We start from the raw sequence: 72,089 nt of genomic DNA, 5'->3' as shown, positions 1-72,089 counted from the left end.
CACTACAGTGTTCCCTCGTGTGTCACTGGGTTAACATCCTTTATTTTTCTTAAAAATTACACGGTTTTACAAAAAATCCACAAAATCAGCAAGATTTTTTTTTTTTAAAGCAACTGCACAGTTAAAAAAACAAAAGGGACCTCGAAGCCGTTTCTGCTCGGGCCCTAATTTGCGAAAGAACACTGTAGTTTACATGTCTTGGAGGGGCAGAATTTTGAGGTCTGGCTATAGTAGACTCATAGGCAGGCACTTTTCAAAACTAATTGTATCATACTAAATCTTGTTTTGCTTATAAACATATAGCTAAATTCAATGTAATACATCTTTCCACAGTTATATGTAAGCCACGATGCATATCAATCATCTTGTAAACAATGAATTTATAATACTGGCTTAAGTTCTACTTCATGTTTTCTAAACAAAACTAAAGTCGTAATTATATAAACTAACTATCAAATCTTTGCTCAAATGGCTTTTTAATATTTTGGTAAAGCCAATACTGCCATTGTTCAATTTAATTCACAGATTGCATTTTTTCACATTTATCTATCCATCAAAATTTGTCAGACATTGTCTTTGTTGTTGGCGTTTTAATTCAATTTCAGGAGTGGCATTGTTATCTTAGCATAATTATCCAGTAGCCAACAAACTCATGCAATAATTGCGCAGCCCCAAAATCAATCCATGGGTGTTATTTAATTTTAAAATAGCATAATCAAAAACAACAAAAGCTCATATCAGGTCATGATTTCACCCATGGGTTTTAAGATATAATTTCGTGTTTTGTTCTTCTTTTGTCATTGGTTCTCCATAATAACCGATTTACAATCAAAACATAACCTAAACATTACATACTTGTTGCACAAAAGTGTAATATAACTTTAATTTCAATATTCTCCATTTTTTAGTAAATTAAAGTTTTTGGTTTTTTCCCCCTTTTTTTCGCGGTTCAATTCATTTTGTAATTGCTTGGGAGGGTATTGTGGGACATTCACAATATCCTTATGGTAACTATACTGTATATATATCATCTATGTATATATGGATGTATCTTTTCCTTCCAGTGTAAATTTAAACCAGAATATACAATTTGGGTGTACAGTACTGTTATAGTATTGTTATTCATTACTTAAATTTTCATCAAGAACATCTTGCTTCAAAATCCAAATTATTTAATAATGTGTGTCTAGTTAATACATTTAGTACTTTCAATCAGCACTCCTGCCTTTAGCAAGTCCTAGTCAAATTCATCTCTACTTCAGCATCTTACTTCAATATTGTGTTGTTCCGATTAGAATCTGCATGAGTCACTGTCAAGTCTGTTAATACATGCAAACATCACAGTAATAAAACTTTAAAAAAATGTACCCCCTAGTAAGTGTTTTCAAATTTAATCAATAAGCGTTTAAATCACTACCTGCCAAAGTAATAGTAAATAGTCCATAGCCTTATCGAGTACATAATCGTTTTTTTCTGTTAGGAAGTCATTGCAACTTCACCTAAAAGCGTCTATCATTTGAGTAAAAAAAAGGCCTTCCCCATTTGGCAATTTGCCCAATGGTGCCTCTATAAATACTTCACAATAGTCATAGCCGAAAATCATCATTACTTACTCAAAGCAAAGTTTCAGATTTCTCTAAACTTGTATTTAACAAACCAGATTTACATTATCTATGCATGCAATAATATATATGTCATTATCTATTTTCCATTTCTATCATAAGTCTTTTATACGGGGTGGACTATTGCTAAATTCTTGTCCACAGAAAGTGGAGGAGGAGAGTCACAGTACAGGATCAGGTTAATGAGGGAGAAACCTTTTGGCTGTCCCCGCTAAACTTCATTACCTTCACTCTTTTATCTTTTAATTTCTTAATCAATTCATTAGTTCTTAAGATTATCAATTTTCCATAAAAATCATATTTTACCTATACATCACTAACACAGTCGTCCTTTACCGGTTATCTGTGTTTTTTCAACTCCTATAATAATTTTGAACTATCTGTATTGTACTTTTGAGGGCAATTTCTAGCCCAATGTCCAATATTACACTTCCATCAAACATCTTCATTTCTTGTGGACTAATTACAGATCTTCCTATTATTTTCATAACTTCTTCTTCTTTTGCTACTTTGACCTTTTCCTCTGTTTCCGAAATAACTTACTACCTCTTCTTCTTCTTCTTTATCATCTATCATTATTTTGCTCACACTCTTTCATCCTACTTCCGCACTTTTCTTTTACTTAACTCTAATATCATTCAAATTTCAACATACTGTTTCTTCTTATTCATTTATTTTATCAGTTTCATTTAACCTCAGATCCCTTATAGCACTTAAGAACTACATTCAGTTATTAAATTCAATGTTATAACACCTTCTTTTTGAAGTTATTTAAAAATAAAAAAATTAAAAAAATAAAAATAAAAATTCACCTACGCAATCATCAGAACTCCACATATTTGCCTGCAGTTTAATCTATTTTTTTTTTAAATTGCCAATCAAACCTAGAATATAAATTGTGTAATTGTGTAATAAATAAATTACATTGGTCACCAATCATTTTCCTACTACCTGTACTCTTGTCATATTAAGTTTAAAAGAAAAATGTCAATTTAAGGAACAACAGCACACAGCAATTTTGAATATTTCTTCATCAAAATCTCCTCTTTCATCTATGGCCCTTTGTTAATTACTAAGTATTAACTTATTTTTATCCCTTACTTACTTCCTTTTTATTGAACTATTCTCTCTCTTTTCAAACACATCTAAACATGCATAATAGTTATCTTCCTGCATGCCTCCAGGACACATTTACAATAACTAATTCCTCTCAACAAGGCAACCCAACCGGGGTCTGTGCAATTCTCACCTCCTCCCTCTCTAAAGGGGTGAATGGCCAACAATCAGCAGGCGTCGATCAACTCCGCTACAAGAATGGCCAATCCAACTGCTCCACACAAGCATGACACAAGAACAAGCATGGACCGACCACAGATTTGTCACCACTCACCAGATGGGCGTAATCATAAACCACACTCAACCCCCTCAGAATTAGTCACCGAACAAACGACCCCCCCCCCCCCCCCTCTTAGTACATATATTCACCATTCACAGCAATGCAAATTTTTACTTACTTTTAATTAGTAATATTTCATAATAACCCTCTTGAGTACCAATCCATCCAATTAAGCCCCGTAGTTATTCAAGTTAACCTTATTCAATCCCACAATGTTTTTATTAGGCCCGGGTCTTAACCCCTGACACCACCCAAAATTTCTTATTTCCACCGTTTTGTTATGCAGTTAAGTTAAACACTATCTAACAACCACCTTATACACAATTCAAACCCTTTTAGACGTCATCTTTAGATAATATGACACACAGACACATACAGTCAAATACAGTAAGAAGCAGTACTCATACACTTTTACACACAATACACTTATGCCTCAATATCAGTAGGCTGTTAAGGCTCAAACTTTTTTCCTTGTCTTAATCTTAGCGCCAGCTCAAGTCTCATTTCTCTATCTTGTTTGGTTTTCGGTTCACGGGCAAGTATTTCAACCCCCCTATTTTAGAATATTTGATCCAGTTTGTCAACACCTAGGGTGTTCTAGGGATTGATATGTTTGAAAAACAGGGTGACAATAAATTTTTCACTGTGATAATTCTCAAGCTTCTACCCAACAGGGCGGAGAATTATTGCCTTTGCTTCCACAATGAGTTGTCACTTACAATCCTGTTTGTTTAATATGAAGTAAGTATCAAGCAATACTACACTTCCATTCACTTCACACACTCTCACAAGGCCTTTTTGTCAGCGTTTCACGGAATTTAAATTAAATACGTACACGACTCCGGCATCGTCTCTTTACACGGACGTTACAGGGCTCTGTTCCCTTTCACTGCACTATTGCGTCAGTACCTTCGCGCAATCTTTTTCACTCACACTTTCCCCTGTTCGTTTTCTTTCGGGTAGTGAAAATGTTGGTTATCTGAATACAGGCTGGAGATTGATGAACAGTTCCTTCAAAGCTTTTATTTCTACAGAATATTCCGGGCACAACTGAGTTACAGACAATGGCTGTAGCATCTCACAAGTGCGAATTTACAGAGGACTTACAACATTCTTATACTATCTTGAAGGCCGGTACCACAAAGTTTCCAGTAAACAGTTCAACAAAGTTAACCGGACCTGCACGATAACATTCAAGGACACTATCATTTGAGGAATAGAGGAAGTTATTCAGTCATGACTACACCTGGCAGAGTAAGCGAAAACACTCAAGGCGAGGATATATCCGCAGAACAAAGCTCTACTGAGGAAATAAGGAAATTAAAACAGTTATGACTAAATCTGGGCAGAAGACACACTTCAGACTGCTTCAATTAAACAATAAAAACAGAGCGACCAACTTACTGACAGCTCGTCATCGTCATTTTCAGAGTAAAGACAACTCCATAGTCCAATGACATCACACACGCACAGTCAAAAAAGGGGATGCCGGCAGTCAGCTGTCACGGATTGCGAAATTCACGAAAATATCTCATTTTTACGAGGCCTTTTCATCACACTTTCACCAAATTAAAAATTTAATCATATTATTTGTACGTGGGGACGTGACAAATGCAGATAATCAGTGTAAACCTTTCCAATTCACGGCCTTTCATATGCAAGTCAGTGTTACTATATCGCTCATTTTGCACATTATCACACTTTGTATTTGGACATAAAGAAGAGAAGATTAATTCAGCACGATATGATATATCATGCAACTGGATAAAGGACTGCACTGTAAAAAGCCTGAGGGTGTGCTTCATGTGGGAATACATCGTGAGGAATCTTTGCTTACGTTTTATATCTCGCCCCCTGAAGAGCTTTCCAGTTGTCTTTTTCTAACAATGAGGAAAATAGTGACTACTGGCGCTGATGGTATGGATGGGAATTGGTTCTCACACATATGCAGAAGGTACTTAATAATTAGCGCTGATATCAAAATTATTACTAAGGCTTTCACATCTAGATTAGAAACAGTAATCTCGACAATTATTCATAGCGACCAAACAGGCTTTATTAAAGATCGTCACTCTACTAATAATATTAGGAGGCTCTTTAACCTTATTAGCATGTCACAGCGGCATGATGAGAAGGCAGTTATTATATCGTTGGATGCAGAAAAAGCTTTTGACAAAGTTAACTGGTCCTTCCTCTTTGCTGTTTTAAATAAATTTGGCTTTGGGAAATCATTTATCCACTGGGTGTCAGTATTATATGATTCTCCCAAAGCTACAGTTACTACTAACGGGATTATATCTAAGAGCTTTATTTTACAGAGAGGCACAAGACAGGGATGCCCACTATCCCCTTTATTATTTGCAATATTTATCGAGCCACTTGCAATAGCCATACGCCAGGAAAGAAGGATTCAAGGAATTCACTCTGGGGTAACAGAACATAAAATTAATCTATATGCCGATGATATTTTACTTTATTTAGAAAACCCGGCGATTTCGTTAGGGGAAGTATTTAACTTAATAACTAAATTCTCACAGTTGTCAGATTATTCTATTAACTGGATAAAATCAACACTTCTACCTATTACAGAAAATTCATGGAACCCTGCAAGCCAGGACCCACATTACTCATTTCCTATAGGTAATTTAAAATACTTAGGCATAAAAATCTCACCTAAATTAACTGATTTAATTCATTTAAACTTTTCTCCACTTCTGGATAACATTCATAGTGACTTGGAACGCTGGAATAATCTTCCTATTTCTTTAATAGGACGAATAGCCACCGTTAAAATGAAAGTTTTACCTAAAATAAACTATTTTTTCTCAATGATTCCATTTAAACCTACGGCTAAATGGTTCCAGTTGTTGGACTCAGCCGTTACAAAATTTTACTGGAAAAAAAAAGAAGCAAAGATTAGTCTATCTACTCTTCAGAAAAGTAAATCCAAAGGTGGTCTAGAGGCACCAAATTTTATGTACTACTATATAGCTAACCAGCTACAATATATCGTTCTATGGGCACAACCCAACAGAGATACTAACTGTTGGCTGGAACTAGAACAGAAGGATTGTAATAACCTCAGACTTCTAGATTTACTCTTTATTACAACATCGATTAAGCGACATAATTGTTTTAAAAACCCAATGATTTCCGCCACCCTGACTGCTTGGTGGAAGGCATTAGAAATTACAAAAGCCCAAGTGGAGCCCTGTGGGCTTTCTCCCCTATGGCATAACCCTGACTTTCGAATTAACAACCAAACGTTTTATTTAGGTGTGTGGGAGCAGAAAGGAATCACACATCTTCACCATCTCTTCTCAGATAATATGTTTATATCATATACATCTTTGCTCCAAAAATACAAAATAACAAACGGAAATTTTTTACATTATCTGCAAGTTAAAAATATGATAAAGAAACAAATTCCAACACTTCAGGGTACGCTCCAACCGCCTGGCTTTGCTAAAGATATTACCAAGCTTTCTCCGACAACAACAAAAAAACTTTCAAAAATATATAAGTTACTTTCATATACGGATAAAATGTCTTTACCCATCTTAAAATGGGAGACAGACTTGTCTATAGCTCCGGAATCTGACTTTTGGATTCAAGTTTGTGAAAATGCATTTAAAATGACAAAACACACAAATTTACAACTTATCCAATACAAAATTATCCATAGAACATACATTACTCAATATATGATGAAGAAAATGGGGCTCTCCGACTCCGACATTTGTCTCCAGTGTTTACAAAACACTACAGACACTTATTTTCATGCTTTATGGTTATGCACTCCGGTTATGTATTTCTGGACTAAAGTCTTAGAAAAACTTTCCGCTATCTTGGACTATAGGATACCTTTATCTCCAAACTTGTGTTTGCTAGGTGACCTAACAACAACTGACCTACCACATAAACAATTTCAATCTACACTTGTAGCCCTTACTATCGCTAAAAAAACAATTCTTGTTAACTGGAAAAATAAACAAACTCTGAATATCGACCAATGGTCTAACCTCCTCATAAATCACATTTTAATGGAAAAAATATCGGCCTCAAATAAAAAACAAATATCAAAATTCATAGAAATATGGTCTACGTATATAGAATATTTTAACCTAATTCTGGTTATTTAATTCTGCCTGTTAGCGAGAGCCACCACATCGTGATAACTTACATTGATGTCTCTGCATTTGGCAGTTTGTAACTAATGGTTGTGTTTTTATAGTCAGGAACCCAGTTGCTGCCAACAGGATCGAGCAGATTCACCTCCAATGGGCACTAAGGGCTAATATTCGGATTCACTGCATGCCAGGGGACTAACTCTACAGGTGCTGTCCCCCCTGGCTGGGCGTGGGCGGGTCTGCCCCTCTGTTGGCTGCTGGGTGGCGGCTGCGTCTTGGTCGTTCCCTGGGTCTCGTGGGGGGTGCTGTGTTGCGGGGCTCTCCCTGGTGTCCGGGGCGGCGCCGCCCCGGCGCGGTCCGTCGCTCTGGGTCCGGCGACGCGGGTCGGGGCCTGTGGGCCGCCGGGGTGCCCCGTGGTTCCCTCTCCCTCTTCACCTCTCCCCGCCCGTCCTCCGCCTCCCTGTCCCTTCTCCCTCGTCGCCCTTCCTCCTCCTCTCCCCCTCTCTCTGCGGCCCTGCCGCTGCCTCCTGCCCTTCCTGTCGTCTCCTTCCCCCGTCCCCTCCCCCTCCCCTGTCCGCCCTCCTCCCCCTCCCCTAGGCCGGGGGTTCCATCCGTGGCCCGGGTCTCGGCGCTCCGGGGGCCGGGGGAGTGGGCGGGATTGGTGTTGTGCCCGCCCCGCTCCGGTGGGCCTCCGGGCACTTCGGGCGGGCCCCGGTATCCGGGGGGCGAGCCCCGCCGGGGTCCCGGTGGGGTGGGTGGGGGTTATTTGGTGGGCGGGTGCGCCTCCCCCCCCCCCGCCCGGTTGGGGGGGGCCCAGCTGGTCGCTCCTCTTAACTCACTGCACTAGTTTTGCACAATACATTTTAGGGCACATAACACACTTTGGGGGGGAGTGGGGTGGGGTGGAGACCCTCTCCGCCCTGCAGCTCCCCTCCAAATTTTAATGCACCACACAACTGGGGGGGGGGGGGGCATCGGTTGGGGCAGGTATGGAGCAGTGCTGCGGTCGCCTGTCCGTGTGCACCCCCCATTAATTTATTTTAATGCACCACATACGCTCATTGACATGCCTGAGGGGCGGGGGTTGTGGGCCGGTGGGGTGCCTGGTGGGCCTGCAGTGCCCCGTCCTGCTGCGTTGGGTTGGGGGCGTGGGCCGCGTTGGGGTGGGGGGCGCTCCTGCTCCGGGGTTTGCTCTCCGGCCGGTGGCCCCTGCGGGGCCCGGGGGTCGTCCTTTGGCGTGGCCGCGGCCTGGGGGGCCCTGAGGTGTTGCGCTTGCTCTGTCCTGGCGGGGGTCGACGGCTCCCCTCTTTGGTGGAGATTTTCATGCATGCTAGATCCACCACACCAGCATCTATCGAGACTCAGACACAATTTGTTTCTCCCTCAGGTCATTGATTCGGTGGAGGCTGGTGTCTGTGGATCTCACTCTGCTTCGTCTGTCCTTTCTACCTTTCCTCAGTTTCTCCTTTGGGCCCTTGAGGTTTCCCTGATTTGTTGGAGTTTAGATGTCTCTGGGGTTGGTGAAGGTTAGTGGCCCGGTGGGTGGTGTCTGGTCGGTGCTGGGCTTCGCTTTTCTTTCTTTTCTTTGGTCCCCCTTCGGGTCTCCTGGCGGCCCCACGACTCTAGCTGGATTTTGAAGTGTTCGGTTTAGGTGAACCGTATGGGAATTCTTATATATTTTTTTTCTTTCTCACGCACGCATGCACGCACGCACGCACACACACACGCACGCACGCACAAACACACATACAAAAAAAAAAAGAAATAAAAAGGGAGAACAATGATGATGACATTTCAAATGATCAATACTGAGATCTCCCAGAAAAAAAAAAAATAATAAATTGCGTTGGTGCTAGTTTGTTGCGGGTTGTATTTCAATCATTTTTCCAACGTGACGTGCCGATAGCCAGGCTGACGCCACAGGGCGTCGGTCACATTCACATCAGAATGGTGTATCGAGGCCTCTAACACTAACTTGACACAGTGGCTGTGATTACGCTTTAGGCGAGAGATGACAGTTGCGAGTAAGTAAGTAACCCATCAATTAATTGTTGCACCTGTAGTTACTTTAGCATGATAGTGAACGTGTTGTTCTAACTGTTCTTACACCATGTAAATAATCTGCATGATCATGATGTCTACAGTGCATCTCTAAGTTATCAAGCGTGATTCATTTGTTGCACATTCCTATACTGGAAAAATGTGATGATGACCCTTAGTCTTACTTTGACAGTACAGAACACTTCACATACTGTATATTTGTTCTGAAAATATGTCATAACATAATTTTAAAAAGTGATATTTAAAAGGAGTCCTGTAAAAAAAAAAAGAAGCAAAGAGTTTGTATATTCATTTGTATATTTGTATAGCAGTGATGTCTCTACATCAGGCTGCATTGTTGGAAGGTACAATTGACAAATATAAATATTCGAACCTCTGGAGTCACATGTGGTCAGCTATATGTATAAGTGTATCAAAAAATAAATGAAATTCAGTTAAATATTAAAATATACTTGAGACAAAATACTACACGTAGCTTTGCAGGAACACATTTCCTGTGACTTAGATGATCCTGCTGCATTTTCTAAATGCGCTCCTCAGGAACACCTCTGTTGCGTAAAAATGCCCACAGACCATCATCTTGTGGGAGGCCAGGGGTTGAGGATCCAGCCATTGCAGCTAGCACTACAAAAATACAGGAAAATGCCAAATCTATATGAACAATAATTTCAAAGTCAACCTTACAGTAAATATTGTGCTCACTCAAATCACCAACCAAACTGGTTTGTGTTGTGTGTCCTTTTGTGATGAAAGCCTTCAAAGTTTATTCATTAACAATAATATTATATTAATAGTACATTAGACTAAAGCCAACATATCAGAGTAGGCTTTTAGTAGTATTCTTACCATTGTTATTATTAATGATTAATTAGAGAATAATTTATCAGGATCAGGGCTTTGCAACGTTTCCCATCGTTACATGCTTAAAACAGGTGTCCCGTGCTAAACAATATGTTACGATTCTCATATGAGCCATAATAATAATTAACGTTATTTAGGGTGGCCAAATGTGTTTTTTGGGGGGAAATGGTTACACTAACGACGTTATCTCGTTAAGCATAGTGTTAGCGTATATTTAGCATGTAACGTTACGACGTAGCCTACATACGACTCATTCTACCTAAGGTACGGGAGCGTAGTAGTGCATACTGTACTTGCATACAAACGACGTTATGACGAATGGCTCGTTCTACTTTTGTCAAGTGAAGGATGATCAATTCCCAGCGGGAATCACGCTGGGCATTGCATTAAGCAAGCTGTTAGCTTACTAAAATCATGCCGATCGAATGATATGTACGTGTACTTGCATGCGCCATAACATAAAATGAAATACCTACCTTACACTAAGACATTAATAATAGTGTGTGTGTGTTACTAATTAAGGTACATTACCATAACTGAGCCAGATAGTCAGAAAGTACGTTGGAGATATGCGGGAAAGTGTCCGCTTCCGCTATTAGCGAGTCTCCAACAAGTCACTTATAATAATTAGTAATTTTTTTCAGTTTTTTAAAATAATTTTTTATTTTGTTTTTGTAAATAATCCCCCCCCCCCCCCCTTCCCCGTTTTTCTGAATAATGGCGGTAATTTTTCCGCGTTTTTCTGAATAATGTCTGTACTATATATGTCTATCAGTATTATACGGAAGCGTATTGCATTTAGCTTTGTTTTTTTTTTGTATTTTTTTCTGTTTTATTGAGTACTGTATGTCATGTGTTGTTTCATTCTGCCCTCTTCTGGTCATTTGTTTCCTGTCTTCTTCTTTTTTTTTCTGGAGTGTCGGTGGGCGGAGTTCCTGTGTCTCAGCTGCAGGCAATCCTAATCAGCAGGCTATTTAGACACAGGACTCACGAGAGGAAGATTGCCAAGTTATTGTTCTTGCTGCTTGCCATTGCCTCAACATTTTGTTACTCTCGCGCTTTTACCGCTTATCTCCTAGTTCCTTCCTGCCAGCAGTACCTTTTGTCTTCTGTTGTTAATTGTAAGTACTGCTGTGGTTGTTGATTTGTACGTACCTTGTGTAGGTCTTTTTGTTTTCATTTTTAATCTTAGTAGCCTATCTTTCTCCCGTGGTACTCCGCCCACCTTCCTTGGTTAGTTATTTTGTTTTTCTGTAGGTACACGTTGACCTTTTTGTCACGTCGCTTTTGGTTAGTGTTCAGTTATGCGTCAAGCTCCTTTTGTTCAATAAAAACTGTAAACCTTGCCCACCATTTGAGTTGCATTTGAATCTTTCACCTGCGCCTTTGCGCCGCCTAACAGAGTATTTTTTTTCCTCTTATAAAATAATTATTTTTCTGTTTTTCTGAATATTTTTTATTAAAGGGTTTTCCCTCAGAGATTAGAGAAAAAAACACATAGAGAATACACATTCTTTCCTTTATTGAGAGCCAGTAAGTAAACATGACCATCTTATTGCATATGGAGGTATACAGGAAAGTGTCCGCTTCCGCTATTGGCGAGTCTGCAACAAGTCACTTGGAGTTCAGAGGAAAAAAAAGAACTCCAGAAAACACACCAGCTCTGTTTTTCGGAATATTTTTTTTGACAGGAAAAAAAAATTCAGTAAAACAAAAACTGAAAATAAAAAATACTCACAAAACAAAGCTCTCCCCAAAAATTAGTCAGAAAAAGTTTTTTTTTTTTCAAGTAAAATGCAATACGCTTCCGTAATATTACTAGTATTTCCGATGTTAAAAATTTGTAAGTTAATATTTTTCTTTTGGTTAAGAAGACAAAGCTAAAAGTTAACCTATGGAGGATCATGACTGTGTTTTGATAATGGTCATGCTGATATAAAAGGGGAAACATACTGGACCTTTATCAGACAGTTTCAGAAATCATTATTTATTGCATAAATATGCTGATGCATTCATTCTGTTTGCGCAGGTGCCAGCATGCAGTCACACCTTGGTTTACCCAGAGGACACTAGTGGCATGTCTCTTTGGTATACATTCTTGTCTGTGCATGCGCGAAGACACTTTGCATGCTGTTCAGCACCACCTCTGGCAGTCGATGAGGGACGAAATAGAACTACCTATTGATCCATCTATAGATGGTGGCAAATGGTATGACATCTAAGCGGGGATCAAGTCCAGCAACTGAAGATCCTTGCAGTGCTTCATGTTTGGAGAGATTTTCACTGTACCGTAGCCCAGAATATGAATAAATTATGCTTCCTAGACATCTTTCAATTTTGAGTTTGAAATATTGAGTACAAGTTAAACCATATCAAGAGTTATTGAAAAAATGATTAAATACTGTATTCAAAGCGAAGAACGTGCCATCCAGTAAAAAAGATGATTTTGAAATGTTTTATTTGATGAAATGTCCAGAAGAGCTGTTGCTGCGTCTGTTGCTGTGGTTGTGTTAACATTGATTAGAAGATCAGCTCTCATCCTTCATCCCTTGGCTGCATGCTCATCATAGTCACCCTTTTGAGGGCAATATTCTGCACCTAGTAGCAAGATATTCAAACTTTTGAGATTTTGTTCACTTAACAACAACCCATTATAACATTTGTCCTAGTTACTTATGTTTAACAAAATGGCTTGCTGACACAGTGATACTGCTCACATCTCTGACACTGACAGACTAGCATGTCAAAGGCAGAGGTGCAGAGTAGCCAATATATATACTCAAATAAGAGTAATGATACATTGGAAAATTATATTAGAAATTAAAATGAGTGTATGTAGTAAGAGTTAAAAAAAAAAAAGTAATTGCAAAACTTCAGTACTGTGAGTAATGAGTAACTAACATAGGTGCCTGATATACTGTTTGCAAAGCATACATGATTGTAAAGTTCCTGAAATTTTGCAAGGAAGTATGATAATCTAGAATATGCAGGTTCAGGTTAAAATAACTAGCCGCTTAAAGATTTACTCACAGGAAAAACATGTTTATAGCTAATAGGAGTACAGATACTGCAATATGTTACTGAAGAACAAGAAAAAAAAATTATAAGGTATTATAAAGCTACTCTAAGATGTACAATTATTCAAAAAGTTACCCAAGTTAGAAGTAGTATTTATGTACTTGAGTACTGTCCACTTCTGGTATGTTTATGTTGCAGTGCCATGTCCTGCTGCGTTGGGAGCGCAGGTCGCGTTGGGGTGGGGGGCGCTCCTGCTCCTGGGTTTGCTCTCCGGCCGGTGGCCCCTGCGGGGCCCGGGGGTCGTGCTTTGGCGCTGCCGCGGCCTGGGGGCCCCTGAGGTGTTGCGCTTGCTCTGTCCTGGCGGGAGTCGACGGCTCTGGGGTTGGTGGCCTGGTGGGTGGTGTCTGGTCGGTGCTGGATTTCACTTTCCTTTCTTTTCTTTGGTCCTTTCTCGGGTTTCCTGACGGCCTCACGACTCTGGCTGGAAGTGTTCGGTTTAGGGGAACGGTATGGGATATATATATATTTTTTAATAGGTTTTAGGTGAACTAATGAATTCGCACACACGCACACACACATATTCACCCACATACAAAAAAAAAAAAAAATATATATATATATATATATATATATATATATATATATATATAAAAAAAAAAAAGGAGAGCAATGATGATGACATGTCAAGTCGGTAAAATTACCGAATGAACAATACTGAGCTTTCCAGGGGAAAAAAAAAGGTTATGTTCTAAAACAGGGGTGGCCAAGTTCGGTCCTCGAGAGCCCACTATCTAACCTGTTTTCCACGTTTCTTTCTACTAATACGCATGATTCATGATCAGGATCGTTATCAGGCTTCTGCAAAGCTTGCTGATAAGCTGATTATTAGATTCAGCTGCGCTGAAGGAGGGAGACCTGGAAAACAGGCTGGATAGTTGCTCTCGAGGACTGAACTTGGCCACCCCTGTTCTAAAACATCCAATACTAAATTCTACAGCTCTGATACGTCAATTTATATCAATTTTCACAACTAAGCTGCAGTTGCCTCCGTAAGTAAACTCGAGATCTGTTTGCATTTTTTATTCACCATGATGGCTCGATAAACATACCTGCACAGACATTGCAATCGCTGGTTATTGGGTTTGAATTTTCAGCTGTTGGTCCTTTTCCATCAACGAAACGTAGAGAGCACATATATATAGGTGCCTTAGGTCACATTTTTCACTCTTAATCTCTCCCGGGCCATGGTAAAGTTATGAAGAACTGCCTTCATTCGATTACGGTCACCATATTGCCAGTCTACGCTAGTAGACATCAAAGCAGCAGAGGTTTGTTGTAAACATACATCTATATAGGATATTTATGATGAAATAACGAGTCGATATATAACTTTTGGCTCGTAAAAATACACGTCCCAGCCAGTGTACTGCCGAATTGTTTTGTCTTAAAGCAAAATAGCCGCTGCACATAAGCAATACGATGCTCTGACAACTGACCGTAGACGGGCATAGATCGTTGCATATGCGACATCCGGGCCATTGAGCTGTCACCCAAAAACAACCAGCCAATGAAAATGCATTCCCTATTAAGCCCACCCACCCGTGAGGTTTGTGGCAAAAGTCTGAGCCTCAACGCATAATGAAACGCAAACGAGGGAGCGTAAGTGAGAAATGATGTCATCGAGAGCAAACGTTTTTCTAAGTTGTAGTTTTTGTCTGCGCTTCAAAAAAATTAGCTTGAAGCAAAAATATTTTTTTTACACTTAAACAAGTTTTGCTTGATTCTTTTTAGTTTTGTTTACGCTTCAAGAATTTTTGCTTATTTCTTTTTAGATTTGTTTACTCTTCAAGAAGTGTTGCTCGATTCTTTTTGGCACAAATCTGATTCCATACTCCTGCAGGTTTTGGAGGTTTCTCATTTCCAACTCAAGCTGATTCCAATCAACAGGATCGTTATCAGGCTTATGCAGCGTTTGCTGATGAGCTGATCACCTGACCGCTTCCGGTCGCGTTGGCGCAGCACGTCTGCGACACGGGCTCCGTGGAAAGCTGCAGTTCTTTTTAACCTTTTCCTTATTTAACTTTTAATTCTTAACTTTTTTCAATTATGAGCCACTTGCTCAATCTGTCCGCGAGTTACAGCACACGTTGGGGCTCCGAACGGCGTGTGTAAATAAAAGAACAAACAAGAAACGACATGGCTTTGAAGAGATGTTACTACATCAGAGACGCGCTCTGGGCCCTCCGCTCAACAGGCGACACACCACCCCTCGACCTGCCGGAGGACATTCGGCGAGCAGACCCGGGGAAACGCCGCCGGAGGAGAGGACAGCGAGGTGGAGCACGCCAAAGGCTCCGGAAAAGAGGATACAGGCCAGCGCTGCCGTCCTTGCTGCTCGGCAACGTGAGGTCCTTAAAGAGCAAGCTGGATGAGCTGAGGAGCCTCACCTCAGCCTGCCGCGAGCACCGTGACGCCTGCGCCATGGTGTTCACAGAGACATGACTCCACAGCGACATCCCAGACTCTTTGTGTGAGATTGAGGGATTCTCACTCATTCGCGCCGACAGGACTGAGACGTCGGGAAAAAGCAGAGGTGGGGGCGTCTGTATTTACATTAATGACAACTGGTGTCGGAATTACGCGGTGCGGCTGACCACCTGCACCCCCGACGTGGAGCTTCTCTGCTTGAGTCTGAGGCCGGGTTACCTGCCGAGGGTACGTTCCGCCCAGCGGGAACGCCGCCAGCGCCGCCGCCTTCATCTCCGACTGCGTTCAACAACAACTGCGACGGTGCCCGGATGCCCCGGTTTTCATCTTAGGAGACCTCAACCACTGCAAATTGGAGCTGTCTCTCCCGGGTTTTCATCAGTATGTAAAATGTGGAACAAGGGGAGACAGAGTCCTGGACAAATGCTTTGGGAATGTGAAGAACGCATATGTGAGTAGAGCCCCCCCCCCCCCCCCTCTCCAACTCAGACCACAACACAATTCACCTCATCCCAACCTACAAAACAGCTCTCAAACGCAGCAAACCACAGAGAAAGACTGTTAAAATCTGGTCTCAAGACAGCATTGAGACCCTTAAAGGATGTTTCCTATGCACGGAGTGGAATACCTTTCATGGGCTGGATGTGGATACTGCTGCTGTGACTGTAACTGACTATATTCATTTCTGTGTGGACAATATCATACCAACAAAGGAAATAACTGTTTACCCCAACAACAAACCGTACATTACTAAGGAGGTTAAAGACTGTATTAACCGCAAAAAAAGGGCATTTAAGAACCAGGACAGAGCCCAGTTCAAACTGGTTCAAAAATAACTCAAACACATGCTTAAAGAAGCAAAAATGAAGCACAAAGAGACTATAGAACAACACTTTGCTGCTAACAACTCCAAGGAAATGTGGGACACCATGAGGAGGATCACCAACTTGACTCCTTCTCAAAAAGGTCTCAGCACCCTAAATGACCTCCAGAAGGCAAGGGAGCTGAATGACTTTTATTTAAGATTCGAAACCCAGGACTTCTCCTCTGAATGTGGGGAGGTCCTGAGGTCCATTTCAGTGAATGAGCAGGACTCAAGGCTGGTCATTCATCCCCATGATGTCCAATCTGCTTTTAGGTCTGTCTGCACAAAAAAGGCCTCAGGACCAGATGGGATATCTGCCCTTCTGCTAAAATCCTGTGCAGAGGAGCTCACAGCAGCATGGCAGCCCATCTTCCAGAGATCTGTGGACTCACACTCCATTCCCAGTCTCTGGAAAAAATCAGTAATCACCCCGGTTCCTAAAAAACAATGTCCTGCGGTCAATAATGACTTCAGGCCTGTGGCTCTAACTTCCATTGTCATGAAGTGTTTCGAGAGGCTGATGGTGACTCGGCTCAGGGGGGAGGTGGATGCACACTTAGACTCCCTTCAGTTTGCCTACAAGCGGGGTCGCGGCACTGACGATGCTATCAACAGCATCACACATCTGGTCCACAAACACCTAGATGGCCCGAAAGCTTATGCACGTGTGTTTGTTGACTTTAGCTCAGCGTTCAACACAATGCAGCCGCACCTGCTTTTGGGTAAACTGAAGGAGATGAATGTGAACCCGTACATCTCGAGGTGGTATCACTCCTTCTTGACACAGCGCACACAGCAAGTCAGGGTCAACAGCTCCCTCTCGGAACCCAGATTGATAAGCACAGGCGCCCCACAGGGCTGCGTCAGCTCCCCGGTCCTCTTCACGCTGTACACAAATGATTGTGTGACATCACACCCAGAGAACTTTATCACTAAGTTCTCTGATGACTGATGTGCTCAATGTGGGGAAGACAGAGGAGGTGATATTTGATCCAAAAACTGTTGGTGACCACAGGCCAGGCGTCATTAAAAGCAATCACATCAGCCAGGTGGGTTCATACAGGTATCTGGGGGTCCACATCGACAACACACTCAGCTGGAGGGTACATGTTGGAAGTCTCTGCTCCAAACTCCAACAGCGTCTCTATTTCCTACGCAGACTTAAGGTCTATGGAGTGGAGCAGAGGATCATGCTGTTGTTCTACCGGGCTGCATTGGAAAGTATCATCAGATACGGCATTGCGGCCTGGTACGGCAACCTGACTGTGCAGTTAAAGTCACAGATTGCCGGTCTGGTGTGGACTGCCATGAACATCATGGGGGTCAGGAATCATCCTTCCCTACAGATGCTTTATGAGCGGTCCGTCACCGGACTGGCACAGAAAATTGTTACTTTACCATACTCACATTCTGCATCATGAGATCCAGCTACTGCCTTACGGCAGGAGATTCAGGGCCCCCAGAACCAGGCTGAACCGCGACACGAACTCATTCTTGCCGACATCCATCAAACTGCTTAACAACCGACATTAACTCAGTGCAATAAGATATATGGTGCAATGTTGTGTGTGTGGAATATTGGAATATATGCAGCCGTGCTGTACATACTCATGTGTGTGTATATATATATATATATATATATATATATATATATATATATATATATATATATATATATATATAGGAGTGTGTGTGTGTGTATATGGGTGTGTGCAGTCCTCATGTATGTACTTCTCTACACGTATATTTCTGTGATGACTTCTGGGAAGTCTTCTACTTATTGCTGCACTTCTTATTTAATCTTAATTTTATCTCTTTCTATTCTGTTGTTTTTTTCTTTACTGAAAACTGCAGCTGGACGGAGTCCAGGAAAAAGTTCCCCACGGGGAAAATAAAAGTACAGTATATCGTATCGTATCGTATATTAGCATATTTAACCAATTAAAAACGTCATCACAAACTTTTCTTTTCAATAAAATTTTTACGTAGGGCCCTACCTATCCATGTTTACAGTGTACACATTTGACCAACTGTCCTCAACTGAAAGAACATTTTGCACCGCAAATGCTCCTTAAGAGAATGTGATGTCATAAATCGTTAACATTCTTTGTCAGATATATGTTATGTATTGCTTTATTTGAATATTTTTCTAGGTTTACATATCGTCACCCTCTTAAAAATATTTCCTAAGTCATTTTTTTGCCTAATTCAATTCTTTTAAGAAGGCGTCTATTTGAAATACATTATTAAGATACACTTTAAAGTAAAGTGTTTTTTGTAAATCATGAGGTTGATGTGAAAGATTACTGTTCAGTTACACGTTCAGCCATATTGCCTAATCTTAGATCAGACTGGATTGTTTATTACGGGGTGTAGTGGATAGTGTTACAGTGGTCGGCTTGCAACCCAGAGGTTGTGGGTTCAATCCCATGCCATTGTGACCACGTTGAAGTATCATTGAGCAAGATACTGAACCCCCAGTTGCTCCTGATGTTGCATCGTCAGTAGGTGAATGAGTAGTCGAATGTTAAGCGCTTTGAGGGCCTTGCAATAATATAGTATAATTGCCTAAGTCATCCATCCATCCATTTTCTTGACCACTTGTCCTCACAAGGGTCACGGGGGGCGCTGGAGCCTATCGCAGCTGGCTTTGGGCAGTAGGCGGGGTACACCCTGAACTGGTTGCCAGCCAATCGCAGGGCACACAGAGACGAACAACCATCCACACTCACAATCACACTTATGGACAATTTGAAGTGTACAATTAACCTGCCACGCATGTCTTTGGAATGTGGGAGGAAACCGGAGTACCCGGAGAAAAACCACACGGGGAGAACATGCAAACTGCACCCAGGAAGGCCGAAGCCCGGACTTAATCTCACGTCTTCTGCACTGGGAGGCGGACGTGCTAACCAGTCAGCCACCGTGCCGCCCTGCCTAAGTCTTTTCTTTTTTTTGTCCAAGTCATTTTTTGCAATTATTATTATTTATTTATTTATTATGATGCGAATGGTTAAATTTTTTTGTTTCCTGAAAAAAATGACTTATTTTAAGAAGGCGTCGATTTACCATTTACAAGGACAAATAAAATTTGTAAAAGATTAATTTATCTTGGGGGGGGGGGGGGGTGTCCAGGGTGTTTGGGGGCCTGGGAGCGGCTGTGTTGTGGTGGGTGGGGGGTGTGGATGGGGGTTGGGCGTCCCCGTTCTGCTGCGTTGGGCTGGGGGCGCGCGCCGTGTTGGGGTGGGGGTGCTCCTCCGGTTTGCTCTCCGGCCTGGGGGTTGTGCCTTGGCGCTGCCATGGCCTGGGGGGCCCTGGGGGTGTGTGCTTGCTCTGTCGACGGTCGACGGCTCCCCTCTCTGGTGGAGATTTTCATGCATGCCAGTTCCACCACACCAGCATCTATCAAAATTCAAACACAATCTGCTTCTTCCTCTGGTCGTTGAATCGGTGGAGGCTGATGTCTGTGGATCTCACTCTGCTTCATCTACCCTTCTTTCCGTTCCTCAGTCTCTCCTTTGGTCTCTTGAGGTCTCTCTAATTGGTTGGAATTTAGACGTTTCTGGGGTTGGTGAAAGATTCTGTTAGTAGGTGATGTCTGGTCGGTGCTGGATTTCACTTTCCTTTCTTTTCTTTGATCCTTCCTTGGGTCTCCTGACAACCTCACGACGCTGGATTCTGAAGTATTTGGTTTAGGTGAACGGTATGGGATTTTTAAAAGGTTTTAGTTGAATTAATGAGTACACGCTTACACGCACACACGCACGCACACACACACATACACACACACACACACACACGCACACGCAGATACAAAATACAAAAAAAAAAAATTAAATACATTAAAAGAGAGAGAGAGAGCAATGATAATGACATGTCGAATCGGTAAAATTATCGAAAATTACCGAATGAACAATACTGAGAAACTATAATTCAAGCAAAAATGTCATTGATTTTTGTCTTCAGCAATTGATTTAATACATTTGCCTTTGATGTTGATTTAAAAATTTAAAATTTTTCTACGATTTTGCGCAATAGTATCTCAGTATTGCTCATTTTCTCCTTAGAGATCTCCAAGTTATCTCCAGTAAGTCTTAGGTTTGACTCCCCTCTATAATTGCAACGTCTCCCTTACTTCTCCTAGTGAATTTTAGGAGAAACAAATGAGAAACGTTTGAGCCAAAAGAGAGAGTAAAATGAGACTGTGGTGAGATTCTCAAATTTGTCTCACGAGACAGCAATAAAATTTTCCTGTGCGATATTTCCGCTTAATAATGACCTACCAACTTTTAGATCATCAACTTTTTTTCTATTCTTTTTTACTTAAATTTAGTAGCACATTATTGTATTCTCTAGAAACATAAGTGAGATTTAAGACAAATCTCTCCCCATACATTTTGGAATGACCGTCTGTTAAATATTAGGCAACCTCCTTCTCTATCCACTTTCAAAACCTTTCTTAAAACACATTTGTTCTTTGACTCAGCATGAGACTCACCATTGTTTTAGTGTTATATTGTGACTGTTGTATTTTTGGTTATTAATTTATTGATATGTATTTTATTTACTTATTTACCTACTCGGACACCCCTATACAGCCCATTTTCCATGTCTGCCTCAGCCAACACAGGTGATTGAAATGATCAGCTAACCAGCAAGCTCTGGAGAAGCCTGATAACGAACCTCACCTGTGTTGGCTGAAGCAGAAATAGAAAACAGGCTGGATAGGACCCCTATTGTTGAGAACTACTGATGTACAGTTTTTTGTATGCAGTGATGGCTGTTTTATAGTGCTTTATAAATGAAGTTGAGTTGAGTAGTTTTTGGATTGTGAGACAAAGGGATGTCAGAACCACAGTTGTGATTTTGCTGACTAAAATTACACAATTGAGTAAGCCCCGTTTGTTAAACTGATCACTAGGAACGGCAACTGGAGTGTGCAGTCAGTCACTTCGATTAAATTGCCTTTACTTACTTTAAGCTCTCTCAGTCTCTCGCTGCTGCCACTAGCACTTGTTAGCATGCTAACGCTGTTAGCCGCCCTAAACGCTGGCAATAAAATGTCAGTGTAATTAAGTCTTTTTTTAAGCACCTTTAATTCAATTCCAAGATGACGTCACAAGTTAAAATGGCAGTCAATTTGGTTAAATCTTTTTGCTCATTAAAAAGCATTGGAATTTAGATTGTTGTAATTTCATTTGTGAGGATTATTTAGATTTTCAAATGTGATGAGATGTTGTTTGACTACTTTAACAATCTGTGTGGTTCAAATAACACACAGGCAAAAGCAATACGAAGCACCTGTTTGTTTTCACCGTATGAAGGAAGCATTTGCATTGCGTTGTATTGGGGAAGTATCAGAAATGCCCGGATGTTCGGAGAGTACCAATTTGTGTTGTTGATGTCGGTCACAATAGTTTATGCCGACAATGGGGTATATGCCATGAAGAAGGACTTCCGACTTCCGAGTGTCACAGACTTGCGCTGTTCCGGTTGCTGTTTGCGACGTGTGGGCCGGGTCCTGGTGCTTGCGCTTCCGCCCTTGTGCCCCTCGGCTGAGCATTACCGTCGATGGGTGCGAGTGTGTAGTGTGTCCGTCTCAGTTCTCAGAAGCATTTCAGAGAGCTGAGACGGTTGGGGGGCGCAGGGGTGGTGGTGCGAGTGTTGAGACGCGGACTGTTATGTCGCAGCAGTGGCCGGCGTGGGTGTGTGAATTAAGGAAGTTAGAAGTCCGTGGCATCTACCCCATATGAACGGCTGACACACATTCTGCAAGACGAGTTAAGTAATCTGTTGCGCCAGGACGAAGGTTTTTCTATCAAACACAAACTAATGGAAAAACTAAAACTAAAATTCAAAAAACAATTTCGTTAACAAAATAAAATAAAAACGAAAATGCCTTTAAAAAAAAATGAAAACTAAGTGAAACTACATTTTATGTTTACAAAACGAATTCAAACTAACTCTAATTATAGCTAAAATGTCCTTTATTTTAGTCTTTGGTAATTAACTCTTTCACTGCCAGACGTTTTCAGAAACGGGATGTCGCCAGTGCCAGCCGATTTAAGCATTTTGACTGATCTTTCAAGGTCCACAGAAAATGTTGTGTTTGGACTATGGAAACACATACTACCAAATGAAAGATTGAACTCTCATCTTTCATCAGAAAAAAAAGTTTCTTTCTACCTTATTCCGTTCTTCAGTAATCAACAATAGAAAATGGTTAGTTTCACCGAAATGCTCTGTTTTGAAACAAAAAGCGGAGAAAAAGAGCTTTTTGTGAAACGATGTTATTTCATGCACTCTAGTGAATTGTACACTTCTTTTTGTCCATGAATGATGCCACAAACACCTAAATAGTGCTTTACTTCTGTAAAACGCTATCACCAACAATGAAAAACGTGTTTTTTGGTTGCAAAATGCTTTTATTTCCATTCAACAGTGTAACAATTTGACAAAACAATTTCGCAAACTATTTACAAATGTGTGCAACTGTGGTACTATTTACAATTATGTGGATGTTTCAAATACAGTTTTTCTTTTTGTAACGCTCCCATGCGTGCAAGGAGACGCAGCAGGATTTGCACAACAGATTAGTTTCACTTGCGATGGCTCCTTTTGCGTGCAGACGTTACACTTTCTTGCCGGCCTTTTTTTCCGGGGAATAGCAAGCAGCAGACTGTACCCACTACTCCGATGAATATGCATTGGACTCGGGGCACTCTTCGTCGTCCGATTGAACGTCCGCCTGAGCGTGCTCGGTTGTGCTCCGTGTTTTCCGGTGTTGGCATCGCTAGCCCGTGAACCTTTATGACGTCGTCATAGCCGCCGCGTCAGCGCTTCCAACTTCGGCGTCAACCTCGGAGTCACCATCATCATCATCGATGATGATCATCGTCGTCATCAATGTGCTCTTTAGCGTTGGTCGATGCCTTTCGTCTTTGAAAAAAATTCCCAAGTTTGAGCTGCTTGCAACCGGTCGCCATTGTTGGCTTCTTCAGCCATCTAGCTCCGCCTCACGTCTTCTACTGCCGCGTCAATGCTTCCAACCTCGGAGTCACCCTCATCATCATTGATGATGATCATCGTCGTCATCAATGTGCTCTTTAGCGTTGGTCGATGCTTTTCGTCTTTGAAAAAAACTGTTCGAGCGTGAGCTGCTTGCAACCGGTCGCCATGTTCTCTTCCCTTCCCCAGCCATTGTTCCCTCTAGCTCCGCCTCACGTCTTCTACTGACGCCTACCCAATCTTGTCAAAAGAGAGTCATTGCTGCCATCTAGGGGCCAAAAATAGTCATTAGGCTAACTAGATCTGCTTGAAACTTTAACCACAGCTGGCCAAGGCTTTCCTCCAACCGTTTCAAAAATTTTTTTTTTTAAAATTGGATGACGTCTTTTAACGTCATTGGCGGCCCTCCGTAGGTTTTTACTTGACGTCTTTTAACGTCCATGGCAGTGAAAGAGTTAATGTAATGCATGAGCCTTTGGGGGTGTTTTTAAATATGATTTTAAGTACATTTATTTAATCAGAATAAGGATGTTTGAAAGTGTGACGTCACTCCTCTGCGACAATTTTGCCTGCTTGATTAATTTTTCCCATTTAACTCAACCAAAATGCAACGCTAGGTAAGGAATATTTTTTTTTCATTTTACCATGGTGTTCATAAAACAAGTAGGCTATTTACACATATTTAAAAAAAAAAAACTAATACTGAAACTAAAACTAAGTATTTTTTTTAAATAATAAAAACTAACAGAACCACCCTGAAAACTAATTAAAACTAACTAACGTTGATTAAAAAAAAAATACCTGGATGTGGTTAAAAGCACAGTACAGGATTTTCAGTCGCTGGCAAGGCGAAAGATGGGGGATTTCCAAATGACACTGTCTTTGCGGGGACTCAGGTCTTTTTAGAAGGTAGCTTTCCTTGCTCAAATAAAAAATAATTATGCTCATGTTAGGTATTAGAAAATTGTGTGGTAGCAATAAATAGCCATCAGCTTGATAGTTCGCCCTTCCAGACTGATCTAACCAGCCACACGCAACACCCTAAAGTTGTGTTCTTTCTTGTTTACGAATGCTTACAACCACCGTCTGCTGTTAGCATACTTGAGAAACGTTACAGTGCTGTATAAAGAAAAAATTGAAAATAGCCACCGGAAACAATGTAATTCAGTCCAACTGCGGACGCCTTGGACGTCCGGATTTCACGATAATATGCACTTGGCCTCATGGGAAATGTGGTTCTTTCAAGGGAAATTAAAGGGAAAACAATACCGCTTTTGTCCAAAGGTGCCGCCATAATCAACGAAAACCAAATGCTCATTTGTGCTACTTTAATTAATAGATACTCTAAATTGTCCCTGGGTGTGATTGTGACTGTGGATGGTTGTTTTTCTCTGTGTGCCCTATGATTGCCTGGCAACCAGTTCGGGGTGTACCCTGCCTACTGCCTGAAGCCAGCTGGGATAGGCTCCAGCACCCCGCGATCCTCGTGAAGAATCAGCGGTTAAGAAAATGGATGGATGGATACATTTAAAAAAACAAAACTCAAAACTAAATAAAAACAATGAAATAAAATAAAATTTCCAAAACTATATTAACCTTGCCCGGGACAGGCGACAAGCTACCTGGAACAAATTCAAAATAAAAGTGTCCCAAGGCATTGCGCTCCACATATTTGATAAGGTAAGCTTTATTTTGACGTTGGCCTTCTCCCTGCATTGGTGGCGTGTTGCCAGACAATGTGTCAAATATTACCCACAATGTAAACTGTTTACTTCGCTGTAAAATCGGGAGATTAGCGGGAGACATCACTCATCAGGAGAAAAGTGGGAGATTGGGTTTCAATTCGGGATTCTCCCGCCTGAATCGGGGAAGTTGGCAATCTGTGCACCATAAAATGATGACTGTACACAGGTGTAAAACCAAGGCCCAGTGGCCACATGTGGCTCACGAAAGCAAATCATTTGTCAGCCATCATCCCTGCTAAAATCCGTATCAAAATTTCAAAAAGTCATACGCAATTAATAATGTTGAGATTTTGCAAGAATTTTTTGTGACCCTTTTTACAGTCATTTCAATAATTGAACAAACTATTGGAGCAAGTATAAAACACTAAATTAAACTTGACCTGGTAATACTACCTGTCACCTGTCGCTAGCTCAAAGCCACCGTCATGGTCGCTGCAGTTCTACTGAAATAAATAGTTTTTTTTCCATGAAAATTGGCTCATTTTTCCAGGTAGACAAGGACGCATGGAAAACCTGCCTATTTTGAAATCCCAACCCTAGTTTAAGCAAGGTGGGCCTAGTAACGTTGTGCACTGGTGACTGTACACAGGTGTAAAACCAAGGCCCGGCGGCCACATGTAGCTCACGAAAGCAAATCATTTGTCAACTTTCATGAATAACTGAACAAACTATTATCCTTGACTTCTGATTTCAAAACTAGTAATCTGACCATCAGCTTGTTGTGTACGTATATGTAATAATTCAATGAGACGAATAAACATTTATTTGGTTTCACTGTCATAACAGCCTTCGGAGGTAAGCTCTAACTACAAAGGGCCCTGAGCTAGTGTTACAGCACAGGTAGTTACACACAATTACCCCCGCCAAATCTCCACTCAACTGGCATGGCATCTTAAAAGCGCCACCTTTTCAGTCGTGTGTTCACATCATGGAGAGAAAGGCAATTGAAGAGCAGTACTTTATTCAGGATCATAATCAAGTACGCTTTTTCATCTCGCCACAAAGAATCAAAGTTTCTCCAAAGTCAATTTCAATCAATCGTTCATTCACTTACTGAAGTTCACACACAGAAAAGACAACATGGAAAATGTAATAATAATAATTTGAAAATAGAAGAAGATGAAGGGACGGTGCATATGAACAGGCATTTACATGTCAACAACATGCCAGATTATAGCCATCAGATCATTTTAATCTGCAGCCCCTTGTCAGGTTGATGAAACATTTTAAATACAAATTCAATTCAATTTTTCAATTCAAAAATGTTATTTAATTCTTTAAAAGAAAAAGAAATGGAAGAAGACAGAAAGAAGAAAAACTTATATCTGTCCCTAATCAACACACACACACAAAATAAAAGGAAAAAAGGTCAACACCTTAGATAAATGACAGCAAACAGTCAAGACGCTTTCTGAGTAACAAACAAATTAATTAAATATAATGACCTTGTACTAATTATATTTTTTCAGAAATTGTGCTTTTATACATAAAAAAAAAATCAAAATGGACTGAGATAATTTTATAATCCAGATTGTTCCACAAACTGACAATTTGAGTTCAAATACATCGTTCTTTTTGTTTTGTTCCGTATTTAGGTTTGGAAAAAATATCTGTTCCTCTTAAATTGTACTCAATTTCCCTTTTTTTTTTAAATTTGATTTGCAAATTAATTGGTAAGATTTCATGATGGGCTTCATACATTATTTTAAAGCGGTTAAACACCATCAATTCATTAAATTAAATTAAAAGTTGTATGAATATTGCATTAGTGTGGTCTCTGTATCCACAACCAAAAACAACACAAATAGCACGTTTCTGTAAAAGAAAAATGGGTTCAGTGTAGGTTTTGGCTGTGCTATAAATTAACAGTCCTAGTACAATGGCAGCAAAGCTAATAACTAGCAGCGACAACAGCTCATACCAAAATAGCAGACCGTCACAGAAGTGTTCACCAAACTCACGCCGTATGACATTGGATCCGCGTTAAAGCTGCCAAGTAGAAAGTTGTTGACTTTTTCCATAAACACCGCCATTGCTTGCATGTATGCAAATTGTAGCGAAATAGTGGCGCAAAAAAATACAAAATGTGCAGTTTTGTTTTTATTTTTACAAGCGACCTCTGTAGGTTTTGTGAAATGATCAGGCCAAACTAATACCTTAATGCCAATTTGACAAAGGACGCGCGCGAGCTAGGTTGGACGCGCGCGTGCAATGGACGCATAATGACGGGTTTTTTCACACGCTATTAATCATGCAGCTTTTTTAAAAGACTGTCAACATTGACCTGTCCTATATACATATCTTTTGTAAAGAAAAACATTAATTATAAAACCGCAAAACAATAACAAAAGTCACAGTTCAGTTTTCAAGTAGTGTATAAAAAAAAACAAATGTCTTAAAGCTGCAATATGGAACTTTTTCCCCCAAAATAACTTTACAATAAGCATTTATTTGACCATTTATGACTGAAATGCCTTCTAATTAGTAGATTAACACCTTAGCTGTTCACAATTGGTACTTGGGTACTCCTGCAGGCCTCTGACCAATAGTTTTCAGACTAGATTCGGGTTAGAATTTCCCGCACCCTGTCTGCGGATGGGACGTAATGTGCGTGGTATGTATGTAAAGAACGGCATGTGCAGTTTCATTTTTCATCAGCAGGTGGCATTAGCAACTCAAAATGGAATATTCTACATTCAGTAGGTTTAAAGAGCACACAACTTGGCTGGTATAAAGTCATGGTAAAGAAAATAGAAGAGAAGAGCATGGAAACACAACGTTAAAACAAACTGCTAAGTAAAAAGCACCTTTTATAAATTAAGGTCAATATTCTAACAAGTTAATAACCCTTGTGAGTGGATCGCGGGTTATGTAGTTTCCTATGGTCTGAACGAGCCTTGAATGCAACACAGACTTACGCACGTTAGCGTGTTGTTTTCTGGCATGGACAGGTAACTTTTGCAAATTAGCATTAAGGTGTTAGTTTGCCGCTTGGCCTGGTCATTTCACAAACTCTACAGAGGTCGCTTGTAAAAATAAAAAAATAAAAACCTGCACATTTTGTATTTTTTGCGCCGCTGTCACTATTTCTCTACGATTTGCATACTAGCGAGGAATGACGGTGTTTGGGGAAAAAGTCAACAATTTACTACTTGGCAGATCGTAACTCTGATCCAACGTCATACGGCGTGAGTTTGGTGAACGCTTCTGTGACGGTCTGCTGTTTTGGTATGAGCTGTTGTTGCTCCTAGTTATTAGCTTGGCTCTCATTGTATTGTTCAGGACGCTGCCGGTGTAACCCCGGGATTACCCCGCATGCGTGTGCATTGAGTCTATGCTCCGCTCCGCAGGCGCAGCCGATTCGCTTAAATTCTATTAGCTTGTTCAAATTACACCGGCTGCATGTGCGCTGCGGATCGACTGCGGACCAGCTGCGTCGTACCGGAGCCCGCCGCAAGGATAGACCTATTTTCTATTTTTGCCGGACGACGCATCTGTCGGCATCCGTCAAATGGCAAACTAGCACAGAACACATCGAGCAGGACAGGAAAACCGACGCAGTTTCAAAATAAAAAATTCCGGTTACTTTTCAGAATAAAATAACCGCTAAATCCTGATTTGATTAAATTAGCAATGAAAGTAATTTGGATCTCAACATCCAAGTGAGACCTTATATTAGTGTTATGACGTTCACGAACGAGTCATTCATTTAAACGTTTCTTTGAGTGAACGATGAGAATCGTTAAACTTTTTTTTTAATCAAGTTTAAATCGATAATTTAATTTTAATTCCATTCACTTTGTAAAGGGTTATAATTAAAATTAATTAGATATATTATTTCAAGTATTACTATAATATAATGATAATAGATAATAAAAGGTTGAAGGCTGCATTGTGCAGTCCCACCTACTTCAAATCGGGTTATTTTACTTTACTTTGCACAACAATGAAGTGTTATTTGCTTTCCAGTCTTCTCGTTTGACTTTCACTTTACCACAATTTCCTCCTCTGTGGGTCTCTAGGGAACCGATGCATCTTAATACCGCTGTCTGGTCATTGTGAGCAACGCCATGCTGAGCAACAAGGCATGAATGGAACATGAAAATGGAAACACCTATTGCAAAACACTATGCCTGTGTCCAAATTCACAATGCTGGGTATTCCGATGGCCGAATTTGTCGGCTGCATGACGTCACTCCCGGCGCGACTCGACAACATGCCAAACCTAAATGAGTGTTGGTCAAAGCGCGGCGAGTGACGTCATGCAGCCGACAAATTCGGCCTTCAGAGGACTCAGCCTTGTGAATTTGGACACAAGCTATGTCTCCTTCAGCCAACACAGGTGAGGATCATTATCAGGCTTCTCCAGAGCTAGCTGATTAGCTGATCATTTCACCTGTGTTGGTAAAGGGAAAATGGGCTAGACAGGGGTACCCGAGACGTACATACAGTAGGTAAATAAGTAATTAAAATGAATATCAATAAATTCAGTGTTTCCCACAGATTTGAAATATACTTGGGTGAGTGGACTCTGGCAGGGGAACGGGGTGGACGGGGGTGGGTCTCAGTCCTGTTACTACGTCTCTTCTAGCCTCACGATCCACAAAGTGATGACGAAGTAACGTTGTTGTTAACATGCGGTATATCCGGTCGTGACACTTTAAAAAAAATAAAAAATAGATTTTTAATACATTTTCTTGAAAACTACTTGGATGGGGGCCAGTTTAATTGGGTGGCCCACACAGGTATTAACATGGTGTGGGAAACACTGAAATTAATAACAAAAAATACAGCAGGCACCACAAAACACTGAAACAATGGTGAGTCTCATGCTGAGTCAAAGAACAAATGTGTTTTAAGAGATGTTTTAAAAGTCGATAAAGAGGGAGGTTGCCTAATATTTAACGGAAGGTCATTTCAAAATATATGGGGAAAATTTTGTCTAAAATCTCACTAATGTTTCTAGAGAAGAGAATAATGTGCTACTAAGCACTATTTAAATTTAAGTAAAAAAGAAGAGAAAAAAAGTTGATTATCTAGAAATGAAAGTTGGTCAATCATTATTAAGTGGAAATATGTTTTTAATGTCTTCTGTATCCATAATTGTTATTTTACCAAGCAAAAATATTATATTTTTATCCCGATTATTCAATATAATTTTCTGTAGGATATTAGAATACCAAAATATTCGATAGCTCCAGCACTAGAGGGAACTGCAACCCGCAGCGCTATACTGGTTCATACATAACATAGATAGATAATGAAAGAGATGACCAGACACCTGATACTTAGGGAGGACTGGCCATCAGGAATTTCATGAGTTTCCCAAATGGACAGCCCAGTCCATTTTCCGGCCAGTGGCCATTTGCCCCAGTCAATAAATATTAATCGGCACACACCAGCCGCTGCGCGCACTCCCTTCCCACTGATGGGTTGCAAATAATGGCTGGATGTCAGTTGAACAACACCCTCTCTCCCAACCCTCCAAACAAAGCAAGTAGGCTGATCGACACACCAATGAGAAAAAAAATATACCTATTTTTCACAACCAAAGTTTGCAAGTATGTCGTTCAGTCTAGTTACATTTAGTATGATGACTCACTCCTCAAATACATTTAAAAAAAATATGCCATCCATTAATACAGAAACAAGTTTCTATTTTTTTTTGTAAACCCCTCAATCATTTTTAATTGAAATTGAAAAACATTTCTTTTCCAAACTCTAATTTTGTAGCACATCAGGGGATGTAGGGAGATGAACATGATACGCTGCACTGATGAACAATGTTGTCAGGTGTCGATTGTCGACTCGAGTGTACAACAACAATGTACAGGAACTAATATGGAGGGCAATATGGTGCAAAAGTAATTTGTAAAAAAATGTTTTACCTATAGAAAAAAGTCACTCCGCTTCGTCTGTCCTTCCTTCCTTTCCTCAGTCTCTCCTTTGGTCTCTTGAGGTCTCCCTGATTTGTTGAAAATTTAGATGTCTCTGGGGTTGCTGAAGGACTCTGAGGTTGGTGGCCTGGTGGTTGGTGTCTGGTCGGTGCTGGATTTCACTTTCCTTTCTTTGGTCCTTTCTCGGGTTTCCTGACGGCCTCACGACTCTGGCTGGAAGTGTTCGGTTTAGGGAAAGGGTATGGGATTTTTTTTTTTTATATAGGTTTTAGGTGAACTAATGAATGTACGGACGCACGCACATTCACCCACATACAAAAATATATATATATAAAAAAAAAGATAGCAATGATGATGACATGTCAAATCGGTAAAATTACCGAATGAACAATACTGAGCTCTCCAGAAAAAAAAGAAAGAAAAAAAAAGTATAAATTTGTATCTGTAAAAGTCGTGATTTGTAAAAAATATGTACCTGTAAAAAAAATGTTTTGTATCTGTAAAAAAATATTTTACCTGTAAAAGTCATGATTTGTACGTGTACAAAAAAGTGTTAAATTTGTATCTGTAAAAGTTGTGATTTGTACCTGTAGAAATGACAACTTGTAGTCAAAGAAGTCGCCACTAGGAGTCACCATTTTCAATCAAATGGGGGGTGTACTGTATTTTTGTTGTATATTACTTTTAAACTATGATTTTATATATAGATATGTTTTTAGCTTGTTAAAAAGAACACACAGTAAAAATGTATCTATATACTCTAAAATGTATATACTATAAAATGGGGGTTCTATTGGCCTGAATAGGCTTCTGAATTAGACGTCTATGTTCCTTTTTAATGTTATTGATTCGGCCTACAATGTTTTTGCTCATACAGATCTAACAGTCCTGTCACCAGAGACAGAGGCAGAGTCCAGTATTGTGGCAGCTAAGACAAGAAGCCTAATTTGATGTTAATTCCCGGGCCGAATTTGGAGCCCAGTACCCTGTACGCACTAACAGTTAAAAAACAGTTTGGCTTTTTGTGGTCAAATACCCAAAGGCGTAGCTTCCCATTAGGCAAACCAGTCAATTGCTTGGGGCCCCTAGTCAGAGGGCCAACAGATTGAATAAAAAACGCATATGGCCAAACCCGCCCCTCTCCCACTAATTGCTCCTCACAGCGTGGGTGTGCTAGTGTAAACAAATAATAGGGTGACAGGAGATTCTCCGACAAGACTGACAAGATGAAGGAGCTATCAATCTGGGAGTGAAAAATGAAAGAAGAGAAGAAGAAGATAAGTTGTTTCTGACTGTGTAAGGAGAGACTTTCAGGGCTGGTTTTAATTTCAATCGAGCACAGAGAGAGAAGATCACTGAATCTTGAATATATAATAACTGATTTTGTACAAGCCAAATCAAGGAAGCACCACTTTTGAAAATGGCTTGGGTGTGCACTTTACTATTGTATTGCCGTTTTTATTTGTTTCAACAAGTCATTTGAATGAAGAACAATTAATTTAGTATTCGCTCTAAATTAGCAAAAAATATTGCTATAATGAAAAAAATGCTTGAGGTACTTGCTTGATGAAAAATCTCTCCACATACTTTATTGCTTACTTATTCTTCCATATTTAAGCTAATGTATTGAGGTTTGGGAAAATACTTACAAAAACAACTTGGAAATGTTATTTAGACTACAGAAGAAAGCTGTTAAAATTATGCCCAATGTTGGATTCAGGGGCCATACAAAAGCATTGTTCTAGAATCTAAACTATTAAAGCTTGAAGATCTAGTAATACTCAAATCTCGATTAATATTATATACAGCAAATAGCAATCAACTTCCAAGTAAAAATACAATCGTTGTTTACTTACAGAGAGGGTAAATACATGCTGAGGAAAGCATTTAATTTTAAGGCACAATGTGTTCATATGAACCTGAAGAGCCATTGTATCACTCGAAGAGGTGTTAATTTAAGGAGGGCAGGGAGGGAAGGGATGGAGGTCTAGCTAATGATCTGAAGTGTGTTGCTAATATATACCAATTAACTCTTTGACTGCCAGACGTTTTCAGAAAAGGGATGCCGTGGGTGCCAGCCAATTTAAGCATTTTGACTGATCTTTCAAGGTCCACAGAATTTTTTTTGTTTGGCCTATGGAAACACACATACTGCACTACCAAATGAAAGATTGGACTCTCATCTTTCATCAGAAAAAAAGTTTGTTTCTACCTTATTCTGTTTTTCAGTAATCAACAATAGAAAATGGTTAGTTTCACCCAAATGCTCTGTTTTGAAACACAATACGGAGAAATCAAGCTTTTTGTGAAACGATATTATTTCATGCACTCTAGTGAATTTGACACCTTTTTTTCCCATGAATGATGCCACAAACACCTAAACAGTGCTTTACTTCTGTAAAACACTACCACCAACAATGAAAAAGTGTTTTTTGATAGCAAAATACGTTTATTTACATTCAACAGTGTAACAATTTGGCAAACTATTTACAAATGTGTGCAACCGTAGTACTATTTACAATTGTGTGGATGTTTCAAATACAGTTTTTCTTTTTGTAACACTCCCCTGCATGCAAGGGGACGCAGCAGGATTTGCACAACAGATGAGTTTCACTGCGATTGCAGACGCTACACTTTTTTGCTGTTTTTTTTTCCCGGGGAATAGCAAGGATATACTGCAGTGTGTGTTTGGTCATGTTGCCATAAGGTCTACTCTCAGGATCATGATACGGTGACGTTACGGTGGTGTTACGTCTGGCTTCCTCATGTCCTTCAGTTCCTATACAGGGTGGTAAGAGATGTTCTGATCCATCTTATCTGCTCCATTCATGGTGGCATAGTAGTCCAGAACCAGTGTCTTCTCCGTGATCAGACTGTACCCACTCCTCCGATGAATATGCATTGGACTCGGGGCACTCTTCGTCGTCCGCCTGTGCAGAAGTGCTCGGTTGTGCTCCGCGTTTTCCAGCGTTAGCATCGCTAGCCGGTGAGGCTTTATGACGTGATCATAGCCGCCGCGTCAACGCTTCCAACTTCGGCGTCAACCTCGGAGTCACCATCATCATCATTGTCGTCATCAATGTGCTCTTTAGCACTGGTTGAAGCTTCTCTTCTTTGAAAAAAGCGATCAAGCGTGAGCTGCTTGCCACCGGTCGCCATTTTCGCTTTCTCAGCCATTGTCCCCTCAACACTCTAGCTCCGCCTCACGTCTACTACTACTGACGCGTACCCGATCATGTCCAAAGAGAGTCATCGCTGCCATCTATCGGCCAAAAATAGTCATTATACTAACTAGATCTGCTTGATACTTTCAGCACAGCTGGCAAAGGCTTTCCTCCACCCGTTTCCAAAAAAAACCCCAAAAAAACTTGGTGAACGTCTTTTAACTCTTTGACTGCCAGACGTTTTCAAAAAAGGGATGCCGCCAGTGCCAGCCGATTTAAGCATTTTGACTGATCTTTCAAGGTCCACAGAAAATGTTGTGTTTGGACTATGGAAACACACATACTACCAAATGAAAGATTGAACTCTCATCTTTCATCAGAAAAACAGTGCTTTACTTCTGTAAAACACTACCACCAACAATGAGAAAGTGTTTTTTCATAGCAAAATACGTTTATTTCCATTCAACAGTGTAACAATTTGGCAAAACAATTTCGCAAACTATTTACAAATGTGTGCAACTGTGGTACTATTTACAATTATGTGGATGTTTCAAATACAGTTTTTCTTTTTGTAACGCTCCCATGCGTGCAAGGAGACGGAGCAGGATTTGCACAACAGATTCGTTTCACTGCGCTTGCCCCTTTCGCATGCAGACGTTACACTTTCTTGACGGCCTTTTTTTCCGGGGAATAGCAAGTAGCAGATTGTACCCACTCCTCCGATGAATATGCATTGGACTCGGGGCACTATTCGTCGTCCGATTGAACGTCCGCCTGAGCGTGCTCGGTTGTGCTCCGCGTTTTCCGGTGTTAGCATCGCTAGCCGGTGAGGCTTTATGACGTGGTCATAGCCGCCGCGTCAACGCTTCCAACTTCGGCGTCAATCTCAGAGCCACCATCATCATCATCGTCGTCATCACTGTGCTCTTTAGCATTGGTCGATGAGCTGCTTGCAACCGGTCGCCATTGTTCGCTTCCTCAGCCATCTAGCTCCGCCTCACGTCTTCTACTGCCGCGTCAACGCTTCCAACCTCGGAGTCACCATCATCATCATCGATGATGATCATCGTCGTCATCAATGTGCTCTTTAGCACTGGTCGATGCTTTTCGTCTTGCGTGAGCTGCTTGCAACCGGTCGCCATTTTCGCTTCCCATCCCCAGCCATTATCCCCTCTAGCTCCGCCTCACGTCTTCTACTGACGCCTACCCAATCTTGTCAAAAGAGAGTCATCGCTGCCATCTAGGGGCCAAAAATAGTCATTAGGCTAACTAGATCTGCTTGAAACTTTCACCACAGCTGGCCAAGGCTTTCCTCCACCCGTTTCCCCCCCAAAAAAATAAATAAATTGGAGAACGTCTTTTTTACTAAACTCCGTAGGTTTTTACTAAACGTCATTTAACGTTTTTGGCAGTAAAAGAGTTAACGTCTTTGGCGCTCCTCTGTAGGATTTTACTAAACGTTATTTAACGTTTTTGGCAGTCAAAGAGTTAAAAAAATTATACATAGTATTAGTAATTTTTATTTTTTTTTCTGCAGAGTTCATTCGGTAATTTTACCGATTTGACATGTCATCATCGATGCTGTTTAAAAAAAAATAAAAATAAAAATTAATTTTTGTATGTGGGTGAGTATCAGACATTATTAACATTTTAATTCTTTATTTCATATATTAACCATGTTGAAATGTTTTATAGATGTGTAAAGTAGGTGAAATAGTGTTGAACTCAGTATAATTTGACCTTAAACTAAGCTGGTACACCTTTGTTTGGTCTAAAAATTCATTCTCAGTCTTTTGCGCACACACATTCTGTTCGTGAGAACATATTCTGCTTCGAGAGAGCACACACACACACACACCACTGACTCTGTTCGCATCATCACTCACGGCCACTCTAGATTCTGTTTTGGGAAAAGTACCCTGAGAGTATATTTTGTCATGAACACAGCTGCAACTGAGAATTCTGTTTTTCAATCTGTTTCTTCTGTTATATAACATATTTACTTACTCATGAGGGGAGGAGGAGAGGCGTTTTACTTTCAAAACTCAATTCTATAAGAAGCCCTCTTCCCCAAGGGAGGGGGCACACGGGCACCCTTTAATTCCACCTGTTACGTGATGTTGAGTGTTGCCGTGACCGGAGAATTCTCTGAAATAAATCATCCTTGCAAGGAGTTTTTCTTACAAGAAATCTGTCTTCAAGTTTTTGGAACACGCAAAAGAAGACAAATAATTAGCCTCTTTCAGTATGCGTGCGTGCGAGTCCCAGACTCCCAGACACCCCCATCACCCCCCCCCCCAACCAAGATTTAGGTTAAAATATTCTATATACGTAGACCATGTTTCTATAAATTTTGATATTTGTTTTTTATTTGAGGGAGATATTTTTTCCATTAAAATGTGATTTATGAGGAGGTTAGACCATTGGTCGATATTCAGTTTGTTTATTTTTCCAGTAAGGGCTACAAGTGTAGATTGAAATTGTTTATGTGGTAAGTCAGCTGTTGTTAGGTCACCTAGCAAACACAAGTTTGGAGATAAAGGTATCCTACAGTCCAAGATAGCGGAAAGTTTTTCTAAGACTTTAGTCCAGAAATACATAACCGGAGTGCATAACCATAAAGCATGAAAATAAGTGTCTGTAGTGTTTTGTAAACACTGGAGACAAATGTCGGAGTCTGAGAGTCCCATTTTCTTCATCATATATTGAGTAATGTATGTTCTATGAATAATTTTATATTGGATAAGTTGTAAATTTGTGTGTTTTGTCATTTTACATTCCACAAACTTGAATCCAAAAGTCAGATTCCGGAGCTATAGACAAGTCTGTCTCCCATTTCGAGATGGGTAAAGACATTTTATCAGTATATGAAAGTAACATATATTTTTGAGTTTTTTTGTTGTTGTCGGAGAAAGTTGGTAATATCTTTAGCTAAAACAGGCGGTTGGAGCGTACCCCGAAATGTTGGAATTTGTTTCTTTATCATACTTTTAACTTGCAGATAATTTAAAAAATTTCCGTTTTTTATTTTGTATTTTTGGAGCAAGGATGTATATGATATAAACATATTATCTGAGAAGAGATGGTGGAGATGTGTAATTTCTTTCTGCTCCCACACACCCAAATAAAACGATTGGTTAAGTTGAAAGTCGGGGTTATGCCATAGGGGAGAAAGCCCACAGGGCTCCACTTGGGCTTTCAGTCAGGGTGGCGGAAATCATTGGGTTTTTAAAACAATTATGTCGCTTAATCGATGTTGTAATAAAGAGTAAATCTAGAAGTCTGAGGTTATTACAATCCTTCTGTTCTCGTTCCAGCCAACAGTTAGTATCTCTGTTGGGTTGTGCCCATAGAATGATATATTGTAGCTGGTTAGCTATATAGTAGTGCATAAAATTTGATGCCTCTAGACCACCTTTGGATTTACTTTTCTGAAGAGTAGATAGACTAATCTTTGCTTTTTTTTTATTCCAGTAAAATTTTGTAACGGCTGAGTCCAACAACTAGTACCAGTTAGCCGTAGGTTTAAATGGAATCATTGAGAAAAAATTGTTAATTTTGGGTAAAACTTTAATTTTAATGGTGGCTATTCGTCCTATTAGAAAAATAGGAAGATTATTCCAGCGCTCCAAGTCACTATAAATTTTGTCCAGAAGTGGAGTAAAGTTTAAATGAATTAAATCAGTTAATTTAGGTGAGATTTTTATGCCTAAGTATTTTAAATTAGCTATAGGAAATGAGTAGTGTGGGTCATGGCTTGCAGGGTTCCATTAATTTTCTGTAATAGATAGAAGTGTTGATTTTGTCCAGTTAATAGAATAATCTGATTACTGTGAGAATTTAGTTATTAAGTTAAATACTTCCCCTAACGAAATAGCAGGCTTTTCTAAATAAAGTAAAATATCATCGGCATATAGATTAATTTTGTGTTCTGTTACCCCAGAGTGAATTCCTTGAATCCTTCTTTCCTCGTGTATGGCTAATGCAAGTGGCTCAATAAATATTGCAAATAATAAAGGGGACAGTGGGCATCCCTGTCTTGTGCCTCTCTGTAGAGTAAAACTCTGAGATATAATCCCATTAGAAGTAACTGTAGCTTTAGGAGAATCATATAATACTGACACCCAGTGAATAAATGACATCCCAAAGCCAAATTTATTTAATACAGCAAAGAGGAAGGACCAGTTAACTTTGTCGAAAGCTTTTTCTGCATCGAATGATATAATAACTGCCTTTTTATCATGCCGCTGTGACATGCTAATAAGGTTAAAGAGCCTCCTAATATTATTAGTAGAGTGACGATCTTTAATAAAGCCTGTTTGGTCGCTATGAATGATTGTCGAGATTACTGTTTCTAGTCTAGATGTGAAAGCCTTAGTGATAATTTTAATAGTGTTAATTATGAAATCGGACGGTAACTTGATGGAAGGGTGGGGTCTTTTTCTGGCATTAATAAAAGTTGAATTGCTGCTGTATTCATGTGTGGGCGTATGTAACCATTAGTTTTAATTTCTGTTACTACTCTTAAGAATAGTGGAGCAAGCATTAACCAGAAGTGCTTAAAAAATATAGCCGGATAACCATCCGGGCCAGGTGCTTTGCCATTAGGCATACTATCTAGAGCACTGTACAACTCGTTTATAGTGGCGCATCTAACATGATAAGTATTTTTAACAAAGATGCTAAAGCGCATAGTAGATTCAGGTTTTCTCCAGCTGGAATAAAAATGTTTAGGATTGAATATTAGTTGCCATTACATTTACACACAGTTACATGTTACCTGCTAAAAAAATTAGTTAGTATTGTAATCCAAGTGACATATTAAAGTAATTTAACTTGATTACTTTGGATTCCTCAAATACTGAGTATGCTCATGAAGTCAATATAAAAATAAATATCACTACAATTTATATTTCTATACAGTGCGCCCCTGCTATTTGCTCATGATAGGGACCCGGGCTGCCTACCAATAGCAAAAATCCTTGTATAATTGGCAACCATTTGAAAAAATATTTATGTGTATATATATATATATATATATATACATATACACACAGTATAGAAATATATATATACACATACATATATATACATGTACATATATATATACACATACATGTGTATATATATATATATATATATACATACAAACATGTATATACATATACATACATGTATACATATATATACATACATGTATATACATTTGTATACATGTGTATATATATACACATACATACATGTGTATATATATATACATACATGTGTATATACATACGTATACATACGTATATATACATACATACGTATATATATACATACGTATATATATACATACATGCATACGTGTATATATACATACATACGTATATATATATATATATACATACATACATACGTATATATATACACACATACGTATATATATATACATACATACGTATATATATACACATACGTACATATATACATACATACACACATATATATACACACACACACATATATATATATATGTATGCATGTATATATATATATATATATATATATATATATATATATATATATATGCATATGTATGTGTATATATATATGCCTATGTATGTGTATATATATATGCCTATGTAAATTTTTACCGATACTTTTTTTTTTTTAAGGTGCAATTTTTCTTTCCCCCCCACCCAGGTACAAATCACGACTTTTACAAATACAAATTTAAAAAAAAATTCCTTCAGGTACAAGTTACTTTTTTTTTTTACCACCATGGGAAAAAGTATGACTTGGATGGACAGTCAAAAATACATAGCTAACTTCCTGTACATTTTAGGATATGGCTAGGATATTAGGATTTAGGATATTTCACCAACTTTATTTATGTGCGTCTCAGAGTGCTACACATGCCTGCCAATAATCATAGTCCTTGGTCAAACCTGCTGGGATTGGTTTATATTTTTCCACACTGGGGGCGCTATAGAGCCATGTTGTAATGGCAACTTCATAACATAAAATTTTTCGCCGGGCTGGAAGAATGTGGAAAGTTTGGTGAGTTTTCGGACATGTTTAAGTCCCGCAAAAATGCGATGGTTTGCGTCGCTGCTTGGGCCCTATGAGAAATTTGTGTCTGTGATGATGACACTATGCAAACCGTAGCTTTCTGATGTATCTGACTTTGACTTGCGTTGCTGTATTTCTTCAGATAATTCAAGCTATAAACACACACAAAATACAAAACGTACATTTGAATATACGCATCTCAATCATTTTAAGAACACACGATGATTTGAATCACCAAGGTTACAAACAATACATACACTTGTACCTTTAGAATTTAAGTCACAAGGCTTTACTCACTCTGATTTGAGAATATATTTGGGTTAGAAAAACTTTCGGCGCTCTAAAGAGGCTCTATACGGAGCTGTTAGCAGCACTGTGTGTCATTTAATCATAATAATAATAAAAAAAACTTCTGTACTTCAATCCAATATAACTTGTGTCTAACTGAAAAAACATCATGCATGACGTTACAGCAGCTTGCATTAATGAAACCATGAAGACTTCTAGAACCATAGGATTATAGAATTAAAAAAAAAAGGCTTTTAGCATTTCATCACTCAGCTGTAAAATGCAATTTACATACAGCATACAAAATTATTATTTTTCTTGGTTAAAAAAAAGCAACATTTCCTTCCTCCCCTTTACAGTGCATTGAAATAAATCACTTCAGCGTAAATGATAACTTGGAATAAATACTAATATTCCATTTACAGACTTATGTTTTTTTTGTCACTTTAATACACATTTAATATACTGTTTATGTATGTTTTTCATGTACTGAACCCTCCATGAATGCTGTCACTGACTAGAAATATCTCTTTCTAACAGGACTTTCATATGTAATGGAAATCCTGCTGAAGACATGAGTCTGTCGGCAGAAGAAGAAGAGTAGCGTCCTTCATCTACATCCTTCTCCTCTTCCTCATATTTTTCTCTTGGGTCCTCCAACAGCAGCTTCAGACGATTGAGGTGATGCAGAGCCCTGGGAGTGGAAACTATGTTTTTAAATTAATTGATTTACAATGGTTATAATTGCATTTTTAATCAGTTACATACAATGTGTATCAGCTCATTAATTTTATGGAAAGGGAACAATTAACATTTTTGAGTTTTTTCATTTTAACGTGCAGTTAGCTGAACAGAATTTGTAGCATTGCATGTGTGTACTGAAATTAAAATGTGGTACTAAAAGCTAAAGATCAGTGATTGCTAAATGGCTCATGATATTTGCAAAGCCATGGCTAGGAGAGTGATTGAAATGAAAAAGGCTCTATAATTAGACCATAAGGCAAATTAACTGGACACAATAATTCAACTTGTTAGAGAAGTTTGTATAAGAAAGTGGAATTTTTTTACTACTAAACACAGTATTAAGTTTTCAGTAGACTTAGAGCAGTCTGGAACAGCAGATGCACATTTAACACTACACAAAATGTTACAGTAGCGCTGCCATGCTGTTATAGAAGTAGAAACACATGATCACAGACACACACACAACTCGACTATCAGGCCATCGCTTACAACTACTAGAAAAGCTTTTCTATAGGAAAAGCGTGTTACCAAAATAAGTTATCATATGTTTACAATGCCTTGAAAACAAATGACATTTTATTCATTATAATATTGCAGATCCAAATCTGCCATTTTGATATGAAGGGAATGTTAATCAGCAATATTTTTTTGAAAATTATTATTATTTTATCTAATGACTCAATGTGGGAATTATGATTGCCATATTCACCTTTGTAGTGATGGTGCACCAGATAAACCCTGTTCTGCTTCACTTTTAGGCCTCTGCAATACAAATATACAATGGAATACTGAGTGGTTAAGAAACAAGGTCTGCTTTTGTCTTTTTAGGAAATCACACTAAAGCAACAAAATATACCAACCAATCACATTATCATCCCTACACTCGAATGAGATCCAATACAAGCTATATCTTAAAAGTGTGATTATAATGCTTATTTTTGAGTGGTACTGTCAGAGAAGTATTTGTTTAACAGTTTATTAAGATGTATCATACAAACAATTGAGCCCAATTGTACCTACATGAGGTAACCATTTTTAGTTTTTGTTTTTTTTACAGGCAGCTCTCAGTATTGCTCAGTTAACACCTTTCTGTGTCAAACAAAATTTGCAATAATGGTACATCTTGTATGCTGTGAACTACCAACCTCCCTTCAAGGCACAACACAGATCTTGTATTGGATCTCATTAGAAGCAAGAGAGCAAGAGGCGCTATTGTGTCGGTGCATAGCAATTGTATCAAAATAATCATTTTCAATGGTACACTGGCTTGCTATAATGTGAATAGTGTCTTTGAAATTGTCATGGCAAGCCCTTATCCGCTACTTTAACCCTATAGAGCCAAACGCATCATATTAAATACAAGACATTTTGAGCCCTCTCTTTGAGTATAATTTTTTCCCCCCATTAAAACCCTGATGTATATGATCTGACACACATGCATTGCATGGAAAATCCATTAGAGGGCAGTATCACCCAGGTGATGGCTTTTCCAGCGACCTTGCAAGATCGACCCAATTGCGAAAAGAGAGACACCAATATGTATACGTTTTTGCCCATTGCTTGAACACATTTTGCATAATTTGGCTCACTGTGTCAAAACTAATATAAGACACAATATAGGGAAATAAACCATTCACGTCTATGCCAAATTGAAACTCTGCTATCAAACCTAACAATCCTTTGTCAAAATGTCATTCTGATGACAAAATGATACCCACTTGCATCATATGAACACATTCTCAGGTCAGCAGCACCACACTAGTCTACTTTATATGAAACAAAGCAGTCTTTTTTCACTTTTTAAAATTCACTTCCAAAGAAGGCACTTTTTCACAACCAAAAGCTGAAATACTCTATACAAAATCATTACTTTCCAGTAGTGTCTTTTCCAGTGGAGTTAAAGAAAAATAGAAACTTCACTGCAAACACAGAAAAACACAACTGTGTGCAAGTGGGCTTATGGATCATGACGTCTGTTGGGGTGTGGCCACAGGATCTCATCAACATCACAATCAATGTCTTCTCTAGTTAAACAATGGGGAAAATATCCCCTTGTGTCCCAAATCCATCCTTGGATTGACCTTACCCTTAATGTCTCCACAGGCCCGTTCCATTGCCTGCAGAAGAGGCATACGGACGGGCATGTGGTCATATACATGCCATCTCCAAGCAGAAAGTTATTCTATAAGATTTAGAAATGGTGATTATTCTATAAGATTTAGAAATGGTGACTAAGGGGGCAAGTACACAACCTCATATTGATCAATGTTGGTGAACCATTTCTGGATCAAAGCAGCCCGTTAGAAACTAACATTATCCCAGACAACAATAAACCTCTGGTCTATCCTGTATCACTGAATCATGAAATGCATCTAGAAATGTGATTATGTGTTGTGCATTGAAAGGACCCAGTTTGGCATGATGGTGCAGTAGCCCTTGAAAATTAATGGTGGCACACAATACAATATTTTCCTCACGCTGTCCCAGCACGTGCACAATTGCCCTTTATATATATATATATATATATATATATATATATATACGTATATATATGTAAATACTTTACTCAACACTCACAAAGTATAGAGAACCACTCCATCCCAACACACAGGTACCCCCTCTAGCTTGCTGAATGTATCATTGTGGTCCATGCTTGCAAACTTCTCAAAAAGGCTTAATTAAGTACTTTTTTGTAGCGGGCTGATCGGTGTTCAATTTTGTAAGCAAGTGTTTTCATGTGTGTATCTATGTATTTACAATTAAACAATTTGTGTTATATTTTGAATAGATGTGCTTTCCCAATGGTGCCCTTCGATTTCATTTTCGAACCAAGTGTCTTATGTATGAAATAGTGTATACAGTCGTGGCCAAAAGTTTTGAGAATGACAAAGTATTGTTTTTCACAAAGTTTGCTGCTTCAATGTTTTTAGATCTTTTTGTTAGATGTTACTATGATATGCTGAAGTATAATTACAATAATTTCACAAGGTGGCAAGGTGCTCCATCATGCTGGAAAAGGAATTGTTCGTCACTAAACTGTTTATGGATGGTTGGGAGAAGTTTCTCTCGGAGGATGTTTTGGTACCATTCTTTTTTCATGGCTGTGTTTTTAGGCAAAATTGTGAGTGATCCCAGTCCCTTGGTTGAGAAGCAACCCCACACATTAATGGTCTCAGGATGCTTTACTGTTGGCATGACACAGGACTGATGGTAGAGCTCACCTTTTCTTCTCCAGACAAGCATTTTTCCAGATGCCCCAAACAATCGGAAAAGGGATTCATCAGAAAAAATTACTTTACCCCAGTCCTCAGCGGTCCAATCCCTGTACCTTTTGCAGAATATCAGTCTGTCCCTGAAGATTTTCTTGGAGAGAAGTGGCTTCTTTGCTGCCCTTCTTGACACCAGGCCATCCACCAAAAGTCTTCGCCTCACTGTGCGTGCAGATGCACTCACACTTGCTTGCTGCCATTCCTGAGCAAGCTCCACATTGGTGGTGACCTGATCCCGCAACTGAATCCATTTTAGGAAAAAGTCCTGGCGTTTGCTGGACTTTCTTGGGCGCTCTGAGGCCTTCCTCACAGCAATTAAACCTCTCTCCTTGAAGTTCTTGATGACCCGATAAATGGCAAATAGGGAATTAGCAAATAATTTCAATTCATCTGATCACTGTGCATAACATTCTGGAGTACATTCAAAGGCAGTAGATTTTGTGAAAATTTATATTTGTGTCATTCTCAAAACCTTTGGCCACGACTGTAGTGTGAAGGAGCAAGTATGTTGCAAAAAGGAGCAAGTGTGTTACAGAATTGCAACTAAAGTGTACTTTTGTTTAAGGTACAGTCATACTTTGTTTAAGGTATCGTGACAGCAACTAAAGGTTTCTTTGGTTTAAGCATGTGTCTATAGTATACAAGCAATGGGCAAAAGCTGTAATAGTGGGAATTGTTGTTTCGGATTTTGGGAAATAGGTTTATTATTATATTTTTGACAGTTATAAATGTATGAATTTAAAGCATTGTGACCGAATGTATCAAATATGACAAGTCAAGAGTCATATGGAAGTTGATTTTCTTTTTTTTTTCTTCAAAAGACTAAAATACTCTATTTACAAATAATCAGAATTGTATAATATATTTCATGGTTCAGGCTTTATCACAGAGGTGGGTATCGAGGGCCGAAGTCCTGCAGGTTTTGGATGTTCCCCTTCTCCAACACAGCTGATATATGATTAGCTCATCAGCATGCTCTGCATAAGCCTGATAATGATCCTGTTGATTGGAATCATCTTGTGTTGGAAGTGAGAAACCTCCAAAACCTGCAGGACTCCGGCCCTCGAGGATCGAGATTGCCCACCTCTGCTTTATCAGGTTAAAAGGCTATCATCTTAATCGACCAGCACAAATGTGTGTATTAGGCTAGCATGGATATCTGTGCAAAAAGTTGTTGTTCATGTTTGTGCAGTACAAGCTTTGAGTAATTTTGAGATTCAAAAGACAATGAAAAGGCTGCTTTATAATGCTGTATGCAATTTGAACAATTTTGGTCTATATAGGGAGCGTAAACAAATGACATACCCTTTGGGTTTTTTGAGTGCAAGTTGGAGGAATTGGTAGATGCTGTTGACGTTGAAGCTCCGCTTCCACAGCCTGCAGTCTAAACATCATTTGTTTCAGAGCCTCCAATGGACCAGGCTGCTTACAAATGCTGCTACTATCATGACTGTAATCCTGAGATGAGGAGGAAGCAGTATATGGAGAGGAATATTACAAGACAATATCAAACACTAAATCTAACAATAACAACAAACTAGAGACTACATTTCTTTCTAGAAATACTTAGATATTGTTCCAAAGGGTTTTTTAATTATTCCTTTACATTTTATTAACTACAGTATAGTGTGGTTCTCCAACAAAGCCTCTGTTATCTTAACTCTCACAAACCACTGAAAATGCCTGATGTGAGGGTTTTCCAAGGTGGACAAGCATTGGAATCAGCTCTACCTGCTTGGTTTCCTCTGTCAAAGCCCCGGTGATGACCTCTGCTGCTCCATTCGAGTCTCTGCATCATCAAGCAACAATTAGAGATACAGGACAGTATCTATTGTTAATCAATGAAAGTAAATAACAGCAAACGTGTGAATGCAGGCAATCTTACATAGAGAGCAGGGGACCTTGAGAAGTCGAACAGAGCTTCATTTCTTCACTATTAAATTCTATATAAAAAAAACATGCATATGAAAATGATAAGTGTCTGGGATGCTGAGGGACAAATTTTAATATGTTGTATTAAACAATATAATATACACGCCAAAATGAACAGTTCCTCAAATTAAATATTAACCAACTATTTCGTGATTTTTTAATTACGTGCTGAAAATCTTCCCAGCGGAGCGATCACCAGCCAAACCGGATGATTTATCTAATTTTTAAATTTATTTGGCACTCATTTTCCTCTTGGTAATACAGTATTATCAAGAGGAAAATGAGGGCCACCAGAGCCAAAAACAAAGAGCTGACAGCAAGCATCAAGAAAGCCTCGGCTTCCAGAACCTCCAGCCAAAGCCACAGCGCATCGAGGCCGTGTACTGTGAGACTGCTTCAATTAAACAATAAAAACAGAGCGACCAATTTACTGAAAGCTCGTCATTGCCATCTTCAGAGTGAAGACAACGCCATAATCCAATGATGTCACGCACGCACGGTCAAAAAAGGGGTTGTTGATAGTCAGCTGTCACGGATTGCGAAATTCACGAAAATATCTCATTTTTACGAGGCCTTTTCATCACACTTTCACCAAAATATAATTGAATCATATTATTTGTACTTTGCACTCCACTTTCTTGAAAATATTTTAGGATGATTTTGTCTCATGTCTCAGGCACTTTAAATGAGTAAACATAACCTAATAATCTGAGTTTGAAGATTTGCTACTTAGGGACATTGCAGTTAATGAGAACGAAGGAATACAATCCACTAATCTTACCTGAATCTGCAAGACTTTGTGCTGCTCCAAAACTCTGCGATAGTGAATTCAGCACTTGATCCGCTTTCTGGATCAGTGACTCGAGCCGGTTATCTGACAAAAGGAGAACACAAACAGGAGTCAACACAGACAATGTGTACTTTTAGTCTCACTATATCATTTCCTAATATTTACCTCTCAGGAGAGATTCTGCGAAGTCTGAGCTTTTTCTCTCTGAGATCAAAGATATCTGTTCAGCAAACTGGAGCCTCAGATCTTTTAGACTTTGCTGGGTGTCATCCTGATTTTTCACACGTAAGCAAATTTAAAAAAACACACACATTGCATTTGTTTTATTAAATTTGTGAAAAAAGTAAATGGACTGAGCTTCTTTAGCGCTTTCTACACCATTCATGCAATGTTTTTATTATTCCTTAAAGAGATCACATATGCTTAAGTGTTAAAAGATATCAATTCCATCATACACATAAATAGTATTTGCAAACCAAGCAGTTGATCAAGAAAAGGCATTTTGATCTTCTACCTGGTAAGGTGTCTTGCCAGGATCACACTTTGTCTCTGCTAACCAAGAGGGCACTCTGGTTATTGATCCTACTGGTGGAACAACACCTTCAAGAGTAAAAAAGGACAAAAACATGGAAGAGACTAATGGGTTTGTACAATAGATCATTTACTAATAGTCACGGTACAACAATTAATACGTTTTCCTGAAGAGAAAAGCATTCTGGTGAGAAAATTAAATAATTGTGATATGTTTTAGATTCAGTTGCAGGAATTATTTGGAAAGTCAGCTAAAAAAAGTGTTGAATTAATAGTTGAAGTGGAAGTCAACCTTGAACATTTCTTGACAATAATATGGTATATGTGACCTCACTAGTCTAAACATGACATTTTGATTAATATTACATTTGTAGAATAAGTTATGAAGCAAAATCCAGCCATTTTTATCCATCTCAGGGTGCGGCCAAAATGCCACTTGCTGTAGTTGTTCAGGGCTCAGGCAACAACCAATCACAGCTCACCTGTTTTCTGAAGCTGAGCTGCGATTGGCTGTTACTTGAGACCTGAGCAACATTGATGTCATTCAGTCGACAGCAAGTGGCAAAATGGCCGCCCCCTGACATGGATAAAAATGGCTGGATTTTGCTGCTTAACTCATATTGGGTGTGACAATCAGTGGATCTTATCTTATCTTATCTTATCTTATTCCACTGACACAATATTAACCAGAATACAATATTTGGACCAGTGGGGCTGCATAGAACATGTTAATGTTACTTCCCTTTTAACTCATTAAAACCGGGAGCACGCAAATGCGTTTCTCTTCAACCTTTAAATCCGGGAGAGTAGATACGTCATTTTGTTTTGTTTTGACCAATTCTTGGGCTCTTAGCCGATAAAATGCATCAGAATATACACGAGAGGGTGACGTGGGCCTTGTAGCATATCCTGGAATTTTATTCGCACTTTTATGGCTTACAGAGATTCGTGGGAGTTATAATATAAATGACACGATTTACGACGGCGCTGAAGGACTTCGAATCAGTGTAACCAGCCGACAGTGGCATATTGTTAAGAAATATGTTAGACAATGAGGATATTGAAAATTTAAACGGCTTTGTAACGGAATGGACAATGAATAATTACCACTTGATTCCCCGAGGTTATTACAACTGCGCTCCAGCGTTGAAGGTAAATATACCCGCAGATGCGCCATTTGTTTGTTGATTTAAAAAAATGCAGAGATAGAAGGTTTATAATAATAAACTTATGTTCGTGTGAACGCCACAGGTAAGCTCTGAAATGTTTTTGAAATTATGTTTCTATCTGCTTCAGGAGCTGAGATATCAATTATTTTTAATATTGTTGAATTTCCAGGTAGGAAAACTTCAGGTTTTGGGGGGTCATTAATAAGGACAAAAAGAAGGAAGAAATAAGGTTTGAAATTGATTGCAGTTAATTATGCTGTACCAAGCTTGTCACCAAAGTAGACCTTTGATGAGGGAAGTGGGTCGTTAAGGTCGCAATCCTGGATCCAGGCAGGCCCACTGCTGATTCCAGTGTGGCCCAGGTCTGCCTCGTTCCCATTGTACTTGCATTGTAAACGGAACGACGAAGACAGCAATGCCTGCTCTGACCTCGCTGCTCTGTGTGCACACTTAGAGATGGAGATTATCTTAAATTAGACTATGCTCTTAAAATAGAGTAAAAGACTCAAAGATACCGGTGAATGGCAATTACTGTTAAGCATCTGACAAAGGGGACATCTTGCTTCAAAGTGGAAACTTCAGGTTCTTCATGGCACCTGGTGGATGATATAGATTTGTCAAAATCCCAAATGATACACATAATGTAATAATTAAGGACAAGCGCTCGAACCTGCAGCTGCTGCAATTCCTGCTTAAATGTGGGTGGGATATGATCTCCATTGCTTTATACTCTGGTTTGGATGAGATACGGGCCTGAGAGGTGACAGACTGAGACAAGCGACCTGAACCGGCCAACAAACAAGAGAAGGAACACACTTGAGGTTCGACTGCTAAATAATAATTTGATGATTACTGTGGTATCCATCAACAATTTAAGTTCCACACACACATTACAATATAACTGACCTTGGATGAAAGCAGTTGTGTGGGTGACAGGCATGGAACCATCACGGGGGATAGACAGCAGTTCGTCGGTTGTCATCGAAAGTCTGTCGCGGTTGTCGCAGTGACGGAGGGAACTGACTGGGAGTGTCAGGAAATCCATCTCTCTGTCTGTTAAATGTTCCCTGAGATCTACAAGTAGAAACACAAAACAGACCTTATAGTGCAGGAAAATCCATCCGTCCATTTTCTACACTGCTGGTCCTCAGTGAAAGTTGTAGGTGAGCTAGAATCTAACCCAGGTGACTTTGGGTGAAAGGTAGGGTACACCAGGACTGATTGCCAGACAATCACATGGCACAAATAGGCAAAAATTCACAGTCACAGGATTAGGATACTGTGCCGTTACTGAAAGATATTATAACATTTTTAATACTTTATTTCATATATTAACCATTGTTATACATTATTAACATTTTAATTCTTTATATTAACCATGTGGAAATGTTTTATAGATGTGAAGTAGGTAAAGTAGTTTTGAACTCAGTATAATTTGACCTTAAGGTGGGACCCATTGTTTAGTCTAAAAAAGTTCCTTCTCAGCGTTCTATGCGAAAACACATTTCTGTTCGTGAGAGAGAGCGCACACTCATATAACTATGTTACATTAGGAGCTGTTGAGTTCAACTTGTTTGTGAGATTTTGTTATGGGAGAAAGTACTGAGAATTGCCTTGAAAGTATATTTTGACTAGAGACGAATACAGCTGTATCTGTGTCCTGAGAACTCTGTTTTTCAACCTGTATTTTTCCATTATATAACACATTTACTTATTCATGAGGGGCGGTGTTGGAGACACTGTTCTTGCGATTTGATTGTAATAAAGTGTGGGCTCTTCGAAAGAGGAGTAGCATTATTGATCTGAAACTGTTGGAGTTTGATTCAATGATGTAACGGAGATCTCCGGAATAAATCATCCTGCGCAGGAACTCTGTTCATTTCTTATCCCATAATTTGATTTATTGGACACGCAAAAGTATGGATTTTTAATATACCTTCTTCAGATGGTGACAACCTGACTGCAAAGACGTTTGACGGTTGTGGCGTTCGCGGACGGTTTGAATTCCTGGCGCCATATTAACTGAGGTAAGTGGAGTAATTATCCACGTTTAAGGAATTCTTTCTGTTTCGGACCGCTCCGGCCGCCATACGTTTTGTAAATAACTAAATCAAAGGTGGGATTTGTGTGAACAGAGGTATAAGTTTAAATTGTTTGGTTGTATGGAGTCCATGATTGTGGATTTTCCTACGGTATTTGAAAAATACACATGTGGTGACGAGCAATGTTTATGAAGATGCTGTCACGTTGAATTGAGTGCAAAAGCATGGGGAAGTCATCTTAAAAAGCATTTTGTTTTTATAAGCGTTAGATATTTGGATAATTGGTTTGAAATCCATATATATGTGTTGAAGTTGTTTGGATAAGTGGTTTGAAGTCCACATATATGGGTTGAAGTTGAGAGGAAGTCAGCTTAAAAAGCATTTTTGTTTTTATAAGCGTTAGATATTTGGATAATTGGTTTGGAGTCCATATATATGTATTGAAGTTGAGAGGAAGTCAGCTTGAAAAGCATTTTTGTCTTTACAAGAAAAGCATTTTGTTTTTACAAGCGATAGATTCTTGGGTAATTAGAAATGATCCTTGAATAAAATAAAAGTCAGCGGATAGACGCAGCAGAGAGTACAACTGCTGTTATGTAATCGGGACAAGATATTGCTCAACTTATGGAAGTCAGATTGACATAAAACGGACTTAATATGCCGTTTTAAGATCAATCGCTAGGTCTGTTGAATAATTGGTTATTGATATTCTTAGACAAGAGATATTTGCTCAACTTATGGAAGTCAGACCGACATAAGAATATTTGGAACTCCTTAAGATCGGTCGATGGGTCTTGGAATATTCGGTTATTAAAATTCTTAGACAATACTGTTCAGCTGGGACAAGAACAGTTATCCGGATTTTATATGTTTTGATATGTCGTACAAAGCGACATGTCTTGTCTGTCCGTTGTGTGTATGCCGTCTGATCGGTGAAGAACCTCTGACGTCACGGTAAAATCTTAAAGTGACCGCGACGAGAACAGTTGACTAATTCTGTTATAAGTGAGACGTCACTTCATTTTAAATACTAATACAACTGAACTATGATAATCTACAATATAATATAATAAGCTACAAAATACGGTAGTTAAGAATTAAGAGGAAACATGGATTCTCTATTCGAACGCGAAACAGAATGGTTTGACCCAAATGAACTTCCGTTGAATTTGGACGGGATCACGCTAATCAAACAAGTTGGTAATGCATGTGCAGTCGCGATTGGAGTTTTACCTACTAAACAAAGACGTGAAATAAAGAAAGAACTGCACGACTGGATGCATGAATGCTGTGGAAAAGGTTATTTCCCGCCGTTGCAATCTGAAATATGTCTAATCTCTTTGATGAAGAACGTTGAACTTGCGTGTGTGAAAAAACGTCATGAACTAGATGAACTGGTACGAGACACATCTGTAATTTCTTCGAGTGGGAGAAAAGCCAGAAATGAGCGAAAACTTGTTGACAAGATGATGAGTAATGCTAGAATGCTAGCTTTAGGAAGTTCTGTAAAAACATCTCGTATAGCCGTGTCGCAAACGACTAATAACAAAGAGGCTGAAATGAATGAGAAGCTACTAACTCCAACTGCACCGCTATATAGTGCGCCAGTAAACCCGTTTACAAACTCGCCATATGCTGCTGCTATACAAATGCTACACGATGTACAAGCACCAATAATGACGGTAAACAGTGGTAATTTGGATGTGACTTGGACCGGTGAAAATCGTGATATAACTGCCGAACGTCACTCAGTCTCGCAAGCTTCTAATGCGTTGGCGGCAGGCGTAACGGCGTCCGTTGAACAATTACGTGAAAAATTAAGTGTACTATTGAATATGAGAGGCGACCCACAAGAAAAAATGGATAGAGCGGCAACTTTTCAATTAGAACTGACTAGACATGCAGAAATACCACAAAAGCTGCGTAAATCATGGCTTTCTACTTTAGCTCGCTTCGAGAGAGAGGCGAACGAAGAATTGACAGAAATAAACCGTCAACAACGGGTTGAAAAAGCGGAACACTATGAACAACAATGTTCTTCTGTAAGGACTCATACTTATCAAATTGATGACCTTCAGAGGAAGCTGTCTGCGCTGACAGTTGCTGTTAGAGGTACGGGGGAAACAGATGATACCCAAATTCCCGAAGAGACTATTGCTAAAGCAACTCGCTCAGGAAAAAAAAATAAAAATAATATACAAGCTCCAATGTTGAGAAAGGTGGATCCTGCTTCAGGGTCTTCGGCTACAGTGTACAAACCCTATCTTCCGTCCGATTTAAGTGTGCTGTTGCAAAAACTTCCTCCAATACAGTCTGGAGGAGAAAATTGGCTTAGATTTGTGCAGAGAGAAGTCATAGGTCAAATTTTGACAGCGGGAGACATGCGTGCACTTTTAACTAATGCATGTCCCTTATCTCAGCTAAACGCGCTGATGGATGCTTCAGAAATGTCACCCTTGATGGATGATGAAGCATTAATACGGGAAAATTATGAGACACTATTTAGGACATTAGGCGAATTATTCCCAATCCCGGATATTGTCATATCTGATTTGGTGTTCACGCCAAAAGCTGATGAGGAAGCTGCTACCTTCATTGACCGTGCCCTTGTTGAATATTCATTAAAAACTGGACACCTGCCAACTGACTCTCCATTATATTCACAAGTTTTCAGAGCAGCTGTGCTGAAAGGAATTCCTAAGTCTGTTGTGCAGGCTTTGGACTCAAATCCAGACTTGCCCGGTGCAGACCATGCCAGATGGTTGGCTCATCTTAAACATCATTTGAGAAGGTATGCAAAAGATATCGACTCAAAAACTGAAAAACGTAAGATTACTGAATTACAATTAGCAATTATGCAATTGCAAACTTTAAAGAAAAAAGAGGAGCCACTTATTGCTCCGGCCTCCACTGTTGTCTCATCACCTAATCCTAATCCTGTGAGAGAGTGCGCTGTGTTTCGGTCAGGTCCTTTTGTGAGTCGAGAGCAATGCTACAAATGTGGTCAAATTGGCCACTGGTCAAAAGAATGCCGACAGCAGCCACATGACGATTGGAACACAGGACGCAGCGAGCAGAGAGGCCGAATGAGCCCCTATCAAAATCAAGATGGTCGCCGCTTCTATCAACAATATGGTCCTGACTTCTATCAACGCCGTGGCCGCGGCAATTACTACCGTCAGAAGGGGCGTGGCTCACGTGCGCGAGCAGTGTCACAACAATATCTGCCTTTTCCCCCTAATCAGCATTATCTGCCGCCACCTGCCGGACAAGAACAGTTCCTGCCGCCTCCTGTCGATCAGCGATACCCAACCCTATCTGATGAACAACATGGGTTCCTGGCGCCACCTGGTGGACAGTTTCCGCAATGACTGGACCCTCAAGTCACATGTACAGGTCTGGATGAACCAATGATTGACATTTCAGTATGTGGGACTTCCTTATCATTTATGGTAGATACTGGAGCTCGTCACTCTACCATTATGACACTGCCACCTGGAATATCCCTCACCACTGATGGCATTTCGCTGATTGGATTTAAAGGAGAACAAGCTACTCTCAATCTAACAGCTCCAGCACATACACAATGCTTCACCCAAACATTTCTACATGCATTTGTGTACGCACCGAACTGTCCCGTGAATCTTATGGGAAGGGATCTTCTCGTAAAAACTGCTCCATTAATCCAGTGTGGGTCGAAAGGACTTACGCTTCAATTCCCAGATGGACATACTCATCACTGCACGGGTAACTCCGCCTTCACCCAGTTTCCTGTGGCGCCTCAACAAGCTATGACGTGTACCACTTCAGACGTCTACTGGGCTAAGATTGACACTGATTCTTCCGGGTGGAGGGATGCTGAAAAGTTCTGGACAAAATGGACTACTTGGGTTCGTAACCTACACTCATACAATATGGTATCTGACTGCATCCATTGTACTCTTTTTTATGACAGATGTGGTGATGAGGTATACAGTGAGGAGTTCCGTACAATTATGGATAACGTCTGGGAGTTGCGTATAGGTCATCTGTTCGCAGGTAGGCCCGGTGTGGCTTTTTCTGTGAATTTGACTGAAGAGCAATCCCGCTGGTACAAAATGGCGGAACCAGCTGATAAATCCGTGCTGCCATGTTATCCTCATGTATCACTGATGGTGTCACCCCGGCACACAGCGAAAGACTTGGGTCCATTTGTCCTGGCTTGCACAACAGCTACTGATTGGCAAAGCACTATACACGCAAATCTACTTTATTCCAACACTCTTGATGCTTATTGGATTAAATCTGATATGTTTGCTTCCATGTCAATTTTAGAACATCAACTTTTGGACCGACACCATGGGAGGGAAACTTCTGACAGCGATTTTGCGGATAACATATTAAAAACCCTGCCCGCTGCACTGTGGTCTGACGGCCCAACTGATGTGGGTTTGTGTACTGTTGCTCCAGTGACTTTTGAAATGAAACCTGACTCAGTTTGGGTGCCACAATACCGAATGAAAGATGAAGGCCGACTTGGCATCTCAACAACAATTGATGGTTTGCTAAAAGCGGGAGTTCTCTGTAAAATTGAGAGGTCAAATTACAATACTCCCATTCTCCCAGTAGAAAAGAAAAATACTGGTAAATATCGTATGGTGCATGATCTCAGAGCTATTAATGCTAAAGTTTTGACACCTGCATTGCCGGTGCCAAATCCCCATTCTGCTCTGTCACAAATTACTCCATTACATACGCATTTTACTTGCATTGACCTTGCAAATGCATTTTTTTGCATCCCTCTTCACACATCTATGCAAAAATATTTTGCATTTATGTGGAATAATGAGTGTTAGTCCTATACCCGACTGCCACAGGGGTTTGTGTTGTCTCCTGGTGTTTTCAATGCTTCCCTTCGACAGCTGCTGTCACCTCTCCAACTTCCTACTGATGTCCTTTTGGTGCAATATGTGGATGATCTACTTTTAGCTGCACCGTCCGAGGAGACCTGCTTGCAAGCGACACAGCTCATTCTGAGCCACCTGGCTTCGGTGGGCCTAAAATGCTCCAAGGACAAACTCCAAATTGCTCGAACTCAAGTTTCTTTCTTGGGACGACTTATATCAAAACATGGAACAGGTATTTCTCCGTCACACAAGGATGACATCTTGCACCATCCCAAGCCGACAAATGTAAGACAAATGTTGGTTTTTCTGGGTCTCTGCAACTATTCCAGGCACCATGTTCCAGACTTTGCTGAACTGACTTATTCTCTTAGACAATTAGTGAGGGAAAAAGGAATGAAAAACCTGTCACATGTTCTTAATTGGACTCAAACGGCGGACAACTCTTTTGTTCTGCTGAAACAATTTTTGTCATCAGCTACGGCTCTGGTGGTCCCTGATTATAAAAAGATGTTTTTTCTTGACGTGTCGGAGAAGCCTACCAGTGTGTCAGCTGTTCTTTTTCAAAAGGGGGAGAATAATGATAGGCATGTTTGCCTGTACGCCTCAACACCTCTTGAAAAATATGAACAGCGACACCCTCTTTGTGCAGCTTTTGCTTCCGCACTAGCTCGCTTGATTCAAAAAACATCTCATATTGTATTACATCACCCGCTGACAGTTCGCACGTCACACAGTACTGTGCAGTACGTAACTAGCCAAGCATTTACGATGACTGGTGGGCGACAGAGGAAAATTGAATCAGTCCTGACACAACCTCACATTTTGTTTATACATGAGGGAATTAACATGGCAGAAGGCATGTTGGAGGGCCAATCCCACTGCTGTACTCAGCGAATTGTGGAAGAGAACACATTAAGAAATGACCTTTACGATATCCCACTAGATAACCCAGACTTGACGTTATTTACGGACGGATGTTGTTATAAGGGAGATAAAGGACTCCAATCGGGTTTTGCTGTAATACAAATGACTGGAACAACTTTTGACCTGAAAGTGGCAGACAGACTCACAGGGCCTCAGTCAGCTCAAAGAGCTGAATTGGTAGCTGTGACAACTGCCTTGAAATTAGCAAAAGATAAGACTGTGAACATGTACACTGACTCGGCTTATGTGATAGTAGTGATATACACGGCTATTAACGAATGGAAGAGAAATGACTACATGACTGCTTTAGGGACACCTATCAAGCACTATCAAGACATCCTTGAGTTAAAAGACGCAATACTACTACCTAAGGCCGTAGCAGTGATTAAATGTAAAGGACATTCGAAAAATGATGATTTTGTGTCAGTAGGAAATGATCATGCCGACAAGGCCGCAAAACAAGCTGCAGGCTACAACTCAACACTACAACTGGTGGTGAGTGAAGGTGAATTGGAGGACGGACCAAAAATAACTTCAAAAACAATAAAACGGTGGCAGGAGAAGGCGAGTCCAGAAGAAAAGAGTGTGTGGCTGGAGAAAGGGGGAAAAAAAGATGAAACAGGTATTTGGAGAAAAGAAGGTAAATATATCCCATCCCAGAAACAATTAAAAATTCTAATTTCCGAAGCCCATGGAATGTGCCATGTTGGTGTAGAAGAAGTAATGAGACGATTGTGCAACTGGTACCATCCTTATATGAGACAAGTGGTTAAACATGAACTGCGAAACTGCACTGTTTGTAATAAATTCAACAGTATGCCTACTTCGAAACCTTTTCCCGGCACTCAAGATCCGGAAGTGACTGGTCCGGGACAAGTAATTTCAATGGATTTCACCGACATGATAAAGCCAGTGCAAGGATACCGATACTTGTTGGTGATAGTGGATTCCTTTTCTGGCTGGCCGGAGGCATATCACTGTAAATCTGAAACAGCAAAGGAGGTGGTAAAACATTTGATTAATCATTACATACCATCACATGGGTTTCCCAGGAAGATTCGTTCTGATAACGGATCTCACTTCAAAAACGTACATTTGCAGGAAGTAGAGAAAGCATTGGGGCTAAAACATGCATTTGGTTCTGTATACCATCCTCAATCGCAAGGACAAGTTGAACGAATGAATAGAAATATTAAAGAAAAATTGGCTAAAGCACTCGCCTCATCAAAATTGAACTGGTTACAAGCACTTCCTGTTGCTTTAATGAATGTACGCATGTCATTAAATTCAGCTAAAGGCTGGACTCCATTTGAAGGTCACAAAAACAGACCATTTCCGGCTCCTAATGTGCCGCTGGGAGAGTCGCACATTGCAGGACCTCCAGTACTCAAAGAGATAGTATCTACGTTCTCTAAGTTAACAAATGAACAGCCAGATGTTCCTCTAAAAATGAATAATTGTGAATATGTGTGGTTAAAAGTTATTAAACGTAAATGGTGTGCCCCCAGATGGACCGGACCCCACAAGGTGACAGAGAGAACAACTTGTGCCGTGCGCTTGCATAACAAGGGGGACACCTGGTTTCACCTCTCATCCACAAGGCCTGCTGGACCTGGGCCAAAACCCCCACCAGTGACCTGACGAGCCAACTGAGAAACCAGTCGACCGCTTCCCGTGTCCAGTTGACGACCTGAGGACATCACTCAATGGAGATTGAGTTTCGTTGAGGACATCCCTCATTGGAGATAGGAGGCACGTGTCCTTTTTCCGGGGCATTCCACAAAGAATGAATCACAACTTGGGAAGATAAATCCCGGTGATCAATCTTGCATCTCTGGCAGTTGGAGAGAGGCTGAAAGACCCTCTTCACAAAAAAAAAAAGGGCTCTGTTCGACCTGCTAGAGGGGCCTGCTGAATGCTGCTCATGATACCTGAATGCACCATTTACACAAGAAAATAAAGAAAGTGACAACTGTTTAAAAAAAAAAAATATATATATATATAAAAAATAAAAACCTGCACAGACCATTCAACAAAGACCTTCATCACGAGATGGCTGCTTCGAAGAGACAATGCGTCTTCAATTGCGTCTGCACCATGACACTCTTTCTTATACTGACTGTTATGCCAATTTTGTGTTTTTGGGATCCCCTACCCACAACTGTGAATGTAACCACAAGAATTCGTGTTAAGCGAGACATTAACTTTCCACACATTCCCTGGGTCATATCCAAAACGTATAATGATTCAGTTACTGTGACAGTTGCCCCAAACACGAACACTTCTGTCAAAATTCCCATTACATCATTGAAGGGATATAGAGGAGGGAGAGAGACAAAGGGAGGAATATGGGTGAAATATTGGTGGTATTTGACAGGGAATGTTGCGCAACTAGATTGGGGTACTTTTATAACCACCCAGAGTGGACAATATTGGCCACCGGGAAAGAGCAAGGAGGCTGTCTTCTTTTCTAAAAGGATAACACTGCGTAAAATGGGAGGTCAACTTGAATTGACCTTTTCCATTCCCGACGGGAATATACGACCAGCTAATGTAACTCTATATAACACCTCCTGTTTTGGATTACTGTTATGGGCGTGGTCCTGTGGAGCTGACCCACGTTTTCCCATTCTAATCTGTGTAAATAAGACTATGAGTAAGCTAGACCAACCAAAAATGACTAAATACTCTAGGGAGAATGGGGTAAAAGCTGCAAGTGTACCGATTGATGGTGTAATTGAATGGTTTCGTGTTACAACAGGAGTGTCCAAAGGCAGCAACAACTGGCTACTGCTGGCGAACGAGGCAGGACACGCCTCTGGTAAGGATTGTGTGGTATGTGTGGGACCACGACCTTTATTGCGAGTAATCCCGGCTAAAATCGAGAAACAATGTATAATGGAAATTATGAATAAAACTGTCCCAAATACCGAATGCTCTCAATGGGACAAGGTGTTTCCACTCGTGAATTGGCAGACAACCAAACCAATATTTTCAAATGAAATTGCAGATGGTAATTTTTCATGTATTAAAATGACAGGTACCGGAGAACAATTGGGAGAACTAAATCACATTTCACACTGCACTACAATAATAAATGTGGGTCAAGAGTTTAAGCCTCAATCAAGAGCTGACATTTGGTGGTGGTGTGGAAATAATCAAATATTTGACAAGTTGCCTTGGAATGTGAAAGGATATTGCGCTCTCATTACCCTCCTTCTGCCAGTACAACTTTTCCCCACCTCGGTTGATAACCTTTTACAAATGATTGACACTTGGGAACCACAAACTTCTCCTCCTTTTCAGAGAATCAAACGATCTTCTTGGCAACAGCAAAATGTCCCCACCTACATTGATGCAATTGGAGTACCAAGAGGTGTGCCAAATGAGTACAAATTGACTAATCAAATAACTTCGGGATTTGAATCCCTAATTTGTTGGTGGTGCACCATTAACAAAAACGTAGACAGAATTAATTATGTACATTACAATGTACAAAGACTAGGAAATTGGACTCAATCTGGTTTCGAGGCTGTACATGGCCAATTGGCTGCCACATCTTTGATGACTTTTCAAAACCGAATTGCACTAGATATGTTATTGGCAGAAAAGGGAGGAGTTTGCTCAATGTTTGCAGATCAATGTTGTACCTTCATTCCTAATAATACTGCACCGGATGGAAGTTTAACTATTGCAATTGAAGGCCTCCGGACACTCAATAGAAAGATGAATGAACACTCTGGTATAGATACTTCAATATGGGATAATTGGATGACTGTATTTGGCCGCTACAAAACCTTAATTTCCACAATTTTGATATCTGTTGCTGTATTTATGGCTCTGTTAACAATATGCGGATGTTGTTGTATACCCTGTATACGTTCACTTTGCGAAAGGATTATTTCAGCCGCGATTGAAAAACAGGACGTACGAAATAAGTCTTCTTATATGATGATGGAGTCTGTTGCTTCCTCAGTCCTGCCTGCTGCAACATCCGATGCAGATCCTGCTGGAATCTTTGTGTAAAAATGTTTAAATGTTTAGTTATTGGGCTTTGTTTAAGAAAGCCCAAAGGGCGGACTGAAAGATATTATAACATTTTTAATACTTTATTTCATATATTAACCATTGTTATACATTATTAACATTTTAATTCTTTATATTAACCATGTGGAAATGTTTTATAGATGTGAAGTAGGTAAAGTAGTTTTGAACTCAGTATAATTTGACCTTAAGGTGGGACCCATTGTTTAGTCTAAAAAAGTTCCTTCTCAGCGTTCTATGCGAAAACACATTTCTGTTTGTGAGAGAGAGCGCACACTCATATAACTATGTTACATTAGGAGCTGTTGAGTTCAACTTGTTTGTGAGATTTTGTTATGGGAGAAAGTACTGAGAATTGCCTTGAAAGTATATTTTGACTAGAGACGAATACAGCTGTATCTGTGTCCTGAGAACTCTGTTTTTCAACCTGTATTTTTCCATTATATAACACATTTACTTATTCATGAGGGGCGGTGTTGGAGACACTGTTCTTGCGATTTGATTGTAATAAAGTGTGGGCTCTTCGAAAGAGGAGTAGCATTATTGATCTGAAACTGTTGGAGTTTGATTCAATGATGTAACGGAGATCTCCGGAATAAATCATCCTGCGCAGGAACTCTGTTCATTTCTTATCCCATAATTTGATTTATTGGACACGCAAAAGTATGGATTTTTAATATACCTTCTTCATTACCTATAAACAACCAGTGGTGTAGTCCAGGGTATACGGCGTATACCCACTTTCTTTTTCAGTTTTCCATCTACCCACATCTAAATCCTCAATTTTGCGTGTACCCACTTTTGAATCCTCCTTGATGCACAGTTTTCGTTAAAGTAAAAGGACCACTGATTGTCACACCCAACTAAGTGGGGCGAAAATCGTTCTGCGCATTTGACCCATCCCTTGAGAGAGCGGTGAGCAGCAGCAGGAGCCGCGCTCGGGAATCATTTGGTGATCTAACTCCCCAATCCCAACCCTTAATGCTGAGTGTCAACCAGGGAGGCAAATGGGTCCCATTTTTATAGTCTTTGTTATGACCCAGCTGGGGATTGAACCCACGACCTCCCAGTCTCAGGGCGGACACTACCAGAAGTCCACTGAGCTAGTGCTCTGTGCACCATTGACCATTCAGCCATGACTCACCCTCCGCTGCATCTAACTAGCTGGCCTGTACTTGCTGCCTTATTGGCTAATAAAACACACGAGGACTGATGCGCCAATCAGAGAAAGCGTTGGGCGGGTCATGCAGAGGACTTTATTGCTAACACATGAGGTGCCAATGCCACTCCAGGTGATTGACAGATTACTCCGTCTCCTGCACGATGATAGTAAATCTGAGCGAGGCTTGAAATAAACATCTTTCCAGTGAGTGACGGCATGTATCCAAACAACATACTGTACATACTACGAAAACATCATTCACAGGTAAGTTTTAAAGTTGTTTCCAAATAAATCATTGTTTTAAACTACTGGCAGCAATATGACTGACTGTACTGGACAGAGGAGGATTTTGTCGCCAATACATTGTAGTTAAACTGTGCGTTTCGGCTAGGCTTATGTTAACGTTATGAAATGTAATGTAACACCTAACGTTTGCAAACTGCTCATTCACGATAATTTTATTATTGTGCATAAATACAAATGATGGTATTTCAGTGTTTCCCACAGATTTGAAAGCTACTTGGGTGGGTGGACTCCTGAGGGGTGTTCCCAGTCCTGCTACTTGCGTCTCCTCTAACCTCATGATCCACAAGTGAGTGACGGCGAACTAATGTTACATGCTGTATATCTATATATCTATATATATACATACACATACATATATACTGTATATATATATACATACTGTATATACATACTGTATATACATACTGATATATATATATATATATATATATATATATATATACACATACACATACAAGTGGATGACCTTCTAAAATATCAACAAGAACCACAAGACAAATCATAATTCAGGTGAAAGCCAACCTGTACATCACATAGAGGGATTTGCGTCAGACCTCTTTTGCTGCATCTGGGACACATGCATGCTTCAACAATCAGAAGAAAAGTCAATCGACAAGGCTTTCATGGAAGGCTTGCTAGGTATAAGCTTCTGCTCACAAAAAAGATCAAAGCTGCCCATCTCAACTTTGCCACAGAGTACCTGGACAAATCTGAAGCTTTTTGCAAGTCCCTTCTGTAGACAGATGAGTCCAAAATTGAACTGTTTGGTCACAACTAAAACAGTCATTTTTGGTGAAAAGTCAACACTGCATACCAGCAAAAGAACCTTATCCCTACAGTGAGGCAGGGTGGTCAGAATGTTAAGTTCTGGGCTGACTTTTCATTCTCAGGACTTGGACAACTCCACATAATCCAGGGAATCATGAATTCAGAGGAATATTGTGAAATTCTGGTTCATAACCTAAAGCCTTTCTTTGTGAAGTTACAGCCTGATAGAAGATGGATCATGCAACATGACAATAATCCAAAGCATTCCAGCAATACAACCAAGGAATGTCTGAAGAACAACAAGATTCATGTTCTGGATGTGCCCAGTTAAAATCCTGACTTAAATTCTTTCAAAAATACTGTGGCGGGACCTGAAGAGGGCAGTTTTTGCTAGACGCCCATCCAACCTCTCTCAATTGGCTGCATTTTGCAAGAGTGGCAAAAATCCCCCAAAGTCAGGGGTGAAAGTGGGCCGGAACGTTCCGTGTAGCACTGCGTTACGTTAAAAAACAAAAAAAGGCACTGGTCTGAAAATATGATGGCAACTGTCAAAACCCCATGTTATAAATAACCTGCCAGACTGCCACCCAAGAAGAAAAAATCTACTAACGTCACATTTACATACACAAGTCATCAAAAGCCTGGGGAGCGTGAGGCGGCGCGATTGCATATCACGCGTACAGACGTGTGTGTGGGGCGGCGCGGAGGACGCATTTGGAGACACGGTGCAGTGTGGCGAAAATTTGCATATTCGCCAAAGTTGAAAAATTTGAACTTTGTTCGCATTTCGCCTTGCGGCCTGATAGGCTGAAATATGTGCCACATTGGCTTCGGGGATGGACTACGTCACACAAAGCGTTCTGTCTGTCACCTGCGTGCAACAACACAGGCAGCCACTTAATACCCCCGTAAAAAAATGTATCCCCTCCTGCGAGTACAACGACTGTTTTTCAATAAATACATAAAAACACACGTGGGCTTTGTTTTGAAACAAGAACACAGTATTTATCGTTGAGAAGCAAAAGAAAAGCAAGCACTCACGCTGCATTCAACGACCACACACGCAGTACGAAATCTCAGATATACATAGAAAAACCTCAGACGACTGAATTTACTGTTTCTCTGTTTTGTTCCAGATGTTTGAAGTTTAGATATTTGTTTACAAGGAACCTTTTCGAAGAATCTCCACTTTTCCGTGGTAAAAGTTATAATATCCCACGACAGGGGATGCAATTTTTGTACGGGCGTAAATACTTTTGGCACGACAGCAGAACGCTTCCCCCCATTTTGGTGTGAACATAGCATAAAGTGCTTCTGAATTGTTCCAGTGTGCTTTTGTAGCGTAATCCGTTTCCAACGATATCTATTATTTATTTATCCCACGGAGTTCTGTCCACCGGCTCCGTTCTCTGTGTCTCTGACGAGTCACGTTGATGTGTGTACGTCTGTGTTTTTGATATCTGCTATTTAGTAAGTGAAATGGCCAAGGACTCCAATAACTTTGCCAACAAATACATAAGAATCTAGCAGACGACAGCGAGTTTACCTACTGCATTTGTTTCTGCGTGTACTTATTCGAGGTCTTCTTGGGGTGGACAATGGACTCTGTGGCAGAACCAACCTTCCCGATGACTCAATGTTTTGACTCCTGTCAAAATCTGCGATGTAGGCATCCAATGCTGCGGAGGCTGAGTCATATTCCTTTGAAAATCACAAATTAAAAAATAATTAAAAACATAAGAGTACTAAAATTTTTCAACCATTAACAAATTCTTTTTTTAACCACCACACAGATTATTATTATTTCAACCATTTACAGCAATTAGTTTGCTAGTGCCTGTGAATGGCAAAGAACCAGTTCAAGATGTACAATGCCTCTCCCCCAAAGTCAGCTGAGTAGGCTCCACTTACTCAATACCCAAAGGTAGACTTACCATTAGCGAAACTAGGCAGTTGCCTAGGGCCTCACGTTACTAGAGGACCCCATAAAATTCCTCATACACTATAATGGTCAATATAGTTTTTACTTATTTACACACATTAATTATGTTTGTGATCCAAATCATTTTGTTTAAATGCCAGCAGAAGGCTTCTTGTATCGTAGGTCTCCACTAATGGATCAGTCCATCTTAGTGTGCGTGTGCTTGCGTAAAAACAGAGCGGGCAGTGAGCGAGACTGAAAAAAGAACGTAAAAAAATGAAACAAAGTTATCCCGGTGGGGCCGAAAAGAATAAGGAGGAAAATAAAAAGTTTATTGCCAAGTATTACCAAAAAATGACAATTTTTTTCACTGCGTCTATGGCGACTGACTTACAGCCTGCAGCAGCAACAACAAGATCGACGCCTGTTGGGGACGCAAAAGTAGTGAGTAACTGTTCAGCTGGTGACATTTCCCCTCTATTGCACATATAGTATTTCTTCATCTCATTGAATTTGGGAGGATCAGTTATCGTTGCAGCTTACCAGCGGCATGACGGTTGCTATTTTTATATGTAGGACATGTACATCACGACCCTGGCTCCGTGACATTTTTAAGATTTTTTTTAATTAATTAATGTGCTGTTGGACAGTTTAAACAATGTTTATATATTTTGTAGCATCACTTGTTTCTTCTGTAAGTTGCAGCGAGCCTATTTTTAGGCTTGTCATGATGCATTATCCAAACTGGCCCAGAGGGATTTCTTTTTTTAAGTTTTGTCTTAAGAAGTCACCCCGCAAAGGAATAGTCTTTCACTTTAAGCATTAAATCATCATTTTGGGGGTATATGTTTTTTGCTGAGCAGGAAGGGTTAATGGGGTAGATGCCACGGACTTTCAACTTCCGGGTTTTACACATCAGCGCCACTGCTGGCCGCGTTCTAACACTCGCAGTCGCACCCCTGCGCCCCGCAACCGCGTGCTCCCGGCTCATCGGCAGGGGGGGCGGCTCGGCTATCTGAAATGCTTTGGACACTGAGACAGACACTACACACTCGCAGCCTCGCACCCGTCGACGGAAACACGCAATCGAGGGGCACAAAGATGGAAGCGCAAGTACTGGTGTCTGCTTGACACCTGTGCAATGAATAATGAGACTCACCTGTAGACGCTTGTAGTCTAAATTTTGGGCTTTTGGGGCTTTGCTCTAGAGACGTTCTGTGGGGTGTACTAATTTTTGCAACACCCTTATTTGAGTAAAACTGAAAATCTAATTCATATCATTAACCTTACTGTCATTTTATAAGTTAAACAGAGGTTATATAAATTTAGTCTTGTCACCATTTTGGAAATTGTTTTTGTGTTCATTGACAAATTGTTCAAAGTGTTATTTTTTAAGGGGGTGTACTCATTTATGCTGAGCACTGTACAATAGTGGCGTAGAGAGTGGAGTATTTGCCTCAGAGATACAGCGGAGCAGACACAATCCTCAAATTTCTACATTAGCACTTGAGTATACCACTGAATAAGAAGCCTTATACTATGTTGTGCGTGTTTGTTTCAGAATGAGACAGGGATGCGCTGTGAGAAATACAAAATTTGGATGCGCTGTGAGAAATACAAAATTATGTCATGCAATTTTAAGGAAAAGTACTATATTGGGATTTATAGGTCTGCCTTTAAAATGATCTAGGAAGGAATTTTATGTACTAATGGTATCGTATCTGGTATCAGTATCTTTGACTACTCAACAGTTGAGCATCGGTATTGGTCTGGAACAAAAATGCGGTATTGAACATCCCTATTTAAAATATATGTATCTGTCTTCTCATTCAAAAGGGCCCCATGCCTACCTTTGCCTGGGGCCCCAAATTTCTTAAATCCGCTCCTGCCAATACCCATGATTCCAGTGAGGATAATAAGCAGTATATGAAGAGTATGAATGGATGGTTTGCTCATACTCTGGTATTCCACAATCAAAATCATATAAGCAGCTCTACAAGTATGACATTCATATCATATGCTATGTTTTGTCAAATGACCTCAGTCATGATTGTGTCATTTCCACTCGCTGATCTCACGCCACTGAACTCTCCTGCAGCTGTGCAGAACTCCAGCCGTCACGCCAAACAGGTCTCCTCTGACCCGCAGCATCAGACAGACAAGTAATGACAGTGTTTGTGTAATCCTTGACATTGTTTGGTACAAAAGTAACCACAGTAGGCTACTTAACATCATAGTGCCCAGAAAACAAAATACTGCTCAATATTTCCTAAACATACAAAAACGGGAAGGATGGTACTTCAGGCATTACACACACACTGAAAATGCTTGGCTTTTTATTCAAAGTAACAAAGATTATCCGTGCGTAAGACATATGTTATGTTCTCCTTACTATAGCGCTTTGCTAGAAATTAATTGTATTTTGGTTGTGTTTAATTTTTTGGGTATTGTTTGTTCCACAATCCACTAGTTCTCTGCTATTTCTAATTGAACTACCAGTATTATATATTATTTCAATATTAGTCCTACTACTTCACAAATTGTCAAAAGGGTAATAACACATGTTCCATGGTCTACAAAATGTTGACATTGTCATTAGTCTGGTGATTAATGGTTATCTTTAGCTGGATTGTTGTCATGAAAGTGGATTTAAAAACAATCATGTTTGAGTGCTTTTACAACTGAAGAAACAGAATTTACCTTGTCTTTGTATCTGAAGGTTGTGTTGAACTCTGGTGACAATAGGCTCCTAAAGTAGCCAGAACTTGACAACAGTGTTGTTACCGTTGACTCTGGAGATATGATGTCACTCAAAGGGCTGGTAGAGTCCATGCTGACAAAACAATTCAAGGTATAACAAATGACTCAACCAATAATGCATTGGAATAAAACTGCGTAAAATGCTCACAGCTGGGAATGATAGCCTCAAAAGTATTTTTGCTTGAATTAAGACTCAACAAAAGTAAATATCAGTATCCGAAGAGGGGATGTTCCATTTGCCTGCCAAATCCGTCCACCACGTTGCAAAATATGTGTGTACAGTTGTCCAAATTTCATTTTATTGCTCCTTTTGCACAATTTGCTCATCAAATGGAATCGAAAGGTTACGGTGACCACGATGCTGTGGATCTTATGTGGCTATTTGAACTAAATGATAACGCAATGAACACTGCATTTGGAACAATTAAATATACTTATATACTCCAGTTTTACGCGTTTTACGTTGTCTTCTACATTAGAATAGTATTTATTTCGTCAAATACCTTCTTCAAATAACAGATATTTTGAGTTGTTTTGCTAATGATCGTTTAGCTAACAACGATAGTGAGTTTCAAAACTCGCGCAGCATATTGTATTAAAGGATTGCGTTCAGATAAATGTTACATTTATTTACTGCATCACATAATATAACAATAAAGCTTACGTTAAACTGTATCCGTCGTCCTCTCACTTTTTAAGCATTAGCACAGCCTTACTTCCTGTTGCTCCGAGAAGGTTTCAAACGAACATTCAAGGCTCCCGGGGCGGGGAACGTTGAAGATTACATGACTGGTCCACAATCAGATTAACTACAGTAACGTCTCCTATTGGCTTAGTTTTCTCGTCCTTTTATTTTTTCCTACTCCTTTGCCTCATCGATTGGTTAGATTTGAGCGGAATGTGTTGCTTGCTTGTTGAAACGATGACGTCATTCGCCCTTTTACGTTGCATGTGCAACTTTTTGACGTTAAAAATCAACATTTCACGGTTCATTCAAAACCCTTTTCTTCATTTTTAAGAACAGCGCATAAGTACAATTTTAAAATCCAAAAACAAGAGCGCAGTTAAGACTGATTCTTTGTGATTTTTTTGTGCTTGTATTTAAATTCATTCTCTTCTACTGTGTGTATAAAGATTGTTAATAATAATTACAAAATAAAAACTTTTGACGTAGAAAAGCAACCACTTGTAGACGTTTTGTAGTTACATAACGTTTATTAACAACCATAAACTACATTTCCCACAAAGCATGCTGATTGTTACCCGAGACACCCGAGAAGGGACAGCTTCCAGCCACTAGATTGCAGTGTACTATCCACATGATCACATCAATTACATTTTACCAACAACTGCAATTCAGAAATACCGAAATTATACCGAAATGTCCAGTAAGAGTAAAATTGATGCCGATGTAAGACTGTTTCAAGCAAGATGGAAAGACGAATACATGTTTGTTCTTCAAGGAGAAAAAGCGGTATGTCTTTCATGTTATGAAGCGGTGGCGTTTTTCAGAGAGTAGGACGTCAGTGATCACGGAGCTAAGTATGTCCAAATAAGCCTTTAAGACAAATAAAAAAATATCAAAAAATTAAAAGGCAAATTGCGATCAAATCATTAGTGTTGACAAAAGCCACAAGCAAAAAAAAAAAACTATCCGGACGCGCATATCTGCAGCTTTTATTGGGGCTGGAGAACTCACCCGAGCTTCAAAGTTTGTTTGTTTTTAATGGTCCGTTTTTAATAAGAAGGAGGGTACATGGTGAATGCCTGTGAGTATATGTCCCGAGGCCTGACTACATTCTCTGTGCAGTTATTTGTTCTTGTAAACTCGAAATGCTCCTTTTGTCACATATACAGTCCCCTCCAAAAGTATTGTAACGACAAGGTAAATTCCTTTGTTTGGGTTTTCAGATCAAAAATAACGATTTGACAAAAGTTACGAATTCTAGCTTTTATTTCATGTGATGCAAAAAGTGAGCAAAAGTATTGGAACAGATATTATAAAAGTAACTTAAAGTAATTAACTTACTGGCAATAAGTGTATAAAGCCTGTGATCCATGAACTTCACCAGCCTTTTGCATTCTTCATTTGAAATGCTTTTCCAGGCCTTCCTGCAGCTCTTTCAGTTTTTGTTTGTTTCTGGGGAATGGGAGCAGTGGTGTAGTGGTCCCTGGAGAAGTGGGTATACTCTCAATTTTCACCAGAGACGGTGACATGTAAGAATTAAAACGCTGTCATTTGTACTTGCTCACAAAAATAAAATTATCATGACGTGTTAAGAACAGTTTGGTAACACAAGCCACCTGAAATAATGTAAAGTGTATTTATCATGAGGCAAACATAACGTATATGTTATAAAACAAATGACAATATTTAGTGAACAATGAACAAAACCTAGTGAAAAACAGTCTGGTTAGTCTTCAATTATTGTTTTGTTCTGAATCTTAAACTATCCACCCCCCTCCCCCATTCTTGTGTTTTAATTTACCAGCCTATAGCTACTATAAAAGTTAACTAGAGCATGTAGTTTAGTGTTTAACCGGCAGCGTCCACCCCGGGAATCGAACCCACATCGCGACCAAGTATCCCGTGTACGAGGGCAAATCGGAGCAACATTTCTGGGTCACCATTGTGGCTCGAGGGAGCATTTGAAGGATTTTTTTCCTCGATATGACCCGGCCTACTCTGCCTCCAATTGGCTCATCAGTCCTCATGCCAAAAGTTAGCAAATGTAATCAGTGTAGGCAGGGGGTACCAGGCAGAGGTGGGTAGGCCATGGCTGAAAGGTGTGCATCACGGGGAGATTTAGAAGTGGGTATACTCAATACTGATTGAAAAAGAAGTGGGTATACACTCTATACCTGCGTATACCCTGGTCTTCACCACTGATTGGGAGTTTGTTTTGAGTCATTGGCTTGTTGCATGATTAAGATTTTCCCAATTACCGGTAGTTTGGATGTATTTTTCTGTAAATTGTCAGACAAAATGTTTTCTTACACTTCAGAATGAATTCATAGTAAGTTACATTATTAATATAGTGAGCCCATTCCAGAAGCAGCAATGCAAGTCTGTGCAGTGACATTATCCCACCATGCTTCACAGATGAACTTGTGTGTTTTGGCCTTGGGTATTAAACAGATCATTTCTTTTTTGATGGTTATTTCACTGACTGTTGTCGGCAACATCACCTTCTCCACAAGGCAGGGGTGAAGGTTTCACAATCCACTGATTGAATATTTCGAGAAAAGAAATATACAGGCCATACCACCACATGCAAACCACTGATCAGCAAATGAGAATCAGATTTTCAGATTATATTTCGCAAATAAGTACAGATATGAGTCACAAAATGTTTGGAAAAAGTGTAGAAATGTAAAAAAAAAAAAGTCTGACAATTTACAGAAAAATGCATCTAAACTAATCGCAGAAGTTTGATCATGCAACTAGACTCAAAACACATTGCCAACACAGCAAAATGTTTCATCAGGGGCAAAAAGTGTAAGGTCTTAGACTGGCCAAGTCAATCGTTATTAACAAAATAGAACATAGATTTTGAATTCTGAATAGAAAATTGAAGGGAGAGATGCCCAGAAACAAACACAAACTGAAAGAACCTGTAGTAAAGGCCTGGAAATGCATTTCAAATGAAGAACCTGGTTAAGTCAGTGGGTCGCAGGCTTGATGCAGTTAATGCAAGTAATGTTTATGCCAGTAAATATAAATCGTAGTCATTTTAAGTTAATGTCTGTTCCAATTTTTTTGCACACTTGAAAAGTGGGTGGGTTGAGTTCAAACAGAATGGCCCCTGTCTTGAGTTGTTTAAAAATATTTAGATGTAATAAAAACTGGAATTCTAAACTCCTGTCTCGTATTCATGTTTTGATCTGTAACCCAAATGTCTTCAGTATACAGCGAAAACAAAGGAATTTACTTTGCCGTTCCAATAATTTTGGTAGGGACTGTATATGTAATGCACTAGCTTGTCCTTTATCTTTACAATGTGGCTTCCTCGTCTCACGCCACCTGACAGCCACTTTCCTCCCTTTGCAAAAATGTAATCAAGCCAGTATATCAGTCACAATCATCTCTCCCCTCACTGCCAGATTGTTCATTGTCAATTTTATGTAAGACTTTCAAGCATTCTTACTCAGATCGGTCTTGCGTTCTCAACGCCACCTGTTCCTTTTTCATCTCCCACCTGTTTTGGTTTGTCTGCTCCACTGCTCATTTCTCTGGATCTGGAC

At 39.8% G+C, this 72,089-nt stretch overlaps 1 protein-coding gene and 1 long non-coding RNA gene across 4 annotated transcripts; one reads left to right on the top strand and one right to left on the bottom strand.

The window, feature by feature from the left end:
- Nucleotides 1-11,068: 11,068 nt before the first annotated feature.
- On the top strand, nucleotides 11,069-12,405 carry LOC144063655 (uncharacterized). The gene is made up of 2 exons (XR_013296614.1): nucleotides 11,069-11,191; nucleotides 12,100-12,405. It is a non-coding gene; the product is annotated as an uncharacterized LOC144063655 (long non-coding RNA).
- A 27,773-nt stretch (nucleotides 12,406-40,178) lies between these two features.
- On the bottom strand, nucleotides 40,179-68,685 carry c14h18orf54 (chromosome 14 C18orf54 homolog). 3 transcript variants are annotated; one of them, XM_077543024.1, is made up of 15 exons: nucleotides 68,509-68,685; nucleotides 67,785-67,917; nucleotides 64,714-64,864; nucleotides 49,938-50,105; nucleotides 49,702-49,813; nucleotides 49,564-49,627; nucleotides 49,294-49,480; nucleotides 47,846-47,931; nucleotides 47,497-47,602; nucleotides 47,323-47,415; nucleotides 46,495-46,552; nucleotides 46,341-46,398; nucleotides 45,915-46,067; nucleotides 42,050-42,102; nucleotides 40,179-41,303 (listed from the first exon to the last, which is right to left on the bottom strand). In XM_077543024.1, exons 2-15 carry the CDS (start codon nucleotides 67,914-67,916, stop codon nucleotides 41,231-41,233), a joined length of 1,494 nt encoding a protein of 497 aa, XP_077399150.1. In that variant the 5' UTR covers nucleotide 67,917; nucleotides 68,509-68,685; the 3' UTR covers nucleotides 40,179-41,230. The 3 variants fall into 3 exon arrangements, with proteins under 3 accessions (XP_077399150.1, XP_077399149.1, XP_077399151.1); XM_077543023.1 differs by having other exon boundaries at nucleotides 40,179-41,290; XM_077543025.1 differs by lacking the exons at nucleotides 67,785-67,917; nucleotides 68,509-68,685 and having other exon boundaries at nucleotides 40,179-41,290; nucleotides 64,710-64,845.
- Nucleotides 68,686-72,089: the final 3,404 nt, after the last annotated feature.

This window comes from Vanacampus margaritifer, chromosome 14, assembly GCF_051991255.1.
Source record: "Vanacampus margaritifer isolate UIUO_Vmar chromosome 14, RoL_Vmar_1.0, whole genome shotgun sequence".
Lineage (NCBI taxonomy): Eukaryota > Metazoa > Chordata > Actinopteri > Syngnathiformes > Syngnathidae > Vanacampus > Vanacampus margaritifer.
Note: the sequence above shows the minus strand (reverse complement) of the source record. Positions and strands in the feature narration are given on the sequence as shown.

What these genes read in the sequence shown, in the direction of transcription:
- c14h18orf54 (XM_077543023.1), bottom strand. Translation starts at nt 67,916, where the DNA reads ATGGACTCTACCAGCCCTTTGAGTGACATCATATCTCCAGAGTCAACG. An exon ending in TGACAGAGGAAACCAAGCAG is followed by an intron (nt 46,068 to 46,340) that starts GTAGAGCTGATT and finishes TCCTCATCTCAG; the next exon opens with GATTACAGTCATGATAGTAG. An exon ending in GCACTCAAAAAACCCAAAGG is followed by an intron (nt 42,103 to 45,914) that starts GTATGTCATTTG and finishes TTTGTATTGCAG; the next exon opens with AGGCCTAAAAGTGAAGCAGA.